The sequence below is a fragment of the Carcharodon carcharias genome, chromosome 35, assembly GCF_017639515.1.
Source record: "Carcharodon carcharias isolate sCarCar2 chromosome 35, sCarCar2.pri, whole genome shotgun sequence".
In the NCBI taxonomy this organism is placed as follows: domain Eukaryota; kingdom Metazoa; phylum Chordata; class Chondrichthyes; order Lamniformes; family Lamnidae; genus Carcharodon; species Carcharodon carcharias.
This window is the reverse complement of record NC_054501.1, coordinates 3,758,306-3,829,850: the sequence shown is the minus strand read 5'-3', so window position 1 is coordinate 3,829,850 and position 71,545 is coordinate 3,758,306. Positions and strand designations below refer to the sequence as shown.

The following is a 71,545-nucleotide window of genomic DNA, read 5'->3' as shown; positions in this document are numbered from 1 at the left end:
GAGCAGGCTTGAAGGGCCGAATGGTCTACACTTGCTCCAATCCCTTGTGTTTAGAATCCAAAATGGTTCCAGCACAGAAGACCACCTCGTGTCTGCGCCGGTCCCTCTGCAAGAGCAATTCACCCAGTCCCCCTCCTCCTGCCCTCTCCCCGTCTCCCTGCACATTCTTCCCCCTCAGGTAATGATCCAATTCCCCCCACTTTGGAAAGCCTCGATTGACCCTGCCCCCCCTCCCCCACACTCTCAGGCAGCGCGTTCCAGATCCTAACCACTCGCTGCGTGAAAAAGTTTCTCCTCGCGTCTCCGTCGCTACTTTTGCCGATCGCCTTAAATCCGTGTCCCTCTGGTTCTCGATCCTCCCGCCAATGGGAACAGTTTCTCCCTGTCCGCTCTGTCCCAGACCCCCCCTCGTGATTTTGAACACCTCCATCCAATCTCCTCTCTTCTCCCAATGAGAACAGTCCCAACTTCAGGGTGTAGTGCAAATTTTGAGGTACAGGAGTTCTAAGAAAATGTGTTAGCTGTATCATTTCTAAATCTACTATTACATGGTTTTCCTCTGTATTAATCACTTGAGTTTCCAAACATTAGTAAAACGATGCTTTTTAAGCGAAAAATATTGTCGCCTGTAGACATTTTATTTCGAACCATGTGGTATTTTGAATCATTAGTCTTTATCATAGCCAGAATTTCATTTTGCAATAGTTTAATTATTTAAGTCAAGCCTGTTAAAAACATGAACTACAGAAAGCTTTACTTACTACTGACTGGGGGATGGTATGTAGAGGGGCCACTGCTTTTCTTGATTGATATCAATAGCCTAGACCCTGGGCGTTTGAGGGCACAATTTCAAAATTTGCAGATGATGCAAGACTTGTTGGTGTTGTGAACTGTGAGGAGGATGGTGTTAGACCTCAAGAGGATGTAGACCGGCTGGTGAGATGGGCAGACACAATGGCAGATGGAATGTAGGGAAGTGTGAGGTGATATATTTTGGTCTGAACGTTGAGGAGAGGTGACAAAAAATAACGGGTACAATTCTAAAGGGGGTTGGGGGGGGTGAAGGAGCAGAGGGACCTCGGGGTAAATGTGCATGAATCATTGACAGTGACAGGGCAGGTTGGAAACCAGTAAAATTATAGCCAAACCTGGGTTTTATAAATAGGGGCACAGAGTACAAAAGATAGTGCATTATGAACCTTGATGAAACACTGGTTTGGACTCAACGGGAAGGTGTTAGAAAGGGTGCAGTGACGATTTACGCGAATGCTTCTGAAGATGAGGAACTTCAGGTCCTGTGTGTAGATTGAAGAAGCTGGGGCTGTTCTCCGGGAAGTGGAGAAGGCTGGGAGGAGATTTGTTTGACCTGTTCAAAACAACGAGGGGTCTGGATAGAGTGAATGGGGAGAAACTGTTCCCATCGGCAGAAGATCGAGAACCCCAAGGTGATTTGCAAAAGGACCAGAGGAGAAACTCCTTTATGCAACAAACGGTTTGGATCTGGACTGCACTGCCCGGGCGTGTGATGGAAACAGATTCGATCACAGTTTCCTAAAGGGAACTGGATAATTATCTGCAGAGAATAAATTTTACATGGAAGAGATGGAGGGTGGGAAATCTACAGCGAGTAACTCACCTCCTGACTCCCCAAATCAAGGCACATGTCAGGGGTGTGATGGGATACTCCCCACTTGCCTGGGCGAGTGCAGCTCCCACAACACTCAAGAAGCTCGACACCATCCAGGACAAAGCAGCCCCGCTTGATGGGCACCCCATCCACACACATTCACTCCCCTCCACCACCGACGCACAGGGGCAGCATTTTGTGTACCATCTACAAGATGCACTGCAGCAACTCGCCAAGGCTCCTTCGACATCGCCACCCAAACCCAGCACCTCTACCACCTAGGAGGACAAGGTCAGCAGACGCATGGGGAACACGACCTACTGCAAGTTCCCCTCCGAGCCGCTGACCATCACGACTTGGAAATATATCGGCCGTTCCTTCACTGTCACTGGGTCAAAATCCTGGACCTCCCTCCCTAACAGCACAGTGGGTGTACCTACACCGCACGGGGACTGCAGCAGTTCAAGAAGGCAGCTCACCCCCACCTTCTCAAGGGAGCATTTATGGATGGGCAATAAATACTGAACTAGCCAGCGATGCCCACATCCTGTGAATGAGTATCTAAAAATAGTCGTATTTCTCGCACATATGTAGTGTCTTGCTGTGTAACTGCTACATTGAGGGATTTTCCATGCAAGGTTCTTGATAAGAAAAACCCATTGTAAATTTGAACAAATAAATAAATAAAGACTTTATTTGGACAGTAGAATAATTTCTCTAATTTTGTTCCATTTTATAAAACATCAGATTAAGTCACTGATATTGAGAAAAACTATGTATTCAGCTGAACAGTAAAGATTATTGATATGCTTAGAATCTCAATACTAGTATTATACAGTGGACAAGATGGAAGTGTATCTGTAATAAAGGAATAGGTTTATGTATGTATTGTGTTCAAAGAACATTTCACATCTAAATTGTGTCAAGTGTTCTGCTATAACTTTTTCTAATATACAATACCACAAATGTTAAAAATAGTACACATGTATGAATAAACTGTTGAGTGGTTGCTTGGTTAGCACAGAACTTGAGTATTGCTGAAAAAAGAGAGAGATAAATCCTCGGTGTGCTCAGAATTATGCTGACGACCAATTTTTATTGTCAGTCAGGCTCATAATGTGGTGCATTTGCGTGTACTGGAAGCTACATAGGTTAACGCAGACAGAAAGAACATGTACACACACTGCATCTGTTTCATCTAAACAGAATAAGTGACAGCCGTTCACTGGTTCATTCCTCAGGGCAATGTCTTGACCAATCGGGGCAAGCTGCCTGGTTTAAATTTCCAACAATGCTTGGCAGTTGACTGTCAGTCGCCATCAGTGGCCACCCGCCCCCATGGCAACGCCACTTGACAACCAATCAGCACTCTCTTCACGTACAATATAAATTGTTGTTTTCCCCCTTATATTGGTACTTGTGCCAAGTGTCCTGATGAGTGCAAGGCAAAAAGTTTTGACATGTCTCTTTATTGAGCAATAACTGTTGAGTGGAAAATATCCTGCACTGAAAGCAAGCAAACATTGCTGCTCGTCAAAAGTGAGGGAGCCAAAGATCGAGACGCTCATTTGTACTTATGGGGAGTGGATGAGACAATTAGCAGTTGGTGAGAAGCTGGTTACTTTGCAAACACAACACAATATTTTGTTAAGATGGAAGTAAACGACCTTTTAATGAGCACCTTCCTGAGAGTTGGAAGATCAATGTCCAAACGGCGTTCAAATTCAAATAAAGAGAGCAAGGTTGGGTTTTGTAATATGATTGATATGGAAAAACATCAAAGTATCTTGAGAGTGCAGAAGGAGGCCACTCGGCCCATCAAGCCTGTACCGGCTCCCTGAAAGAGCGTTCCGTCTCGTCCTACTCCCCTGCCCCTTACCCCCTTCACCCTGCACCCTCTCCCTTTTCAGTTGGGCACTCCCAATTCCCTTTTGGGTACCTCGATCGAACCTGCCTCCCCCACCACCCTCTCGGGGAGCTCGTTCCAGACTCCAACCCACCCTCCGCGTGAGAACGTTTCCCCTCACTTCACTTTCACTCCTTTTAGCCAATTATTTTGAACCTGTGTCCTCAAGTTCTTGATGCCCCCTTGTCCAACATATAATACCTTTCTGTCATAAAATACCTTCACCGCATCGTTTAACAAAACCAGTGTGAGGTCCCCCTGTTTCTAATGTCATTTAATTTTCTTCAATTCGTTCATGGAGTGTGGACCTCGCTGGCTGGGCGCAGTGTTTATTGCCCATCCCTAATTACCCCCTTGAGAAGGTGGGGGTGAGCCGCCTTCTTGAGCCGCTGCAGTACCGTGTGGTGTAGGTACACCCACAGCGCTGTTAGGGAGGGAGTTCCAGGATTTGGACCAAGCGACAGTGAAGGAACGGCCGATATATTTCCAAGTCGGGTTGGTGAGTGGCTCGGAGGGGAACTTGCAGGTGGTGGTGTTCCCCATGTGTCTGCTGCCCTTGTCCTTCTAGGTGGTAGAGGTGGTGGGTTTGGGCGGCGCTGGTGAAGGAGCCTTGGCGAGTTGCTGCAGTGCATCTTGTAGATGGTACACACACTGCTGCCCCTGTGCGTCAGTGGTGGAGGGAGTGAATGTTTGTGGATGGGGTGCCCATCAAGTGGGGCTGCTTTGTCCTGGGCGGTGTTGTGGTTCTTGAGTGTTGTGGGAGCTGCACTCATCCAGGCAAGTGGAGAGTATCCCATCACACTCCTGACTTGTGCCTTGTAGATGGGGGACAGGCTTTGGGGAGTCAGGAGGTGAGATACTCTCCACAGGATTCCCAGCCTCTGACCTGCTCTTGTATTTATATTTATATGGCTGGTCCAGTTCAGCCTCTGGTCAGTGGTAACCCCCAGAATATTGGCCTCATATTTGACCCATCGCAAAACAATGTTGACGAATTAATGCTACCAGCATCTCTGCAACGCTTGCTCCAATTGACTGCATCAAACTACCCCTTTGCTACAAATTATAGAGCATTGTCTCCAAGGGAATGTTTGATGGGTTCGTTCTTTTATCATTTTACGTGAGATCAATGGACGGGTCAGGGGGACAGAGCAGTGGCAAATAGAATTCAACCCGGAATAGTGAGAGGCAATGCACTTGGGGAGGGCTAACAAGACAAGGGATCACACTATGAATGGTTAGGACCCTGGAAAGTACTGAGGGTCAGAGGGAGCTTGGTGTGCATATCCATAGGTCCCTGAGGGTAGCAGGGCAGGTAGATGAGGTGGTCAAGGAGGGATATGGAATACTTGCCTTTATTAGCCGAGGCATAGAATACAAGAACAGGGAGGTTATGCTGGAACTGTGTAAAACGCTGGTTCGACCACAACTGGAGTACTGCGTTCAGTTCTGGTCACCACATTATAGGAAGGATGTGATTGCACTGGAGGGGGTGCAGAGGAGGTTTACCAGGAGGCTGTCTGGACCGGAGGGTTTGAGCTATGAGGAGAGGTTGGATAGGCTGGGGCTGTTTTCCTCGGAGCAGTGAGGGTTGAGGGGGGATATGATAGAGGTGTATAAGATTATGAGGGGCACAGATAGGGTGGGTAGGAAGGCACTTTTTCCATTAGTAGAGGGGTCAATAACCAGGGGGCATAGGTTGAAGGTGAGAGGTAAAGGCCTAAGAGGGGGAGTTGAGGAGAAACATTTTCACCCAGAGGGTGGTGGGAGTCTGGAACTTGCTCCCTGAAAGGGTGGTGGAATCAGAAACTCTCGTAACGTTTATGAAGTATTTAGATATTCACTTGCGTTGCTGTAGCCTCCAGGGATGTGGGCCAAGGTGCTGCACAATGGGATCGGTGTGGTCAGGTCTTTGTTGCCCGGTGCAGACACAATGAGCTGAATAGCCTCCTCCTGTGCCGTGAACACCTACGGGTCTATATGTAGAGTGTTGGGCTGCAGACAGACAAACTCACGTGGCCGTTGTCAGAAGGTTTCATCACTGCCACTCTCGAGGACATTAGAGAGTCACCACTGATACCCTTTGAAGTGTTGAGTCTCGGACGCAAGTTACGTTTCTGAAATCCCGTTGGTGGGGGGGATCAGGGGGAACGGAAAATCAAGCAAGGAACGGTCCACCGTCCAGCGGTGAATATTAAAGCCCTTAAACAGGAGGTGGCAGGTGTGTGCACCAGTGCCCTCCGCCCGGCACTACACCCCTGCCCAGCTTCTTCAATCTACCCACCTGACTGAAAACCCCCTCTACACCCCCCCTCCACCCCCCCCAAACCCCAAAACCCAGATCCCTGGCGCTCCCTCCCTAACAGCACAGTGGGTGTACTTACACCACACGGGACTGCAGCAGTTCGAGAAGGCGGCTCTCACCCCCCCCCCAACCTTCAAGAGAGGGCAATTAGGGACGGGCAATAAATGCTGGGCCTAGCCAGCGACGCCCAACTCCCCTCGAGTGAATTTTTTCAACCTGGTCGACCTTTGCTGCCCTCTAGTGCGGAGCCCAGAACGGGACACAATACTCTAGTTGGGGCTCAACCAGTGTTTTACACAGGTTCAACATAACCCTCCTTGTTCTTGCACTCTACGCCCCTATTAATAAAGCCCAGGATACTGAATGCTTTATTAACCGCTCTCTCAATCTGCTCTCCCACCTCTGTGTGCACATACACCCCACCCCCCCCGACTGTCCTGAGGTTCAAGATTGTGTTACACTGTCCCAACAGAGGCTGTCACCACCCACCCTACGGGCCCCACCGTTAATCTGTTATCTTTATGTTAATCTGTTTGACTAAAAGAGTACATATACCCCTAGGTCTCTCTGCTCCTGCACCCCCTTTAGAATTGCGCCCCTTTATCTTATATGGTCTCTCCACGTTCTCCCTACCCAAACTGATCTTTTCCAATATGAACAGGTGCCTTCAGGTCACTGCGCTCTCAAGTGAGATGGGATCGAGAATGGACAATGCGACGCCAAAGGAATAATGTAGAATGACCGTGCGGCGCCCCCTCAGCACTGACCCTCCGACAGTGCGGCACTCCCTCGGCACTGACTCTATGACCGTGCGGCGCTCCCTAAGCACTGACCCTCCGACAGTGCGGCGCTCCCTCAGCACTGACCCTCCGACAGTGCGGCTCTCCCTCAGCGCTGACCCTCCGACAGTCCGGCGATCCCTCAGTGCTGACCCTCCGACAGTGCGGCGCTCCCTCAGCACTGACCCTCCCACAGTGCGGCGCTCCCTCAGCACTGACCCTCTGACAGTGCGGCGCTCCCTCAGCACTGACCCTCCCACAGTGCGACGCTCCCTCAGCACTGACCCTCCCACAGTGCGGCACTCCCTCAGCACTGACTCTATGACAGTGCGGCACTCCCTCAGCACTGACCCTCCCACAGTGCGGCGCTCCCTCAGCACTGACCCTCCGACAGTGCGGCTCTTCCTCAGCACTGACCCTCAGACAGTGCGGCACTCCCTCAGCAGTGACCCTCCGACAGTGCGGCGCTCCCTCAGCGCTGAGCCTCCGACAGCGCGGCGCGACCTCAATTCTGGCATCGGTTGAAGCCTTGTGTGTGGACGGGGCTCAAGTCTCTGGACAGAGGGGGGTGGCCAGGGGGTCTCCAAGTCTTGACTCCCTGATTGAGGGACTGAGACTGAGACAGGTCTGATTCCATTGGGGAGAGATACATCTGATCCTGACAACAACTCAAACAGCAATAAACGCAGCCTGCTGTCTCCATCTGTCGAAAGGGAAATTGTAGGGACTGGAGGAGGTTACAGAGATAGGGAGGGATGTAGTGGCTGGAGGAAGTTACAGAGATAGGGAGGGGTGTAGGGGCTGGAGGAGGTTACAGAGATAGGGAGGGGTGTAGGGGCTGGAGGACATTTTAGAGATAGGGAGGGTTGTAGTGGCTGGAGGATGTTACAGAGCTAGCGAGGGCTGTAGGGGCTGGAGGATGGTAAAGAGATAGGGAGGGTTGTAGGGGCTGGAGGAGTTTACATATGAGGAACGTTTGAGGACTCTGGGTCTATACTCGATGGAGATTAGAAGGATGAGGGGGGATCTGATTGAAACTTACGGAATACTGAAAGGCCTGGATAGAGTGGACGTGGGGAAGATGTTTCCATTAGTAGGAGAGACTAGGACCCGAGGGCACAGCCTCAGAGTAAAGGGAAGACCTTTTAGAACAGAGATGAGGAGAAACTTCTTTAGCCAGAGAGTGGTGAATCTATGGAATTCATTGCCACAGAAGGCTGTGGAGGCCAGGTCATTGAGTGTATTTAAGACTAAGATAGATAGTTTCTTGATTGGTAAGGGGATCAAAGGTTACAGGGAGAAGGCGGGAGAATGGGGTTGAGAAATTTATCAGCCATGATTGAATGGCGGAGCAGACTCGATGGGCCGAATGGCCTAATTTCTGCTCCAATGTCTTATGGACTTAACACAACCCCAGTTTGTGTTTAATCTCACCTCGGAATTTAACCCTTGGAGTCCCGGGATCGTTGCAGTAAATACACCCTGGACACCCCCCGAGGTCAGTATCCCCTTCCTGAGGTGAGTGGCCTGGGACCGCTCACTTCACTCCAGGTGTTGGTCTAACCAGGGCCTCGTATAACTGAACCACAAGTCACAGTCATTATAAGAACGAGGAGCAGGAGTGGGCCATTCAGCCCCTCCAGCCTGCCCCACCATTCGATACCATCATGGCTGATCTCATCATACCTCAACTCCAATTTCCCGCCCTCTCCCCATAACCTTTCAACCCGTTACTAATTAAAAATCTCTCTATCTCCTCCTTAAATTTACCCAGCGTCCCGGCATCCACTGCTCTCTGAGGTAGTGACTTCCACAGATTCACCACCCTTTGAGAAAAGTAATTCCTCCTCATCTCTGATTTAAATCTACCCCCCTTAGGCTAAAACTGTGGCTTCTCATTCTAGAATGTCCCACAAGAGGAAACATCCACTCCACGTCTACTTTGTCTGCTCCCTTTAGCATCTTATAGACCTCAATTAGATCTCCTCTTATCCTTCTAAACTCTAGCAAGTGTGGGCCTAAACTGCTCAATCTCCCCTCAGAAGACAAGCCCTGTATCTCTGGAATCAATCTAGTGAACCTCTCTGAACTGCCTCCAATGCAACCACATCCTTCCTCAAGTAAGGGGCCCAAAACTGTGCACAGTACTCCAGATGCAGTCTCGCCAATGCCTTGAACAGTTGCAACAACACTTCCCTATTTTTATACTCTATTCCTTTAGCAATAAATGCCAAAATTCCATTTGCCTTCCTTATTACCTGCTGTACCTGCACACTAGCTTTCAGCGATTCATGCACAAGGACACCCAGATCCCTCTGTACTGAAGCATTTTGAAGTTTCTCCCCACCTAAATAATAAGTCGCCTTTTTATTCCTCCGCCCAAAATAGACCAAAACACTTATCCATGTTAAAGTCCATCTGCCAAATTTTGGCCCATTCACCTAACCTGTCCATATCCATTTGCAAATTTCTTATTTCTTCATTACAACTTACTTTCCCTATTTTGGTGTCATCTGCAAATTTAGCTATAGTACCTTCTATCCCTGAATCCAAGTCATTAATACAGATTGTAAATAGTTGGGGCCCAAGGACCGAACCCTGTGGCTCCCCCACTAGTTATAGCTTGTCATCCAGAAAAAGACCCATTTATCCTGACTATCTGCTTTCTGTTGGTTAGCCAATCCTCTATCCAAGCTCATATATTACCCCTAACTCCGTGTGATCTTATCTTGTGTATTAATCTTTTGTGCAGCACCTTATCAAAGGCCTTTTGGAAGTGCAGATATACTACATCTACAGGATCCTCATTATCCACTTTGCTTGTCACATCTTCAAAGAACTCTAGCAAATTATTCAAATACAATTTACTCTTCATAAAACCATGCTGACTCTGATGGATTGCATTTTAATTTTCCAAATGCCCCATTACTACTTCCTTAAAAATGGATTCCAACAATTTCCCAATGACAGACGTTAAACTAACTGGTCTATAATTTCCTACTTTCTGCCTCCCCCCTTTTTGAATAAGGGCATTAAATTAGCATTTTCCCAATGCACTGGAACCTTTCCAGAATCCAGGGAATTTTGGAATATTATAGCGAATGCATCCACTATCTTCACTGCTGCTTCCTTTAAGACCCTGGGATGTAGGCCATCAGGTCCTGGGGACTTGTCACCCTTTAATCCCAATAGTTTGCTCAGTACTTTTTCTCTGGTGATTGTTCTAAGTTCCTCCTTCTCTATACCCTCTGCTCTACCTGTCACTATTGGGGTGGTACTAGTGTCCTCCACTGTGAAAACCATGGATGCTTTTCCCCCCCTCTTACCCTCTTTCTTCCTCATTGGGATATATTTTACTTGGGAGGAATTGAATATCTCTTTAAATATCTGCTATTGTTCATCAAGTGTAGTCTTGTAGTCTTCCTGCCCAGTCCACTAGGGCCAAATCTGCCCTCATGCCTAAGGTAACTACTACCTTTGTTTAACTCCAGAACACTAGTGTGGGACTCAAGTTTCTCACTCTCACACTGAACTTGTAATTCTATTATGTTATGATCACTCTTCCCTAGAGGATCCTTTACTATGAGATCATTGATTACTCCCATCTCATTACACAAAACCAAATCCAGAATAGTCTGCTCCCTGGTTGGTTCCACAACATATTTCTCCAAGAAACAATCTCTAATACTCTCTATGAACTCTCCCTCGAGGACACCCTTGCCAATTTGATTAGTCCATTTTATATGCATATTAAAATCACCCATGATTATTGCTGTGCCGTTCTTACATGCTCCCAGTATTTCCTGGTTTATACTGTGCCCTTCTGCTGAACTACTGTTTGGGGACCTATAGATAACTCGCACCAGGGACTGCTTTCCCGTGCTATTTCTTATTTCTACCCAGACTGACTCTACATCTTTCTCTCCAGTGCCTATCTCATTCCTCACTATAGCATTGATCTCTTCCTTTACTAACAAAGTGAAACCACTTCCTTTTCCTTCCTGCCTATCGTTCCGAAACACTGAGTACCCTTGGATATTCAACTCCCAAACCTGTTCTCCCTGTAACCACGTCTCAGTAATCACCACCAAATCATACCTATTTATCTCTATTTGTGCTGTTAACTCATTAGTTTTATTCCGAATACTACACACATTCAGGTAAAACGCCTTTAAGTTTGCCCTATTGTCAATTCTCCCTCCTCTTATATGAATCTTTGGTGCAATATGGAGTTCACACACTCTGTCCTTTCCTTTCACTTTTTGGGAACAATCAGCCTCATCACTAACCTGCACTCTTACCCTCCTTAAACTTTGATTGTTTTATATTTCCATACAACTGAACCCTCTCCTCCCCACTATTTAGTTTAAAGTCCTCTCTACAACCCTAGTTATCCGATTCTCCAGGACACAGGTCCCTGCGTGATTCAAGTGGAGCATGTCCAAATGGAATAGCTCCCTCTTTCCCCAATACTGGTGCCAATGTCCCACGAATTCAAACCCATTTCTCCCACACCAATCTTTGAGCCACACACTTACCTCTTTAATCTCATTGACCCTGTGCCCATTAGCTCGTGGCTCAGGTAGGAATCCGGAGATTATTACCTTTTTGGTTCTGCTTTTTAATTTAGCCCCGAGCTGCTCGTTTCCCTCAGCAGAACCTCTCTCCTCCTTCTACCTATATCGTTGGTACCTACCTGGACCTCGACAACTGGATCTTTCCCCTCCCACTCCAACTTCCTCTGCAGGGATGAGATCTCCTTAACCCTGGCACCAGGTAGGCAACACAACCTTCGGGACTATCGATCCTGGCTACAGAGAACAGTATCTATTCCCCTAACTATACAATCCCAGATTACAACTACATTTCTCATTTCTCCCCCCAACTTGAGTAACTCACTGTACCACGGAGCTATGGTCAGCTTGCTCACCCTCCCTACAGTCCCCAATCTCGTCCACACAGGGAGCAAGAATCTGGAACCTGTTGGATAAGGGCAAGGGCTGAGGCTCCTGCAGTGCTACTGGCTGGACCCCTCTACCTGCCTCACTCATGGTCACATCCTCCGGCCCCTGACCACCGGCCGAATTTAAGGTAGTTAATCTAAGGGGTGTGACTGTCTCCTGAAACACAGTGTCCAGGTAACTCTCCCCCTCCCTGCTGTGTTGCAGCATCCACAGCTCAGACTGCAGCTCATCAACTCGGAGCGGGCACAGAAGGAGGCCATTCGGTCCATCTGCTCCACGCTGGCTCTTCTGTAGAGCTAACCAGCGAGTCCCATTCTTCCCCAACATCCCGTGCTCTCCCTGTAGCCCCGATCCATCCAGTGCCCCTCCAAATCCCCTTTGAAATCGTTCACCGTCTCCACCTCCGCTACTCTCTTGGGCCGCGTGTTCCAGACCATTACCGTTCAGTGCGTAAACATCTCCCCCACCCTTGGCCAAAATCTTTAACCTGTGCCCCCCGTGACCCCTCCAATCCCAGTCTTTGTACCATCAGCCAATCAGAACAGCTTTTCTTCATCTACCTCATCAAACCTGTCCTGACCGCGTCGGCCTCGATCGAACCTCCCCCTCAATCTCCCTTCACTCCGAGGAACTCCCGGCTTCTCCAACCCAACCTCGTCACACAAAACAAAATCCTCCTCGTCCCTGGAACCATTTTCCCTCCGCACCCTCCCAAGGACCCTCACACGCTTCCCCACGAACACGGTGACCAGAGGTGGGGGGGACGCAGTCCTCCAGTGGCAGTGCTGGTGTGTTACCGTTCACTCAGGGAGTCCGAATTGTTGTATCAACACACACTTTTATACTTAGCGATGGGAAAAGGAACTCTAAGTTCCCCCCTCCCGACACTGGCCAGGAATCTCTCCCCCTCTTACCGCCTGCCATTGGTGTGTGCATTGGAAGGATTTCGAGGTTGATAGTCAAACCTGTTTGACCATCTTGTGAACGCACCTTCCTTGGCTGTCAAGTCCTGGAGTGGGACTCGAACCCTGAGCATCTGTCTCAGAGTCAGGGAAGCCATGCACTGTGCCCCAGGACCCCCCCCACACTCTACCTGTACCACCTCATATCCCCATCTGAACACAACCCAACTCATCCATCAATGTTTTGGTTTTTATTGCAAGGGGGTTGGAGTGAACAATTAAAGAAGCCTTTCTACAGTTGTACAGCGTTTTGGTGAGACCACATCTGGAATACCCTGCGCAGTTTTGTTCTCCACGTAGAGTCATGGAGGTCTGCAGCACAGAAAAGGGCCCTTCGGCCCATCGAGTCAAGTACCTGCCTTTTCTAATCCCATTTTCCAGCGCTAGGCCCATAGCCCTGTATGCCAGGGCATCGCAAGTGCACATCCAAATACTTCTTCAATGTTATGAGGGTTTGTGCCTCTCCCACCCTTTAAGGCAGTGAGTTCCAGATTCCCACCACCCTCTGGGTGAATAAATTCTCCCTCACATCCCCTCTAAACCTCCTGCCCCTTACCTTAAATCTATGCCCCCTGGTTATTGATCCCTCCACCTAGGGGAAAAGTTCCTTCCTGTCTGCTCTATCTTTGCCCCTCATCATTTTCTACACCTCAATCATGTCCCCCCTCAATCTCCTCTGCTTCAGGGAAAATAACCCCAGTCTATCCAATCTCTCCCCACAACTAAAACTCTCCAGCCCAGGCAACAACCTGGTAAATCTCCTCTGCTCTCTCTCTAGTGCAATCACATCCTTCCTATAATGTGGATTCCTGAACTGCACACAATACTCTAGCTGTGGCCTAACCAGCATTTTATACAGTTCCAGCAAAACCTCCCTACTCTTATATTCTGTGCCTCGGGTAATAAAGGAAAGTATCCCAAATGCCTTCTTAACCACTTTATCTACCTGTCCCGCTACCTAAAGGCACTATTGGACATGCACACCAAGGTCTCTCTGATCCTTGGTGGTTCCCAGGGTCCTACCATTCACCGTGTATTCCCGTGCATTGCCTGTACTGCCCAAGTGCATCACCTCATGTTTATACATTTAAGGAAGGATAGACTTGCATTGGAGGCAGGACAGCGAAAGTTCACTCGATTGGTCCCTGGGATGAGGGGGGGGCTTTGTCCTACGATGAGTGGCTGAGTGAATTGGGCCGATGTTCTCTGGAGTTTAGCAGAATGAGAGGCGATCGCATTGAGACGGACAAGATTCTGAAGGGGTTTGACAGGATGGGCGTGGAGAGATTGTTTCCCCTGCTCGGGGGCGGGATCTAAAACACGTTGGGGAGGGGGGCACAGTCTCAGGATAAGGGGGCCGATCATTTGGGACTGTGATGAGGAGAAATTTCTTCACTCGAAGGGCTGCGCATCTTTGGATTCCTCTCCCCCAGAGGGTTGCGGACGCTCCATCGTTGAAGACATTTAAGGTCGGGATGGACGGAGTTTTGGTCTCTCCGGGAATCGAGGGATACGGGGAGCGGTCGGGGAAGTGGGCGTTGAAGCCCAAGGTCAGCCGCGATGGGATTGAGTGGGAGAGCAGGCTTGAAGGGCCGAATGGTCTACACTTGCTCCAATCCCTTGTGTTTAGAATCCAAAATGGTTCCAGCACAGAAGACCACCTCGTGTCTGCGCCGGTCCCTCTGCAAGAGCAATTCACCCAGTCCCCCTCCTCCTGCCCTCTCCCCGTCTCCCTGCACATTCTTCCCCCTCAGGTAATGATCCAATTCCCCCCACTTTGGAAAGCCTCGATTGACCCTGCCCCCCCTCCCCCACACTCTCAGGCAGCGCGTTCCAGATCCTAACCACTCGCTGCGTGAAAAAGTTTCTCCTCGCGTCTCCGTCGCTACTTTTGCCGATCGCCTTAAATCCGTGTCCCTCTGGTTCTCGATCCTCCCGCCAATGGGAACAGTTTCTCCCTGTCCGCTCTGTCCCAGACCCCCCCTCGTGATTTTGAACACCTCCATCCAATCTCCTCTCTTCTCCCAATGAGAACAGTCCCAACTTCAGGGTGTAGTGCAAATTTTGAGGTACAGGAGTTCTAAGAAAATGTGTTAGCTGTATCATTTCTAAATCTACTATTACATGGTTTTCCTCTGTATTAATCACTTGAGTTTCCAAACATTAGTAAAACGATGCTTTTTAAGCGAAAAATATTGTCGCCTGTAGACATTTTATTTCGAACCATGTGGTATTTTGAATCATTAGTCTTTATCATAGCCAGAATTTCATTTTGCAATAGTTTAATTATTTAAGTCAAGCCTGTTAAAAACATGAACTACAGAAAGCTTTACTTACTACTGACTGGGGGATGGTATGTAGAGGGGCCACTGCTTTTCTTGATTGATATCAATAGCCTAGACCCTGGGCGTTTGAGGGCACAATTTCAAAATTTGCAGATGATGCAAGACTTGTTGGTGTTGTGAACTGTGAGGAGGATGGTGTTAGACCTCAAGAGGATGTAGACCGGCTGGTGAGATGGGCAGACACAATGGCAGATGGAATGTAGGGAAGTGTGAGGTGATATATTTTGGTCTGAACGTTGAGGAGAGGTGACAAAAAATAACGGGTACAATTCTAAAGGGGGTTGGGGGGGGTGAAGGAGCAGAGGGACCTCGGGGTAAATGTGCATGAATCATTGACAGTGACAGGGCAGGTTGGAAACCAGTAAAATTATAGCCAAACCTGGGTTTTATAAATAGGGGCACAGAGTACAAAAGATAGTGCATTATGAACCTTGATGAAACACTGGTTTGGACTCAACGGGAAGGTGTTAGAAAGGGTGCAGTGACGATTTACGCGAATGCTTCTGAAGATGAGGAACTTCAGGTCCTGTGTGTAGATTGAAGAAGCTGGGGCTGTTCTCCGGGAAGTGGAGAAGGCTGGGAGGAGATTTGTTTGACCTGTTCAAAACAACGAGGGGTCTGGATAGAGTGAATGGGGAGAAACTGTTCCCATCGGCAGAAGATCGAGAACCCCAAGGTGATTTGCAAAAGGACCAGAGGAGAAACTCCTTTATGCAACAAACGGTTTGGATCTGGACTGCACTGCCCGGGCGTGTGATGGAAACAGATTCGATCACAGTTTCCTAAAGGGAACTGGATAATTATCTGCAGAGAATAAATTTTACATGGAAGAGATGGAGGGTGGGAAATCTACAGCGAGTAACTCACCTCCTGACTCCCCAAATCAAGGCACATGTCAGGGGTGTGATGGGATACTCCCCACTTGCCTGGGCGAGTGCAGCTCCCACAACACTCAAGAAGCTCGACACCATCCAGGACAAAGCAGCCCCGCTTGATGGGCACCCCATCCACACACATTCACTCCCCTCCACCACCGACGCACAGGGGCAGCATTTTGTGTACCATCTACAAGATGCACTGCAGCAACTCGCCAAGGCTCCTTCGACATCGCCACCCAAACCCAGCACCTCTACCACCTAGGAGGACAAGGTCAGCAGACGCATGGGGAACACGACCTACTGCAAGTTCCCCTCCGAGCCGCTGACCATCACGACTTGGAAATATATCGGCCGTTCCTTCACTGTCGCTGGGTCAAAATCCTGGACCTCCCTCCCTAACAGCACAGTGGGTGTACCTACACCGCACGGGGACTGCAGCAGTTCAAGAAGGCAGCTCACCCCCACCTTCTCAAGGGAGCATTTATGGATGGGCAATAAATACTGAACTAGCCAGCGATGCCCACATCCTGTGAATGAGTATCTAAAAATAGTCGTATTTCTCGCACATATGTAGTGTCTTGCTGTGTAACTGCTACATTGAGGGATTTTCCATGCAAGGTTCTTGATAAGAAAAACCCATTGTAAATTTGAACAAATAAATAAATAAAGACTTTATTTGGACAGTAGAATAATTTCTCTAATTTTGTTCCATTTTATAAAACATCAGATTAAGTCACTGATATTGAGAAAAACTATGTATTCAGCTGAACAGTAAAGATTATTGATATGCTTAGAATCTCAATACTAGTATTATACAGTGGACAAGATGGAAGTGTATCTGTAATAAAGGAATAGGTTTATGTATGTATTGTGTTCAAAGAACATTTCACATCTAAATTGTGTCAAGTGTTCTGCTATAACTTTTTCTAATATACAATACCACAAATGTTAAAAATAGTACACATGTATGAATAAACTGTTGAGTGGTTGCTTGGTTAGCACAGAACTTGAGTATTGCTGAAAAAAGAGAGAGATAAATCCTCGGTGTGCTCAGAATTATGCTGACGACCAATTTTTATTGTCAGTCAGGCTCATAATGTGGTGCATTTGCGTGTACTGGAAGCTACATAGGTTAACGCAGACAGAAAGAACATGTACACACACTGCATCTGTTTCATCTAAACAGAATAAGTGACAGCCGTTCACTGGTTCATTCCTCAGGGCAATGTCTTGACCAATCGGGGCAAGCTGCCTGGTTTAAATTTCCAACAATGCTTGGCAGTTGACTGTCAGTCGCCATCAGTGGCCACCCGCCCCCATGGCAACGCCACTTGACAACCAATCAGCACTCTCTTCACGTACAATATAAATTGTTGTTTTCCCCCTTATATTGGTACTTGTGCCAAGTGTCCTGATGAGTGCAAGGCAAAAAGTTTTGACATGTCTCTTTATTGAGCAATAACTGTTGAGTGGAAAATATCCTGCACTGAAAGCAAGCAAACATTGCTGCTCGTCAAAAGTGAGGGAGCCAAAGATCGAGACGCTCATTTGTACTTATGGGGAGTGGATGAGACAATTAGCAGTTGGTGAGAAGCTGGTTACTTTGCAAACACAACACAATATTTTGTTAAGATGGAAGTAAACGACCTTTTAATGAGCACCTTCCTGAGAGTTGGAAGATCAATGTCCAAACGGCGTTCAAATTCAAATAAAGAGAGCAAGGTTGGGTTTTGTAATATGATTGATATGGAAAAACATCAAAGTATCTTGAGAGTGCAGAAGGAGGCCACTCGGCCCATCAAGCCTGTACCGGCTCCCTGAAAGAGCGTTCCGTCTCGTCCTACTCCCCTGCCCCTTACCCCCTTCACCCTGCACCCTCTCCCTTTTCAGTTGGGCACTCCCAATTCCCTTTTGGGTACCTCGATCGAACCTGCCTCCCCCACCACCCTCTCGGGGAGCTCGTTCCAGACTCCAACCCACCCTCCGCGTGAGAACGTTTCCCCTCACTTCACTTTCACTCCTTTTAGCCAATTATTTTGAACCTGTGTCCTCAAGTTCTTGATGCCCCCTTGTCCAACATATAATACCTTTCTGTCATAAAATACCTTCACCGCATCGTTTAACAAAACCAGTGTGAGGTCCCCCTGTTTCTAATGTCATTTAATTTTCTTCAATTCGTTCATGGAGTGTGGACCTCGCTGGCTGGGCGCAGTGTTTATTGCCCATCCCTAATTACCCCCTTGAGAAGGTGGGGGTGAGCCGCCTTCTTGAGCCGCTGCAGTACCGTGTGGTGTAGGTACACCCACAGCGCTGTTAGGGAGGGAGTTCCAGGATTTGGACCAAGCGACAGTGAAGGAACGGCCGATATATTTCCAAGTCGGGTTGGTGAGTGGCTCGGAGGGGAACTTGCAGGTGGTGGTGTTCCCCATGTGTCTGCTGCCCTTATCCTTCTAGGTGGTAGAGGTGGTGGGTTTGGGCGGCGCTGTCGAAGGAGCCTTGGCGAGTTGCTGCAGTGCATCTTGTAGATGGTACACACACTGCTGCCCCTGTGCGTCAGTGGTGGAGGGAGTGAATGTTTGTGGATGGGGTGCCCATCAAGTGGGGCTGCTTTGTCCTGGGCGGTGTTGCGGTTCTTGAGTGTTGTGGGAGCTGCACTCATCCAGGCAAGTGGAGAGTATCCCATCACACTCCTGACTTGTGCCTTGTAGATGGTGGACAGGCTTTGGGGAGTCAGGAGGTGAGATACTCTCCACAGGATTCCCAGCCTCTGACCTGCTCTTGTATTTATATTTATATGGCTGGTCCAGTTCAGCCTCTGGTCAGTGGTAACCCCCAGAATATTGGCCTCATATTTGACCCATCGCAAAACAATGTTGACGAATTAATGCTACCAGCATCTCTGCAACGCTTGCTCCAATTGACTGCATCAAACTACCCCTTTGCTACAAATTATAGAGCATTGTCTCCAAGGGAATGTTTGATGGGTTCGTTCTTTTATCATTTTACGTGAGATCAATGGACGGGTCAGGGGGACAGAGCAGTGGCAAATAGAATTCAACCCGGAATAGTGAGAGGCAATGCACTTGGGGAGGGCTAACAAGACAAGGGATCACACTATGAATGGTTAGGACCCTGGAAAGTACTGAGGGTCAGAGGGAGCTTGGTGTGCATATCCACAGGTCCCTGAGGGTAGCAGGGCAGGTAGATGAGGTGGTCAAGGAGGGATATGGGATACTTGCCTTTATTAGCCGAGGCATAGAATACAAGAACAGGGAGGTTATGCTGGAACTGTGTAAAACGCTGGTTCGACCACAACTGGAGTACTGCGTTCAGTTCTGGTCACCACATTATAGGAAGGATGTGATTGCACTGGAGGGGGTGCAGAGGAGGTTTACCAGGAGGCTGCCTGGACCGGAGGGTCTGAGCTATGAGGAGAGGTTGGATAGGCTGGGGCTGTTTTCCTCGGAGCTGTGAGGGTTGAGGGGGGATCTGATAGAGGTGTATAAGATTATGAGGGGCACAGATAGGGTGGGTAGGAAGGCACTTTTTCCATTAGTAGAGGGGTCAATAACCAGGGGGCATAGGTTGAAGGTGAGAGGTAAAGGCCTAAGAGGGGGAGTTGAGGAGAAACATTTTCACCCAGAGGGTGGTGGGAGTCTGGAACTTGCTCCTTGAAAGGGTGGTGGAATCAGAAACTCTCGTAACGTTTATGAAGTATTTAGATATTCACTTGCGTTGCTGTAGCCTCCAGGGATGTGGGCCAAGGTGCTGCACAATGGGATCGGTGTGGTCAGGTCTTTGTTGCCCGGTGCAGACACAATGAGCTGAATAGCCTCCTCCTGTGCCGTGAACACCTACGGGTCTATATGTAGAGTGTTGGGCTGCAGACAGACAAACTCACGTGGCCGTTGTCAGAAGGTTTCATCACTGCCACTCTCGAGGACATTAGAGAGTCACCACTGATACCCTTTGAAGTGTTGAGTCTCGGACGCAAGTTACGTTTCTGAAATCCCGTTGGTGGGGGGGATCAGGGGGAACGGAAAATCAAGCGGACCGTCCGTCAGCAAGGAACGGTCCACCGTCCAGCGGTGAATATTAAAGCCCTTAAACAGGAGGTGGCAGGTGTGTGCACCAGTGCCCTCCGCCCGGCACTACACCCCTGCCCAGCTACTTCAAGCTACCCACCTGACTGAAAACCCCCTCTACACCCCCCCTCCACCCCCCCCAAACCCCAAAACCCAGATCCCTGGAGCTCCCTCGCTAACAGCACGGTGGGTGTACCTACACCACACGGGGACTGCAGCAGTTCGAGAAGGCGGCTCTCACCCCCCCCCCCAACCTTCAAGAGAGGGCAATTAGGGACGGGCAATAAATGCTGGGCCTAGCCAGCGACGCCCAACTCCCCTCGAGTGAATTTTTTCAACCTGGTCGACCTTTGCTGCCCTCTAGTGCGGAGCCCAGAACGGGACACAATACTCTAGTTGGGGCTCAACCAGTGTTTTACACAGGTTCAACATAACCCTCCTTGTTCTTGCACTCTTCGCCCCTATTAATAAAGCCCAGGATACTGAACGCTTTATTAACCGCTCTCTCAATCTGCTCTCCCACCTCTGTGTGCACATACACCCCACCCCCCCCGACTGTCCTGAGGTTCAAGATTGTGATACACTGTCCCAACAGAGGCTGTCACCACCCACCCTACGGGCCCCACCGTTAATCTGTTATCTTTATGTTAATCTGTTTGACTAAAAGAGCACATATACCCCTAGGTCTCTCTGCTCCTGCACCCCCTTTAGAATTGCGCCCCTTTATCTTATATGGTCTCTCCACGTTCTCCCTACCCAAACTGATCTTTTCCAATATGAACAGGTGCCTTCAGGTCACTGCGCTCTCAAGTGAGATGGGATCGAAAATGGACAATGCGACGCCAAAGGAATAATGTAGAATGACCGTGCGTCGCTCCCTCAGCACTGACCCTCCGACAGTGCTGCACTCCCTCAGCACTGACTCTATGACCGTGCGGCGCTCCCTAAGCACTGACCCTCCGACAGTGCGGCGCTCCCTCAGCACTGACCCTCCGACAGTGCGGCTCTCCCTCAGCGCTGACCCTCCGACAGTCCGGCGCTCCCTCAGCACTGACCCTCCCACAGTGCGGCACTCCCTCAGCACTGACTCTATGACCGTGCGGCGCTCCCTCAGCACTGACCCTCCGACAGTGCGGCTCTTCCTCAGCACTGACCCTCAGACAGTGCGGCGCTCCCTCAGCGCTGACCTTCCGACAGTACGGCGCTCCCTCAGTGCTGACCCTCCGACAGCGCGGCGCGACCTCAATTCTGGCATCGGTTGAAGCCTTGTATGTGGACGGGGCTCAAGTCTCTGGACAGAGGGGTGTGGCCAGGGGGTCTCCAAGACTTGACTCCCTGATTGAGGGACTGAGACTGAGACAGGTCTGATTCCATTGGGGAGAGATACATCTGATCCTGACAACAACTCAAACAGCAATAAACTCAGCCTGCTGTCTCCATCTGTCGAATATCTCTGTAACCTCCTCCAGCCCCTCCATCCCTCCCTATCTCTGTAACCTCCTCCAGGCCCTACACCCCTCCCTATGTCTGTAACCTCCTCCAGCCCCTCCATCCCTCTTTATCTCTGTAACCTCCTCCAGGCCCAACACCCCTCCCTATCTCTGTAACCTCCTCCAGCCCCTGCACCCCCCCTATCTCTGTAACCTCCTCCAGCCCCTCCAGCCCTCCCTATCTATGTAACCTTCTCCAGCCCCTAGACCCCTCCCTATCTCTGTAACCTCCTCCAGCCCCTACAGCCCTCCCTTGCTCTGTAACATCTTCCAGACACTACAATCCTCCCTATCTCTGTAACCTCCTCCAGCGCCTACACCCCTCCTTATCTCTGTAACCTCCTCCAGGCCCTACACCGCTCCCTATCTCTGTAACCTCCTCCAGCCCCTGCACCCCTCCCTATCTCTGTAACCTCCTCCAGCCCCTAGACCCCTCCCTATCTCTGTAACCTCCTCCAGCCCCTACAGCCCTCCCTAGCTCTGTAACATCCTCCAGACACTACAACCCTCCCTATCTCTGAAACCTCCTCCGGCCCCTACATCGCTCCCTATCTCTGTAACATCCTCCAGCCATTACACCCCTCCCTATCTCTGTAACCTCCTCCAGTCCCTGCAACCCTCCCTATCTCTGTAACCTTCTCCAGCCACTACAACCCTACCGATCTCTGCAACATCCTCCAGCCACTAAAACCCTCCCTATCCATGTAACCTCCTTCAGCACCTACTCCCCTCCCTATCTCTGTAACCTCCTCCAGCCCCTATAACCCTCCCTATCTCTGTAACCTCCTCCAGCCCCTACACCCCTCCCTATCTCTGTAACCTCCTCCAACCCCTACACCCCTCCCTATCTCTGTAACCTCCTCCAGCCCCTACAACCCTCCCTATCTCTGTAACCTCCTCCAGTCCCTACAACCTTCCCTATCTCTGTAACCTCGTCCAGCCTCTACAACACTCCCTATCTCTGTAACCTCCTCCAGCACCTACACCACTCCCTATCTCTGTAACCTCCTCCAGCCCCTACAACCCTCCCTATTGCTGTAACCTCCTCCAGCCCCTACAACCCTCCCTATCTCTGTAACCTCTTCCCGCCCCTACAACCCTACTTATCTCTGTAACCTCCTCGAGCCTCTACAACCCTCCCTATTTCTGTAACTTACTCCAGCCACTACAACCCACCCTATCTCTGTAACCTCTTCCAGCATCTACAACCCTCCATCTCTCTGTAAACTCCTCCAGCCCCTACAACCCTCCCTATCTCTTTACCATCCTCCAGCCCCTACAGCCCTCCCTAGCTCTGTAACATCCTCCAGCCACTACAACCCTCCCTATCTCTAAAATGTCCTCCAGCCCCTACACCCCTCCCTATCTCTGTAACCTCCTCCAGCCCCTACACCCTTCCCAATCTCGGAGATGTGGCGCCTGGGACCGCTCACTGTCACTCCAGGTTTTGGTCTAACCAGGGCCCCGTATAACTGAAGCACAAGTCACAGTCATTATAAGAACGAGGAGCAGGAGTGGGCCATTCAGCCCCTCGAGCCTGCCCCACTATTCGATACCATCATGGCTGATCTCATTTCGGCCTCAACTCCAATTTCCTGCCCTCTCCCCATTACCTTTCAACCCGTTACTAATTAAAAATCTGTCCATCTCCTCCTTAAATTTATTCAGTGTCCCGGCATCCACTGCTCTCTTAGGTAGTGACTTCCACAGATTCACCACCCTTTGAGAAAAGTAATTCCTCCTCATCTCTGATTTAAATCTACCCCCCCTTAGCCTAAACCTATGGCTTCTTGTTCTAGAATGTCCCACAAGGGGGAACATCTGCTCCACGTCTACTTTGTCTGCCCCCTTTAGCATCTTATATACCTCAATTAGATACCCTCGCATCCTTCTAAACTCTAGCGAGTGTGGGCCTAAACTGCTCAATCTCTCCTCATAAGACAAGCCCCGTATCTCTGGAATCAATCTAGTGAACCTCTCTGAACTGCCTTCAATGCAACTACATCCTTCCTCGTGTAGGGGGCCCAAAACTGTGCACAGTACTCCAAGTGCAGTCTCACCAATGCCTTGTACAGTTGCAACAACACTTCCCTATTTTTATACTCTATTCCTTTAGCAATAAATGCCAAAATTCTATTTGCCTTCCTTATTACCTGCTGTACCTGCACACTAGCTTTCAGCGACTCATGTACAAGGACTTCCAGATCCCTCTGCACTGAAGCATTCTGAAGTTTCTCCCCACCTAAATAATAAGTCGCCTTTTTATTCCTCCGCCCAAAATAGACCAAAACACTTATCCATGTTAAACTCCATCTGCCAAATTTTGGCCCATTCACCTAACCTGTCCATATCCATTTGCAAATTTCTTATTTCTTCATTACAACTTACTTTCCCTATTTTGGTGTCATCTGCAAATTTAGCTATAGTACCTTCTATCCCTGAATCCAAGTCATTAATACAGATTGTAAATAGTTGTGGCCTAAGGACCGAACCCTGTGGCTCCCCCACTAGTTATAGCTTGTCATCCAGAAAAAGACCCATTTATCCTGACTCTCTGCTTTCTGTTGGTTAGCCAATCCTCTATCCAAGCTCATATATTACCCCTAACTCCATGTGATCTTATCTTGTGTATTAATCTTTTGTGCAGCACCTTATCAAAGGCCTTTTGGAAGTGCAGATATACTACATCTACAGGATCCCCATTATCCACTTTGCTTGTCACATCTTCAAAGAACTCTAGCAAATTATTCAAATACAATTTACTCTTCATAAAACCATGCTGACTCTGATGGATTGCATTTTAACTTTCCAAAGGCCCCATTACTACTTCCTTAATAATGGATTCCAACAATTTCCCAATGACAGATGTTAAACTAACTGGTCTACAATTTCCTACTTTCTGCCTCCCCCCTTTCTGAATAAGGGAATTAAATTAGCATTTTCCCAATGCACTGGAACCTTTCCAGAATCCAGGGAATTTTGGAATATTATAGCGAATGCATCCACTATCTTCACTGCTGCTTCCTTTAAGACCCTGGGATGTAGGCCATCAGGTCCTGGGGTCTTGTCACCCTTTAATCCCAATAGTTTGCTCAGTACTTTTTCTCTGGTGATTGTTCTAAGTTCCTCCTTCTCTATACCATCTGCTCTACCTGTCACTATTGGGGTGGTACTAGTGTCCTCCACTGTGAAAACCATGGATGCTTTTCCCCCCTCTTACTTCCTCATTGGGATATATTTTACTTGGGAGGAATTGAATATCTCTTTAAATATCTGCTATTGTTTAAATATCTGCAAGTGTAGTCTTGTAGTCTTCCTGCCCAGTCCACTAGGGCCAAATCTGCCCTCATGCCTAAGGTAACTACTACCTTTGTTTAACTCCAGAACACTAGTGTGGGACTCAAGTTTCTCACTCTCACACTGAACTTGTAATTCTATTATGTTATGATCACTCTTCCCTAGAGGATTCTTTACCATGAGATCATTGATTACTCCCATCTTATTACACAAAACCAAATCCAGAATAGTCTGCTCCCTGGTTGGTTCCACAACATATTGCTCCAAGAAACAATCTCTAATACTCTCTATGAACTCTCCCTTGAGGACACCCTTGCCAATTTGATTAGTCCAGTTTATACGCATATTAAAATCACCCATGATTATTGCTGTGCCTTTCTTACATGCTCCCAGTATTTCCTGGTTTATACTGTGCCCTTCTGCTGAACTACTGTTTGGGGACCTATAGATAACTCGCACCAGGGACTGCTTTCCCGTGCTATTTCTTATTTCTACCCAGACTGACTCTACATCTTGCTCTCCAGTGCCTATCTCATTCCTCACTATAGCACTGATCTCTTCCTTTACTAACAAAGTGAAACCACTTCCTTTTCCTTCCTGCCTATCGTTCCGAAACACTGAGTACCCTTGGATATTCAACTCCCAAACCTGTTCTCCCTGTAACCACGTCTCAGTAATCACCACCAAATCATACCTATTTATCTCTATTTGTGCTGTTAACTCATTAGTTTTATTTCGAATACTACGCACATTCAGATACAAAGCCTTTAAGTTTGCCCTATTGTCAATTCTCCCTCCTCTTATATGAATCTTTGGTGCAATATGGAGTTCACACACTCTGTCCCTTCCTTTCACTTTTTGGGAACAATCAGCCTCGTCACTAACCTGCACTCTTACCCTCTCCTTAAACTTTGATTGTTTTATATTTCCATACAACTGAACCCTCTCCTCCCCACTATTTAGTTTAAAGCCCTCTCTACAACCCTAGTCATCCAATTCTCCAGGACACAGGTCCCAGCATGATTCAAGTGGAGCATGTCCAAATGGAATATCTCCCTCTTTCCCCAATACTGGTGCCAATGTCCCATGAATTCGAACCCATTTCTCCCACACCAATCTTTGAGCCACACACTTACCTCTTTAATCTCATTGACCCTGTGCCCATTAGCTCGTGGCTCAGGTAGGAATCCGGAGATTATTACCTTTTTGGTTCTGCTTTTTAATTTAGCCCCGAGCTGCTCGTTTCCCTCAGTAGAACCTCTCTCCTCCTTCTACCTATATCGTTGGTACCTACCTGGACCACGACAACTGGATCTTTCCCCTCCCACTCCAAGTTCCTCTGCAGCCCAGATGAGATCTCCTTAACCCTGGCACCAGGTAGGCAACACAACCTTTGGGACTCTGGATCCCGGCTACAGAGAACAGTATCTATTCCCCTAACTATACAATCCCAGATTACAACTACATTTCTCATTTCTCCCCCGACTTGAGTAACTCACTGTACCACAGAGCTATGGTCAGCTTGCTCACCCTCCCTACAGTCCCCGATCTCGTCCACACAGTGAGCAAGAATCTGGAACCTGTTGGATAAGGGTAAGGGGTGAGGCTCCTGCAGTGCTCCTCCCTGGACCCCTCTACCTGCCTCACTCATAGTCACACCCTCCTGTCCCTGACCACTGGCCGAATTTAAGGTAGTTAATCTAAGGGGTGTGACTGTCTCCTGAAACACAGCGTCCAGGTAACTCTCCCCCTCCCTGCTGTGTTGCAGCATCCACAGCTCAGACTGCAGCTCATCAACTCGGAGCGGGCACAGAAAGAGGCCATTCGGCCCATCTGCTCCATGCTGGCTCTTCTGTAGAGCTACCCAGCCCGTCCCATTCTTCCCCACCATCCCGTGCTCTCCCTGTAGCCCCGATCCATCCAGTGCCCCTCCAATTCCCTTTTGAAATCGTTCACCGTCTCCACCTCCGCTGCTCTCTTGGGCCGCGTGTTCCAGACCATTACCGTTCAGTGCATAAACATCTCCCCCACCCTTGGCCAAAATCTTTAACCTGTGCCCCCCGCACCCTTCAATCCCAGTCTTTGTACCATCAGCCAATCAGAACAGCTTTTCTTCGACTACCTCATCCAAACCTGTCCTGACCTCATCTGCCTCGATCGAACCTCCCCCTCAATCTCCCTTCACTCTGAGGAGCTCCCGGCTTCTCCAACCCATCCTCGTCACTCAAAACAAAATCCCCCTCGTCCCTGGAACCATTCTCCCTCCGCCCCCTCCCAAGGACCCTCACACCCTTCCCCACGAACACGGTGACCAGAGATGGGGGGGACGCAGTCCTCCAGTGGCAGTGCTGGTGTGTTACCGTTCACTCAGGGAGTCCGAATTGTTGTACCAACACACACTTTTATTCTTAGCGATGGGAAAGGGAACTCTAACTTCCCCCCCCCACTGCCACGCTGGCCAGGAATCTCTCCCCCTCTTACCGCCTGCCATTGGTGTGTGCGTTGGAAGGATTTCGAGGTTGATAGTCAAACCTGTTTGACCGTCTTGTGAACGCACCTTCCTTGGCTGTCAAGTCCTGGAGTGGGACTCGAACCCTGAGCATCTGCCTCCGAGACAGGGAAGCCATGCACTGTGCCCCAGGACCCCCCCCACAGTCTACCTGTACCACCTCATATCCCCATCTGAACACAACCCAACTCATCCATCAATGTCTTGGTTTTTATTGCAAGGGGGTTGGAGTGAACAATTAAAGAAGCCTTTCTACAGTTGTACAGCGTTTTGGTGAGACCACATCTAGAATACCCTGCGCAGTTTTGTTCTCCACGTAGAGTCATGGAGGTCTGCAGCACAGAAAAGGGCCCTTCGGCCCATCGAGTCAAGTACCTGCCTTTTCTAATCCCATTTTCCAGCACTAGGCCCATAGCCCTGTATGCCAGGGCATCGCAAGTGCACATCCAAATACTTCTTCAATGTTATGAGGGTTTGTGCCTCTCCCACCCTTTGAGGCAGTGAGTTCCAGATTCCCACCACCCTCTGGGTGAATAAATTCTCCCTCACATCCCCTCTAAACCTCCTGCCCCTTACCTGAAATCGATGCCGCCTGGTTATTGATCCCTCCACCAAGTGGAAAAGTTCCTTCCTGTCTGCTCTAACTTTGCCCCTCATCATTTTCTACACCTCGTTCATGTTCCCCCTCAATCTCCTCTGTTCCAGGGAAAATAACCCCAGTCTATCCAATCTCTCCCCATAACTAAAAGTCTCCAGCCCAGGCAACAACCTGGTAAATCTCCTCTGCTCTCTCTCTAGTGCAATCACATCCTTCCTATAATGCGGATTCCAGAACTGCACACAATACTCTAGTTGTGGCCTAACCAGCGTTTTATACAGTTCCAGCAAAACCCCCCTGCTCTTATATTCTATGCCTCGTCTAATAAAGGCAAGTATTCCACATGCCTTCTTAACCACTTTATCTACCTGTCCTGCTACCTTAAGGCACTATTGGACATGCACACCAAGGTCTCTCTGATCCTTGGTGGTTCCCAGGGTCCTACCATTCACCGTGTATTCCCGTGCATTTTCTGTACTGCCCAAGCGTATCACCTCATGTTTATACATTTAAGGAAGGATAGACTTGCATTGGAGACAGGACAGCGAAGGTTCACTCGATTGGACCCTGGGATGAGGGGGGGGCTTTGTCCTACGATGAGAGGCTGAGTGAATTGGGCCGATGTTCTCTGGAGTTTAGCAGAATGAGAGGCGATCGCATTGAGACGGACAAGATTCTGAAGGGGTTTGACAGGGTGGGCGTGGAGAGATTGTTTCCCCTGCTCGGGAGGTGGGGGGATCTAAAACACGTTGGGGAGGGGGACACAGTCGCAGGATAAGGGGGCCAATCATTTGGGACTGACATGAGGAGAAATTTATTCACTCGAAGGGCTGTGAATCTTTGGGATTCTCTCCCCCCAGAGGGTTGCGGACGCTTCATTGTTGAAGACATTTAAGGTCAGGACGGACGGAGTTTTGATCTCTCCGGGAATCGAGGGATACGGGGAGCGGGCGGGTAGGTGGGAGTTGAAGCCCAAGGTCAGCCATGATGGGTTTGAGTGGGAGAGCAGGCTCGAAGGGCCGAATGGTCTACTCTTGCTCCAGTCCCTTGTGTTTAGAATCCAGAATGGTTCCAGCACAGAAGACCACCTCGTGTCTGCGCTGGTCCCTCTGCAAGAGCAACTCACCCAGTCCCCCTCCTCCTGCCCTCTCCCCGTCTCCCTGCACATTCTTCCCCCTCAGGTAATGATCCAATTCCCCCCACTTTGGAAAGCCTCGATTGACCCTGCCCCCCCCTCCCCCACACTCTCAGGCAGCGCGTTCCAGATCCTAACCACTCGCTGCGTGAAAAAGTTTCTCCTCGCGTCTCCGTCGCTGCTTTTGCCGATCGTCTTAAATCCGTGTCCCTCTGGTTCTTGATCCTCCCGCCAATGGGAACAGTTTCTCCCTGTCCGCTCTGTCCCAGACTCCCTCATGATTTTGAACACCCTCCATCAAATCTCCTCTCTTCTCCCAATGAGAACAGTCCCAACTTCAGGGTGTAGTGCAAATTTTGAGGTACAGGAATTCCAAGAAAATGTGTTAGCTGTATCATTTCTAAATCTACTATTACATGGTTTTCATCTGTATTATTCACTTGAGTTCCCAAACATTAGTAAAAATGATGCTTTTTAAGTGAAAAATATTAGCGCCAGTAGACATTTTATTTCGAACCATGTGGTATTTTGAATCATTAGTCTTTACATTGCCAGAATTTCATTTTGCAATAGTTTAATTAATTAATTCAAGCCTGTTAAAAACATGAACTACAGAAAGCTTTACTTACTACTGACTGGGGGATGGTATGTAGAGGGTCCACTGCTGTTATTGATTGATATCAATAGCCTAGACCCTGGGCGTCAGAGGGCACAATTTCAAAATTTGCAGATGATGCAAGACTTGTTGGTGTTGTGAACTGTGAGGAGGATGGTGTTAGACCTCAAGAGGATGTAGACCGGCTGGTGAGATGGGCAGACACAATGGCAGATGGAATGTAGGGAAGTGTGAGGTGATACATTTTGGTCTGAAGGGTGAGGAGAGGTGACAAAAAATAATGGGTACAATTCTAAAGGGGGGTGGGGGCTGCCGGAGCAAAGGGACCTAGGGGTAAACGTGCATAAATCGTGGACAGTGGCAGGGCAGGTTGGAAAGCAGTTATAGCAAATCCTGGGTTCTAAAAGTAGGGGCACAGAGTACAAAAGCAAATGCATTATGAACCTTGATAAAACACTGGTTCGGACTCAACGGGAAGGTGTTAGAAAGGGTGCAGAGACGATTTACGAGAATGCTTCTGAAGATGAGGAACTTCAGTTCCCATGGGTAGATTGGTGAAGCTGGGGCTGTTCTCCGGGAAGTGGAGAGGGCTGGGAGGAGATTTGTTCGACCTGTTCAAAACTACGAGGGGTCTGGATAGAGTGAAAGGGGAGAAACTGTCCCCATCGGCAGAAGATCGAGAACCCCAAGGTGATTCGCAAAAGGACCAGAGGGGAAAATCCTTTATGCAACAAGCGGTTTGGATCTGGACTGCACTGCCCGAGCGTGTGGTGGAAACAGTTTCGATCGCAGTTTCCAAAAGGGAACTGGATAATTATCTGCAGAGAAAAGATTTTACAGGGAAAAGATGGAGGGTGGGAAATCTGCGATGAATAACTCACCTCCTGACTCCCCAAATCAATGCACATGTCAGAAGTGTGATGGGATACTCCTCACTTGCCTGGATGAGTGCAGCTCCCACATCACTCAAGAAGCTCGACACCATCCAAGACAAAGCAGCCCCGCTTAATGGGCACCCCATCCACACACATTCACTCCCCTCCACCACCAACGCACAGGGGCAGCAGTGTGTGTACCATCTACAAGATGCACTGCAGCAACTCGCCAAGGCTCCTTCGACAGCACCACCCAAACCCACCACCTCTACCGCCTAGGAGGACAAGGTCAGCAGACACATGGGGAACACCACCACCTGCAAGTTCCCCTCCGAGCCCCTCACCATCCCGACTTGGAAATATATCGGCCGTTCCTTCACTGTCACTGGGTCAAAATCCTGGACCTCCCTCCCTAACAGCGCGGTGGGTGTACCTACACCACGCGGGGACTGCAGCAGTTCAAGAGGGCAGCTCACCACCACCTTCACAAGGGAGTATTTATGGATGGGCTGTAAATACTGAACTAGACAGCGATGCCCACATCCTGTGAATGAGTAACTAAAAATAGTCATATTTCTCGCACATATGTAGTGTCTTGCTGTGTAACAGCTACATTGAGGGATTTTCCATGCAAGGATCTTGATAAGAAAAACCCATTGTAAATTTGAACAAATAAATAAATAAAGACTTTATTTGGACAGTAGAATAATTTCTCTAATTTTGTTCCATTTTATAAAACATCAGATTAAGTCACTGATATTGAGAAAAACTATGTATTCAGCTGAACAGTAAAGATTATTGATATGCTTAGAATCTCAATACTAGTATTATACAGTGGACAAGATGGAAGTGTATCTGTAATAAAGGAATAGGTTTATGTATGTATTGTGTTCAAAAAACATTTCACATCTAAATTGTGTCAAGTGTTCTGCTATAACTTTTTCTAATATACAATACCACAAATGTTAAAAATAGTACACATGTATGAATAAACTGTTGAGTGGTTGCTTGGTTAGCACAGAACTTGAGTATTGCTGAAAAAAGAGAGAGATAAATCCTCGGTGTGCTCAGAATTATGCTGACGACCGATTTTTATTGTCAGTCAGGCTCATAATGTGGTGCATTTGCGTGTACTGGAAGCTACATAGGTTAACGCAGACAGAAAGAACATGTACACACACTGCATCTGTTTCAGCTAAACAGAATAAGTGACAGCCGTTCACTGGTTCATTCCTCAGGGCAATGTCTTGACCAATCAGGGGCAAGCTGCCTGGTTTAAATTTCCAACAATGCTTGGCAGTTGACTGTCAGTCGCCATCAGTGGCCACCCGCCCCCATGGCAACGCCACTTGCCAACCAATCAGCACTCTCTTCACGTACAGTATAAATTGTTGTTTTCCCCCTTATATTGGTACTTGTGCCAAGTGTCCTGATGAGTGCAAGGCAAAAAGTTTCGACATGACTCTTTATTGAGCAATAACTGTTGAGTGGAAAATATCCTGCACTGAAAGCAATCAAACATTGCTGCTCGTCAAAAGTGAGGGAGCCAAAGATCGAGACGCTCATTTGTACTTATGGGGAGTGGATGAGACAATTAACAGTTGGTGAGAAGCTGGTTACTTTGCAAACACAACACAATATTTTGTTAAGATGGAAGTAAACGACCTCTTAATCAGCACCTTCCTAAGAGTTGGAAGATCAATGTCCAAACGGTGTTCAAATTCAAATAAAGAGAGCAAGGTTGGGTTTTGTAATATGACTGATATGGAAAGACATCACAGTATCTTGAGAGTGCAGAAGGAGGCCATTCGGCCCATCGAGCCTGCACCGGCTCCCGGAAAGAGCGTTCCGCCTCACCCCACTCCCCTGCCCCTTACCCCTCTCCCTTTTCAGGTGGGCAGTCCCAATTCCCTTTTGGGTACCTCGATCAAACCTGCCTCCCCCACCACCCTCTCGGGGACCTCGTTCCAGACTCCAACCCACCCTCCGGGTGAGAACATTTCCCCTCACTTCACTTTCACTTCTTTTAGCCAATTATTTTGAACCTGTGCCCTCGATTTCTTGATGCTCCCTTGTCCAACACATAATAGCTTTCTGTCATAAAATACCTTCACCGCATCGTTTAACAAAACTAGGGTGAGATCCCCCTGTTTCTAATGTCATTTAATTTTCTTCTATTCTTTCAAGGGTTGTGAGCCTCGCTGGCTGAGCGCAGCGTTTATTGCCCATCCCTAATTACCCCCTTGAGATGTGGGGGTGAGCCGCCTTCTTGAGCCGCTGCAGTCCTGTGCAGTGTAGGTACACCCACCGTGCTGTTAGGGAGGGAGTTCCAGGATTTTGTCCCGTGTGGTGTAGCTACACCCAGCGTGCTGTTAGGGAGGGAGTTCCTGGATTTTGTCCCGTGTGGTGTAGGTACACCCACCGTGCTGTTAGGGAGGGAGTTCCAGGGTTTTGTCCCGTGTGGTGTAGGTACACCCACTGTGCTGTTAGGGAGGGAGTTCCAGGATTTTGTCCCGTGTGGTGTAGGAATTCCCACAGCACTGTTAGGGAGGGAGTTCCAGGATTTTGTCCCGTGTGGTGTAGGTACACCCACCGTGCTGTTAGGGAGGGAGTTCCAGAATTTTGACCCAGCACCAGTGAAGGAACGGCCGATATATTTCCAAGTCGGGATGGTGAGTGACTCGGAGGGGAACTTGCAGGTGGTGGTGTTCCCCATGTGTCTGCTGCCCTTGTCCTTCTAGGTGGTAAAGGCGGTGGGTTTGGGTGGCATTGTCGAAGGAGCCTTGGTGAGTTGCTGCAGTGCATCTTGTACATGGTACACACACTGCTGCCCCTGTGCGTCGGTGGTGGAGGGAGAGAATGTTTGTGGATGGGGTGCCCATCAAGCGGGGCTGCTTTGTCCTGGATGGTGTCGAGCTTCTTGAGTGTTGTGGGAGCTGCACTCATCCAGGCAAGTGGAGAGTATCCCATCACACTCCTGACTTGTGCCTTGTGGATGGGGGACAGGCTTTGGGGAGTCAGGAGGTGAGATACTCTCCACAGGATTCCCAGCCTCTGACCTGCTCTTGTATTTATATTTATATGGCTGGTCCAGTTCAGCCTCTGGTCAGTGGTAACCCCCAGAATATTGGCCTCATATTTGACCCATCGCAAAACAATGTTGACGAATTAATGCTACCAGCATCTCTGCAACGCTTGCTCCAATTGACGGCATCAAACTACCCCTTTGCTACAAATTATAGAGCATTGTCTCCAAGGGAATGTTTGATGGGTTCGTTCTTTTATCATTTTACGTGAGATCAATGGACGGGTCAGGGGGACAGAGCAGTGGCAAATAGAATTCAACCCGGAATAGTGAGAGGCAATGCACTTGGGGAGGGCTAACAAGACAAGGGATCACACTATGAATGGTTAGGACCCTGGAAAGTACTGAGGGTCAGAGGGAGCTTGGTGTGCATATCCACAGGTCCCTGAGGGTAGCAGGGCAGGTAGATGAGGTGGTCAAGGAGGGATATGGGATACTTGCCTTTATTAGCCGAGGCATAGAATACAAGAACAGGGAGGTTATGCTGGAACTGTGTAAAACGCTGGTTAGACCACAACTGAAGTACTGTGTGCAGTTCTGGTCACCACATTATAGGAAGGATGTGATTGCACTGGAGGGGGTGCAGAGGAGGTTTACCAGGAGGCTGCCTGGACCGGAGGGTCTGAGCTATGAGGAGAGGTTGGATAGGCTGGGGCTGTTTTCCTTGGAGCAGCAAGGGTTGAGTGGGGACCTGATAAAGGTGTATAAGATTATGAGGGGCACAGATAGGGTGGGTAGGAAGGCACTTTTTCCATTAGTAGAGGGGTCAATAACCAGGGGGCATAGGTTGAAGGTGAGAGCTAAAGGGCTAAGAGGGGAGTTGAGGAGAAACTTTTTCACCCAGAGGGTGGTGGGAGTCTGGAACTCGCTCCCTGAAAGGGTAGTGGAGTCAGAAACTCTCGTAACGTTTATGAAGTATTTAGATATTCACTTGCGTTGCTGTAGCCTCCAGGGCTGTGGGCCAAGATGCTGGACAATGGGATCGGTGTGGTCAGGTCTTTGTTGCCCGTCGCAGACACAATGGGCTGAATAGCCTCCTCCTGTGCCGTGAACACCTACGGGTCTATATGTAGAGTGTTGGGCTGCAGACAGACAAACTCACGTGGCCGTTGTCAGAAGGTTTCATCACTGCCACTCTCGAGGACATTAGAGAGTCACCACTGATACCCTTTGAAGTGTTGAGTCTCGGACGCAAGTTACGTTTCTGAAATCCCGTTGGTGGGGGGGATCAGGGGGAACGGAAAATCAAGCGGACCGTCCGTCAGCAAGGAACGGTCCACCGTCCAGCGGTGAATATTAAAGCCCTTAAACAGGAGGTGGCAGGTGTGTGCACCAGTGCCCTCCGCCCGGCACGACACCCCTGCCCAGCTTCTTCAATCTACCCACCTGACTGAAAACCCCCTCTACACCCCCCCTCCACCCCCCCCAAACCCCAAAACCCAGATCCCTGGCGCTCCCTCCCTAACAGCACAGTCGGTGTACTTACACCACACGGGGACTGCAGCAGTTCGAGAAGGCGGCTCTCACCCCCCCCCAACCTTCAAGAGAGGGCAATTAGGGACGGGCAATAAATGCTGGGCCTAGCCAGCGACGCCCAACTCCCCTCGAGTGAACTTTTTCAACCTGGTCGACCTTTGCTGCCCTCTAGTGCGGAGCCCAGAACGGGACACAATACTCTAGTTGGGGCTCAACCAGTGTTTTACACAGGTTCAACATAACCCTCCTTGTTCTTGCACTCTACGCCCCTATTAATAAAGCCCAGGATACTGAATGCTTTATTAACCGCTCTCTCAACCTGCTCTCCCACCTCTGTGTGCACATACACCCCACCCCCCCCGACTGTCCTGAGGTTCAAGATTGTGTTACACTGTCCCAACAGAGGCTGTCACCACCCACCCTACGGGCCCCACTGTTAATCTGTTATCTTTATGTTAATCTGTTTGACTAAAAGAGCACATATACCCCTAGGTCTCTCTGTTCCTGCACCCCCTTTAGAATTGTGCCCCTTTATCTTATATGGTCTCTCCACGTTCTCCCTACCCAAACTGATCTTTTCCAATATGAACAGGTGCCTTCAGGTCACTGCGCTCTCAAGTGAGATGGGATCGAGAATGGACAATGCGACGCCAAAGGAATAATGTAGAATGATTGGCTGGTGGGGTTAATATTGCACCGTGAGCACAGCAACCGGGGCCAAAGCAGCGCCCGCGACCCTCAGAGTTTGTTCTCGACGCTGGATCTTGACCTCAGCCTGGAGCTGGCGACCGACTGGCTCAGGTCCTCGCTGAAGGCCTGGCGCAGGGAGGTGGCCAGCGAGCGCCTGAGCCGCTGGCGGAAGTCCCGCCCCATGAAAACGTAGAGGAGGGGGTTGAGGGCGCTGTTGAGGGAGGCCAGGCCCACGGCGGCGTGGTCCCAGGCGAAGACGGCAGGGTGGGGGGCGAAGGCCTGCAGCAGGCCGAAGAGGTGGTAGGGCAGCCAGCAGACGAAGAAGGCCAGCACCACGGCGGCGATGAGGCGGACGGGCTTCCGGGACTTGGTGAACTTGGCGCCGCGCACCTTAAGGGCTATCAGGAGGTAGCAGGCCGCCATGAGCAGGAAGGGGAGGCCGAAGGCCACCAGGGCCCGGCTGGCCTCCACCACCCGCTTGGTCCCCTCCCCGAAGGGTGCCCGGCCGTAGTCGACCGAGCAGATGGACAGGCCGAGCTCCGGGTAGCTGACCACCTGGCGGTGCAGGAGGGTGGGCAGGCAGAGCAGGAGGGCCAGGAGCCAGGCCCCGGCGCAAGCCGCCCGGGCACCACCCACCGTCCGCCGGCGCTGGGACCAGACGGGCCTGGTGATGGCCAGGCAGCGGTCGACGCTGATGGCGGTCAGCAGGAAGACACTGGCGGACATGTTGAGGACGATGGCCGAGGGGATCAGCTTGCAGAGCAGTCGGCCGGCCGGCCAGCGGTTGCCCGTGGCGACGTTGGCGATCTGGAGGGGCAGCGAGCAGCAGTAGGCCAGGTCGGCAGCGGCCAGGTTCAGGAACCACACGGAGTTGACCGTCTGCTTCATCTTGCAGCCCGCCACCCAGATGACGGCGGCGTTGCCGGGGGCGCCCACCAGGAAGGTGGCGACGTAGATCACTATGGCCAAGATGGACGCCGGCGGCAATCGGTGCATCAGCCAATCCTCCTCCTCCTCCTCCTCGTACTCGTACTCGGGCCACGTGTAGTTATCGGGAAAGCTGTAGTTCCAAAAAGCCGGGTCGATGCCGTCAAGTCCAAAATAGTCCATGGTGCACCTGGAGGGATGATTGTTGACGGAAAAAAGTGAGAGCGGCCATCTTAGGACAGAGGAGAGAAGGAGAGACCCCCCTTTCCCCAAGACATTTCACCACCTCGGGACCTGCCCCGAAGGAACCTCCCAGCAGGCGGAGGAGCTTTTACACTCGGACGGGCGGGTGGGGCTGTCGCCATGTAAGAAGCGTGGCCGCCAGGCTTGCACACAGCAAGATCCCACAAACAGCCAACGCGAGAAACGACCCAGGTCGATTCGGTCAGGGATGTCGGTTGATGGATAAATATCGGCTCCCTGGAAACCATGTTGGGAGCAGGGGGGGTGTTGCCAGAGGGAGTGTGGTGGGGGGGTGTTTGTTACGGAGGGTGTTGGGGGGTTGGGGAGGGGTATCTGCTTGATCCCCACGCCAGTTCATCTTCCAGTGTGGGGGAGGGGGGGGATGTGGGGTGTTGCCGGGGGGAGTGCGGTGGGGGGGGTTTGTTGGGGAGGATGTTGGGGGGGTGGGGAGAGGTATCTGCTTGACCCCCACACCAGTACATATTCTATTACTGGACATAGAAATCTTACTCGACAGACAGGACAGCTGGGCACCTCAGGGTTAATGCCTCATCCCAGAACACGGCCCATTCGACAGTGCGGCGATCCCTCAGCCCTGACCCTCTGACAGTGCGGCGCTCCCTCAGCCCTGACCCTCTGACAGTGCGGCGCTCCCTCAGCCCTGACCCTCTGACAGTGCGGCGCTCCCTCAGCACTGACCCTCTGACAGTGCGGCGCTCCCTCAGCCCTGACCCTCTGACAGTGCGGCGCGACGCGACCTCAATTCTGGCATCGGTTGGAGAATTGGGCGCAGACAGAGCTCAAAGCGCTGGCCTGAGGGGTTGGCCAGACGGTCTCCAAGTCTTGACTCCCTGATTGAGAGACTGAGACTGAGACAGGTCTGATTCAATTGGGGAGAGATACATCGGATCCTGACACCAACTCAAACAGCAATAAACTCAGCCTGCTGTCTCCATCTGTCGAATATCTCTGTAACCTCCTCCAGCCCCTACACCCCTCCCTATCTCTGTAACCTCCTCCAGCCCCTCCATCCCTCCCTATCTCTGTAACCTCCTCCAGCCCATTTAACCATCCCTTTCTCTGTAACCTCCTCCAGCCCCTACAAACCTCCTTATCTCTGTAACCTCCTCCAGACCCTACACTCTTCCCTATTTCAGTAACCTCCTCCAGCCCTTACAACCCTCATCTTTGTAACCTCTTCCCGCCCATTTTACCCTCCCTATCTTTTAACCTCCTCCAGACCCTACAACCCTCCCTATCTCTGTAAGCACCTCCTGCCCTTACACCCCTCCCTATCTCTGTAACTTCCTCCAGCCCCTACAACCCTCCCTATCTCTGTAACCTCCTCTAGCCCGTACAACCCTCCTTATCTTTGTAACTTCCTCCAGCCCGTACACCCCTCCATATCTCTGTAACCTCCTCCAGCCCCTACAACCCTCCCTATCTCTGTAACCTCCTCCAGCCCCTACAACCCTCCCTATCTCTGTAACCTCCTCCAGCCCCTACAACCCTCCTTATCTCTGTAACCTCCTCCAGCCCCTACAACCCTCCCTATCTCTGTAAGCACCTCCATCCCTTACACCCCTCCCTATCTCTGTAACCTCCTCCAGCCCCTACACCCTTCCTTATTTCTGTAACCTCCTCCTGCCCCTACGACCATCCTTATTTCTGTAACCTACTCCTTCCCCTTGAACCCTCCCTATCTCTGTCTCTTTCTCCAACCCCAACAACCCTCCCTATTTCTGTCATCTTCTCCAGTCCCTACAACCATCCCTATCTCTGTAACATCCTCCAGCCCCTACGACCCTCCCTGTCTCTGTAACCTCCTCCAGCCCCTACAACGCACTCTATCTCTGTAACCTCCTCCAGCCCCTATATCAATCCCTATACCTGTAACCTCCTCCAGCCCCTACAACCCTCCTTATCTCTGTAACCTCCTCCAGCCCCTAAACCCCTCCCTATCTCTGTAACCTCCTCCAGCCATTACAACCCTCCCTATCTCTGTAAGCACCTCCATGCCTTACACTCCTCCCTATCTCTGTAACCTCCTCCAGCCCCTACGACCCTCCTTATTTCTGAAACTTACTCCAGCCCCTTGAATCTTCCCTATCTCAGTTTCCTCCAACACCAACAAAGCTCCCTATCTTTGTCACCTCCTCCAGTCCCTACAACCATCCCTATCTCTGTAACCTCATCCAACCCCTACGACCCTACCTATCTCTGTAAACTCCTCCAACTGCTACATTCCTCCCTATCTCTGTAGTTTCATCCAGCCGATTCAACCATCACTATCTCTGTAACCTCCTCCGGCACCTACAACCCTCCCTATCTCTGTAGCCTCCTCCAGCCCCTACAACACTCCCTATATCTGTAACCTCCTCCAGACCCTACACACTTCCCTATTTCTGTAAACTCCTCCAGCCCCTACAACCCTCCCTATCTCTGTAACCTCCTCCAGCCCCTACAACCCTTCCCTATTTCTATAACCTCCTTTAGACCCAACAACCCTCCCTATCTCTGTAACCTCCTCCAGCCCCTACAACCCACCCTATCTCTGTAAACTCCTCCAGCCCCTATATCAATCCCTATTTCTGTAACCTCCTCCAACCCTTACAACCCTCCCTATCTCTGTAACGACCTCCAGCCCCTATGCCCCTCCCTATCTCTGTAACCTCCTCCAGCCCCTACAACCCTCCCTCTCTCTGTTAGCAACTCCAGCCCTTATAACTCTCCCTATCTCTGTAACCTCCTCCAGCCCCAATAAACCTCCTTATCTCTGTAACCTCCTCCAGCCTTTACAACCCTCCTTATCTCTATAACATCCTCCAGCCCCTACAACCCTCCTTATCTCTGTAACCTCCTCCAGCCCCTACACCCTTCCCTATTTCTGTAACCTCCTCCAGCCCCTACACCCCTCCCTATCGCTGTAACCTCCTCCAGCCGCTACAAACCTCCTTATCTCTGTAACCTCCTCCAGTGCCTACAACCCTCCCTATATATGTAAACTCCTCCAACCCCTACACCCATCCCTATTTCTGTAACCTCCTGCAGCCCCTACAAACCTCCTTATCTCTGTAACCTCCTCCAGACCCTACAACCCTCCCTATCTCTGTAACCTCCTCTTGCCCCTACACTCTTCCCTATTTCAGTAACCTCCTCCAGCCCTTACAACCCTCATCTTTGTAACCTCTTCCCGCCCATTTTACCCTCCCTATCTTTTAACCTCCTCCAGACCCTACAACCCTCCCTATCTCTGTAAGCACCTCCTGCCCTTACACCCCTCCCTATCTCTGTAACTTCCTCCAGCCCCTACAACCCTCCCTATCTCTGTAAGCACATCCAGCCCTTACACCCCGCCCTGTCTCTGGAACCTCCTCCAGCCCCTACAGCCCTCCCTATCTCTGTAACCTCCTCTAGCCCGTACAACCCTCCTTATCTCTGTAACCTCCTCCAGCCCGTACACCCCTCCCTATCTCTGTAACCTCCTCCAGCCCCTACATCCTTCCCTCTTTATGTAACTTCCTCCAGCCCCTACAACCCTCCCTATCTCTGTAACCTCCTCCAGCCCCTACAACCCTCCTTATCTCTGTAACCATCTCCAGCCCCTATATCAATCCCTATTTCTGTAACCTCCTCCAGCCCATTTAACCATCCCTTTCTCTGTAACCTCCTCCAGCCCCTACAACCCTCCTTATTTCTGTATCCTACACCTTCCACTTGAACCCTCCCTATCTCTGTCCCCTCCTCCAGCCCCAACAACCCTCCCTATCTCTGTCATCTTCTCCAGTCCCTACAACCATCCCTATCTCTGTAAACTCCTTCAGCCCCTACGACCCTACCTATCTCTGTAACCTCCTCCAACTCCTACATTCCTCCCTATCTCTTTAGCTTCCTCCAGCCCCTTCAACCATCACTATCTCTGTAACCTCTTCCAGCCCTTAAAACCCTCCTTATCTCTGTAACCTCCTCCAGCCCCTACAACCCTCCCTATCTCTGTAACCTCCTCCAGTCCCTACACCCCTCCCTATCTCTGTAACCTCCTCCAGTCCCTACACCCCTCCCTATCTCTGTAACCTCGTCCAGCCCCTACACGCCTCCCTATCTCTGTAACCTCCTCCATCACCCCCTACAACCCTCCTTATCTGTTACCTCCTTCAGCCCGTACACCCCTCCCTATCACTGTAGCCTCCTCCAGCCCCTACACCCCTACCTATCTCTGTAACCTCCTCCAACCCCTACACCCTTCCCTATTTCTGTAACCTCCTCCAGCCCCTACAACCCTCCCTATCTCTATAACCTCCTCCAGCCCCTACAACCCTTCCTATCTCTGTAACCTCCTCCAGCCCCTACAACCCTCCTTATGTCTGTAACTTCCTCCAGCCCCTACAACCCTCCCTATCTCTGTAACCTCCTCCAGCCCCTACACCCTTCCCTATTTCTGTAACCTCCTCCAGCCCCTACACCCCTCCCTATCTGTGTAACCTCCTCCAGCCCCTACAACACTCCCTATTTCTGTCACCTCCTCCAGCCGCTACAACCCTCCTTATCTCTGTAACCTCCTCCAGTGCCTACAACCCTCCTTATGTCTGTAACCTCCTCCAGCCCCTATACCCTGCCCTATTTCTGTAACCTCCTCCAGCCCCTACAAACCTCCTTATCTCTGTAACCTTCTCCAGCCCCTACAACCCTCCTTATCTCTGTAACCTCCTCCAGACCCTACAACCCTCCCTATCTCTGTAACCTCCTCTTGCCCCTACACTCTTCCCTATTTCAGTAACCTCCTCCAGCCCTTACAACCCTCATCTTTGTAACCTCTTCCCGCCCATTTAACCCTCCCTATCTCTTTAACCTCCTCCAGCCCCTACAACCCTCCCTATCTCTGTAAGCACCCCCAGCCCTTACACCCCTCCCTATCTCTGTAACTTCCTCCAGCCCCTACAACCCTCCCTATCTCTGTAAGCACCTCCAGCTCTTACACGTCTTCCTATCTCTATAACCTCCTCCAGCCCCTAAACACTTCCCTATTTCTGTAACCTCCTCCAGCCCTTACACCCTTCCCTATTTCTGTAACCTCTTCCAGCCCTTAAAACCCTCCTTATCTCTGTAACCTCCTCCAGCCCCTACAAACCTCCCTATCTCTGTAACCTCGTCCAGCCCCTACACGCCTCCCTATCTCTGTAACCTCCTCCATCACCCCCTACAACCCTCCTTATCTCTGTTACCTCCTCCAGCCCGTACACCCCTCCCTATCACTGTAGCCTCCTCCAGCCCCTACACCCCTCCCTATCTCTGTAACCTCCTCCAACCCCTACACCCTTCCCTATTTCTGTAACCTCCTCCAGCCCCTACAACCCTCCCTATCTCTATAACCTCCTCCAGCCCCTACAACCCTTCCTATCTCTGTAACCTCCTCCAGCCCCTACAGCCCTCCTTATGTCTGTAACTTCCTCCACCCCCTACAACCCTCCCTATCTCTGTAATCTCCTCCAGCCCCTACACCCCTCCCTATCTCTGTAACCTCCTCCAGCCCCTACAACCCTCCTTATCTCTTTAACCTCCTCCAGCCCCTACAACCCTGAGCTCTGGTAATACACTCTTACACGTGTTCACGCTTCTCTCTCTCCCTCTCCCTTCCTTTCACTCCCTCTCTCCCCCTTTCTCTTTCCACCCTCTCTCTATCTCTCCCCTTTTCTCTCGCTCTCCCTCTCTCTCCAATCCTCCCTCTCTTTCCTGCTCTCTGTTGACCCCCTCTCTCTTCTTCCTCCCCTCCTCTGTTTCTCTCCCCCTCTCTATCCCCCTCTCCCTCTCCCTTTTCGTCTCTCCCTCTTTTCGTCTCTCCCTCTCTTCCTCTCTCCCTCTCTTCCTCTCTCCCTCTCTTCCTCTCTCTCTCTCTCCACCTCTGTCTCCACCTCTCTCTCTATCTACCTCTCTTTCGACCTCTCTCTCTCCCTTTCCCTCTCTCCCTTTCTCCCCGCCTCTCTTTCTATTTCTGTCCCACTTTGTCTCTCTCCGCCCCTCCTCTCTCTCTATCTACCCTTCTTTCTTTATCCTCCATCTCCCTCTCTCTGCTTTTTGTCTACCCCTGTCTATCCACCTCTCTCTCTCACTCTACCGCTCTACCCTTCTCTGTCTCTCTCTACCCCTCTCTGTCTACCTCTCTCTCTCTCCCTCTGTATCTCTTTCTCTAGCCCTTTCTCTCTCTTTCTCTCTCTCCCCACCTCTCTGTCTCTCTCTCTACTCCTCTTTCTCTCTACTCCTCTCAGTCTCTCTCTACCTAACTCTCTCTACCTCTCTTTCTCGCTCTATTTCCCTCTCTCCAACTCTCTCCCTCACTCTACCCCTCTCCCTCTCTAGTGACCTCTCTCTCTTTCTCTAGCCCCTCTATCTCTTTCTCTAGCACTCTCTCTCTTTCTTTATCCTCTCTCTCTTTTTCGTTCAGTCTCTCTCTCTGTCTACCCTGCTCTCTCTACCTCCCTCTCTTTCTCTACCCCTCTCTCTCTCCCTGTCTCTCTAGCTCTCTCAGTCTAGCTCTCTCTCTCTCTCCCGATCTCCCCCCTCTCTCTCTCTCTTTCTCTCTCTCTCTCTCTACCTCTTTCTCCCTGTCTAGCTTTCTCTCTGTCTCCCTCTCTCAACCCAACTGTATCTCTCTCTCTCTCTCTCTCTGTTTCTCCTCTTTTAACAAGCTCCTAAGAAACTGACCTCTTTGAGCTTCGGGCCGCTGGTTTCGGATATCGCCTGATGTACCTTGGCATAGGGCAGACGTGAAGCTAATGAACGTTAGAACGGAAAGCTAAATGTGCATCAATGTCATGACACGGCTTAGCCACAGAAGCTTTTATCAAAATGTCCCACACTCTAACTCTGACCAAAACATCGGCGTTCGACAAAACCAAAAACCCTTCCTTTTGCCTACCTCAGTTGTAGGAAACAGCCAAGATCCCTCTGTCAAAAAGCGGGTTTAATCCCAGGGATAGAATCGGAGCTCCAAGCCTAACTCCAGCCTCTGTGGGAGAGAGAGAGAGGCCAGTTTGAGAGCCGCAATGCCCAGAACAGATTGTGAAAAATAGATAAGTTTCAGACATCCGACTGAAACCAACGTCTTCCCCTTTTTCCCCTGTTCCCCTTGGCTGGATGCAGAGGAGATCACCCTCTACACCGTCCCCATCAAACACTCCCAGGACAGGAACAGCACAGTGTTAGATACAGAGTAAATCTCCCTCTACACCGTCCCCATCAAACACTCCCAGGACATGTACAGCACAGGGTTAGATACAGAGTAAATCTCCCTCTACACTGTCCCCATCAAACACTCCCAGGACATGTACAGCACGGGGTTAGATACAGAGTAAATCTCCCTCTACACCGTCCCCATCAAACACTCCCAGGGCAGGTACAGCACGGGGTTAGATACAGAGTAAAGCTCCCTCTACACCGTCCCCATCAAACACTCCCTGGACATTTACAGCACGGGGTTAGATACAGAGTAAAGCAATCTCTATATTGTCCCCATCAAGCACTCCTAGGGCAGGTACAGCACGGGGTTAGATACAGAGTGAAGCTAACTCTACAGCGTCCCCGTCAAACACTCCCAGGATAGGTACAGCACGGGGTTAGATACAGAGTAAAGCTCCCTCGACACTGTCCCCACCAAACACTCCCAGGACAGGTACAGCACAGGGTTAGATACAGAGTAAAGCTCCTTCTACACTGTCCCCATCAAACACTCCCAGGACAGGTACAGCACGGGGTTAGATACAGAGTAAATCTCCCTCTACACTGTCCACATCAAACACTCCAAACTCCAGTAGAGCATGGGGTTAGATACAGAGTAAAGTTCCCTCTACACTGTCCCCATCAAACACTCCCAGGACAGGTACAGCACGGGGTTAGATACAGAGCGAAGCTCCCTCTACACCGTCCCCGTCAAACACTCCCAGGACAGGTACAGCACGGGGTTAGATACAGAGTAAAGCTCCCTCTACACCGTCCCCATCAAACACTCCCAGGACAGGTACAGCACGGGGTTAGATACCCAGTAAACCTCCCTCTACACTGTCCCCGTCAAACACTCCCAGAACAGGTACAGCACGGGGTTAGATACAGAGTAAAGCTCCCTCTACACCGTCCCCATCAAACACTCCCAGGACAGGTACAGCACGGGGTTAGATACAGAGTAAAGCTCCCTCGACACTGTCCCCACCAAACACTCCCAGGACAGGTACAGCACGGGTTAGATACAGAGTAAAGCTCCCTCTACACCGACCCCATCAAACACTCCCAGGACAGGTACAGCACGGGGTTAGATACAGAGTAAAGCTTCCTCTACACTGTCCCCATCAAACACTCCCAGGACAGGTACAGCACGGGGTTAGATACAGAGTAAAGCTCCCTCTACACTGTCCCCATCAAACACTCCCAGGACAGGTACAGCACGGGGTTAGATACAGAGTAAAGCTCCCTCTACACCGTCCCCATCAAACACTCCCAGGACAGGTACAGCACAGGGTTAGATACAGAGTAAAGCTCCCTCTACACTGACCCCATCAAACACTCCCAGGACAGCTACAGCACGGGGTTAGATACAGAGTAAAGCTCCCTCTACACTCTCCCCATCAAACACTCCCAGGACAGGTACAGCACGGGGTTAGATACAGAGTAAATCTCCCTCTACACTGTCCCCATCAAACACTCCCAGGACAGGTACAGCACGGGGTTAGATACAGAGTAAAGCTCCCTCTGCACTGCCCCCATCAAACACTCCCAGGACAGGTACAGCACGGGGTTAGATACAGAGTAAAGCTCCCTCTGCACTGACCCCATCAAACACTCCCAGGACAGGTACAGCACGGGGTTAGATACAGAGTAAAGCTCCCTCTGCACTGCCCCCAATGTGTATATTAATAAACTCATATCTAGGCACTGGACAGTTTGAAATACCTTTGTAAAGGATGATCCCAGATCAGAGAGGTTATAACAATCGGGAAATGTCGAACCGGCCGGGGCTCTTTACTCTGGGAAAGAGGAGGCTGAGGGGGTGACCTGATCGAGCTCTTTAAAATGATGGAGGGGGTTTCGATAGGGTCGGCGTAGAGAAGATGTTTCCACTTGAGGGGGATGGGGGGAGAGACCAGAACTAGGGAGGGTGGGGAGCATCAATATAAGACAGTCCCTAATAAATCCGATCGGGGTGGGGGGGTAGGGAATTCAGGAGAAAGGTCTTTACCCAGAGAGCGGGGAGAATGTGGAACTCGCTCCCACAGGGAGGGGGGTGGAGGTGAATCGTGTTTAAGGAGCTGGATAAACAAACGAGGGGAGAGAGGGATAGAAGGATACGGGGGATGGGGAGGGGAGATGGAGTAGAGGGGGAGGGTGGGAGGAGGCTGGTGTGCAATAAGAAGATCGGCAGAGAGCAGAAGGGCCGATTGGCCTGATTCTGGGCTCTGCACCTCATGTAAAACATCCTCAGGGCCGCATGCAAGGCTCAGTCAGGCAGGTCAGTTTTTAAGGAAGAGGTAGAGAGGGAGGTGGAGAGGTTTAGGGAGGGAATTCCAAAGCTCAGGCCTCCCCCCCAGGCAGCTGAAGGCACGGCCGCCAATGGTGGAGCGATGGGAATCGGGGGATGCTCGAGAGGCCGGAATTGGAGGAGAGCAGAGATCTCGGAGGGTTGTAGGAGGGTTAGAGAGATAGGGAGGGTTGTAGGGGCTGGAGGAGGTTACAGAGATAGGGAGGGGTGTAGGGGCTGGAGGAGGTTACAGAGATAGGGAGGGTTGTAGGGGCTGGAGGAGGTTACAGAGATAGGGAGGGGTGTAGGGGCTGGAGGAGGTTACAGAGATGGGAAAGGGTGTAGGGGCTGGAGGAGGTTACAGAGATAGGGAGGGTTGTAGGGGCTGGAGGAGGTTACAGAGATAGGGAGGGGTGTAGGGACTGGAGGAGGTTACAGAGATAGGGCGTATTGTAGGGGCTGGAGGAGGTTACAGAGATAGGGAGGGGTGTAGGGCCTGGAGGAGGTTACAGAGATAGGGAGGGGTGTAGGGGCTGGAGGAGGTTACAGAGATAGGGAGGGTTGTAGGGGCTGGAGGAGGTTACAGAGATAGGGAGGGTTGGCATGAGGTGTTCCCTGACTGGGTGTCAGTGGAGCTTTGGCTGTCCAGGGATTTTGAGGCCAAACCCATTGAGCTGAAGAGGAAGCTGAGTTTGTATGGGAATTTCCTACTCATTCCATCTAGAAGTGTCAATTGGAGAAGATTGTGGAAGACAAGCATTTTAACCTTGCTCTGTGGGTGTGTGTGCCTCCAGTATTTATTTCCCATCCCTAATTGCCCCTTGAGAAGGTGTGGGTGAGCCGCTGCAGCTCCACGTGGTGTAGGTACACCCACCGTGCTGTTAGGGAGGGAGTTCCAGGATTTTGTCCCGTGTAGTGTAGGTACACCCACCGTGCTGTTAGGGAGGGAGTTCCAGGATTTTGACCCAGCGACAGTGAAGGAACGGCCGATATATTTCCAAGTCGGGATGGTGAGGGGCTCGGAGGGGAACTTGCAGGTGGTGGTGTTCCCCATGTGTCTGCTGCCCTTGTCCTTCTAGGTGGTAGAGGTGGTGGGTTTGGGCGGCGCTGTCGAAGGAGCCTTGGCGAGTTGCTGCAGTGCATCTTGTAGATGGTACACACACTGCTGCCCCTGTGCGTTGGTGGTGGGGGGAGTGAATGTTTGTGGATGGGGTGACGATCGAGCGGGGCTGCTTTGTCCTGGACGGTGTCGAGCTTCTTGAGTGTTGTGGGAGCTGCTCTCATCCAGGCAAGTGGGGAGTATCCCATCACACTCCTGACTTGTGCCTTGTGGACAGGCTCCTGGGGAGAGCGTTTCTGTCCCCGTTGAGCCTTGGCGGTGGGCTCTGGTCTGACGAAGCCGAGTGATGTTGGAGGGATGAGGGCGAGTGTGGTGTCAGGCAGAAGGGAAGGAGACAAATGCAGACCAGCAGCCAAGGTCTTGGAGTTCTCACAGCGTGAGAAAGCACCGACAGGGCATTTTGGGTGGAAGGACATTTCGTGTGAGGGGAAGCTGAAAGGACAAGCGTGCTAGCAGACTTGCTGTGACAGCAGCTTTAACTGACTCACCCTCCAGGCACATGGCCCTACAACAGAGTTGTCCTTTCGGACGCAGTCAATCCACCCGACAGGATGTCAATGTTCTCATGCTTTCCCTTTTCATGATCCTTCACCCCCATCTCCCTGCCTCAGGAGGCGCCCCACAGTCCTCCGGTGTGACACAGGGAACCCAGCGGCCAATTCGCGCACAGCAAGATCCCACAAGCACCTCCACCCCCCCACCCCCCCACCACCCCCCCTCCTCCATCCCCAGGGCGTGTTAAAGGACCCGGATCACCGGCTCTGCTCCGATCTCGCCCGTGCGACAGCTGTTAGCCCCAGGGCGCCAGGGACATGTCCCCCTACCCCCCCCACCCACCCCGCACCCCCGTTCTCCCCACCCCAGCCCCCGCTCTTCTTCCGATAGAAGCTGTGGCGTCTTCTATGTCCGCCGCACAGGGCTGCGTTTTGTACATCCCATCCCGAAGGACAGCACTGCTGACGGTGCGGCACTCCCTCAGCGCTGACCCTCCCACAGTGCAGCGCTCCCTCAGCGCTGACCCTCCCACAGTGCGGCTCTCCCTCAGCGCTGACCCTCCAACAGTGCGGCGCTCCCTCAGCGCTGACCCTCCGACAGTGCGGCGCTCCCTCAGCACTGACCCTCCCACAGTGTGGCGCTCCCTCAGCGCTGACCCTCCGACAGTGCGGCGCTCCCTCAGTACTGACCCTCTGACAGTGCGGCGCTCCCTCAGTACTGACCCTCCGACAGTGCGACGCTCCCTCAGCGCTGACCCTCCCACAGTGCGGCGCTCCCTCAGCACTGACCCTCCGACAGTGCGGTGCTCCCTCAGCACTGACCCTCCGACAGTGCGGCGTTCCCTCAGCACTGACCTTCCCACAGTGCGGCACTCCCTCAGCACTGACCCTCCCACAGTGCAGCACTCCCTCAGTACTGACCCTCCGACAGTGCGGTGCTCCCTCAGTACTGACCCTCCGACAGTGCGACGCTCCCTCAGCACTGACCCTCCGACAGTGCGGTGCTCCCTCAGCGCTGACCCTCCGACAGTGCGGTGCTCCTTCAGTACTGACCCTCCGACAGTGCGGCACTCCCTCAGCACTGACCCTCCGACAGTGCGGCGCTCCCTCAGCACTGACCCTCCGACAGTGCAGTGCTCCCTCAGTACTGACCCTCCCACAATGCGGCGCTCCCTCAGCACTGACCCTCCGACAGTGCAGTGCTCCCTCAGTACTGACCCTCCCACAGTGCGGCGCTCCCTCAGTACTGACCCTCCGACAGTGCAGTGCTCCCTCAGCACTGACCCTCCAACAGCGCGGCACTCCCTCAGCACTGGCCCTTTGACAGTGCGGCTCTCCCTCAGCACTGACCCTCTGACAGTGCGGCTCTCCCTCAGCACTGACCCTCCCACAGTGCGGCTCTCCCTCAGCGCTGACCCTCCAACAGTGCGGTGCTCCCTCAGCACTGACCCTCCGACAGTGCGGCGCTCCCTCAGCACTGACCCTCCCACAATGTGGCGCTCCCTCAGCGCTGACCCTCCGACAGTGCGGTGCTCCTTCAGTACTGACCCTCCGACAGTGCGGCACTCCCTCAGCACTGACCCTCCGACAGTGCGGCGCTCCCTCAGCACTGACCCTCCGACAGTGCAGTGCTCCCTCAGTACTGACCCTCCCACAATGCGGTGCTCCCTCAGCACTGACCCTCCGACAGTGCGGCGCTCCCTCAGCACTGACCCTCCCACAGTGTGGTGCTCCCTCAGCACTGACCCTCCGACAGTGCGGCGCTCCCTCAGTACTGACGCTCTGACAGTGCGGCGCTCCCTCAGTACTGACCCTCCGACAGTGCGACGCTCCCTCAGCGCTGACCCTCCCACAGTGCGGCGCTCCCTCAGCACTGACCCTCCCACAGTGCGGTGCTCCCTCAGCACTGACCCTCCGACAGTGCGGCGCTCCCTCAGTACTGACCCTCCCACAGTGCGGCGCTCCCTCAGTACTGACCCTCCGACAGTGCGGCACTCCCTCAGCACTGACCCTCCCACAGTGTGGCGCTCCCTCAGCGCTGACCCTCCGACAGTGCGGTGCTCCTTCAGTACTGACCCTCCGACAGTGCGGCACTCCCTCAGCACTGACCCTCCGACAGTGCGGCGCTCCCTCAGCACTGACCCTCCGACAGTGCGGCGCTCCCTCAGCACTGACCCTCCCACAGTGTGGCGCTCCCTCAGCACTGACCCTCCGACAGTGCGGCGCTCCCTCAGTACTGACGCTCTGACAGTGCGGCGCTCCCTCAGTACTGACCCTCCGACAGTGCGACGCTCCCTCAGCGCTGACCCTCCCACAGTGCGGCGCTCCCTCAGCACTGACCCTCCCACAGTGCGGTTCTCCCTCAGCACTGACCCTCCGACAGTGCGGCGCTCCCTCAGCACTGACCCTCCGACAGTGCGGCACTCCCTCAGCACTGACCCTCCCACAGTGCAGCACTCCCTCAGTACTGACCCTCCGACAGTGCGGTGCTCCCTCAGTACTGACCCTCCGACAGTGCGGCGCTCCCTCAGCACTGACCCTCCGACAGTGCAGTGCTCCCTCAGTACTGACCCTCCCACAATGCGGCGCTCCCTCAGCACTGACCCTCCGACAGTGCAGTGCTCCCTCAGTACTGACCCTCCATCAGTGCGGTGCTCCCTCAGTACTGACCCTCCGTCAGTGCGGTGCTCCCTCAGCACTGACCCTCCGACAGTGCGGAGCTCCCTCAGCACTGACCCTCCGACAGTGCGGCGCTCCCTCAGCACTGACCCTCCGACAGAGCGGCGCTCCCTCAGCACTGACCCTCCGACAGTGCGGCTCTCCCTCAGCACTGACCCTCCAACAGCGCGGAGCTCCCTCAGCACTGGCCCTCCGACAGTGCGGCTCTCCCTCAGCACTGACCCTCTGACAGTGCGGCTCTCCCTCAGCACTGACCCTCCGACAGTGCGGTGCTCCCTCAGCACTGACCCTCTGACAGTGCGGCGTCCCCTCAGCGCTGACCCTCCGACAGTGCGGTGCTCCCTCAGCACTGACCCTCTGACAGTGCGGCACTCCCTCAGCACTGACCCTCTGACAGCGCGGCGCTCCCTCAGCACTGACCCTCCGACCGTGCGGCGCTCCCTCAGTAATTGTGCTGGGCGAGGGCTGGTGAGGGAGTGAGGGACGTCTGGTAGTCAAGTCTCTGGAACGGGACTGATACGGGAATCGGAGAGGAACATGTAACCGACTGGGCCACAGTTGAACAGGGGGGATCCGGTTGGTGGACCCTCGCTGAGTGAATTGTGGTCCCTGCGATGTCCCTTGTGGCTGTGACACATCGCTGTCTAATTTTGCTGTGCTGTTGCTTCCTCCAGCTGTTTCATGAGGTCAGTGCACGAGACCAAGCTTGAGCGAGGGTACTTCCTCTGTGTCTCACCCTTCAGCTCTCACACGTCTCGAAAGCAGAGCCGCAAAGCCAGATTTCAGCAGAAAGAGCAGCTATTTTTATACCTCCTTCCGCACCCCCCCCCACCTCCTGCGCTGACTTCCCAAGGGCACTGGGGAGCGAGAGAGGTCAACAGGGGAACCTCTATCCTGTCCCCACCCACGACCCCCGGCCGTTGACCCCTCCGCCCCCTCAGGACGTCCATCCGAGCGGCCCCACCCACCCCACCCTGCATCCGCTGGCGGAGGGTTTCAGTTCAAAGTACTTTGCAGCGTCGGAAGAGCCACTCCGGGCACAGCAAGATCCCGCGATCACGGTTTGATGTTGACTCGGGCCCAGCGATGCCGTGCTGTGCGGTGGAGAGACGAATTGGGCACCGGGGAGATGGTCCCAGCCCGCTTCACCCAACAGGCCGGACGGAAGCAGCGGCTCATCCCAAAAGAAAGCAATTCCCACAGTGCGGTGCTCCCTCAGCACTGACCCTCCCACAGTGCGGTGCTCCCTCAGCACTGACCCTCCGACAGTGCGGCGCTCCCTCAGTACTGACCCTCCGACAGTGCGGCGCTCCCTCAGCACTGACCCTCCGACAGTGCGGCGCTCCCTCAGCACTGACCCTCCGACAGTGCGGCGCTCCCTCAGCACTGACCCTCCGACAGTGCGGCGCTCCCTCAGCACTGACCCTCCGACAGTGCGGCGCTCCCTCAGCACTGACCCTCCGACAGTGCGGCGCTCCCTCAGCACTGACCCTCCGACAGTGCGGCGCTCCCTCAGCACTGACCCTCCGACAGTGCGGCGCTCCCTCAGTGCTGACCCTCCGACAGTGCGGCGCTCCCTCAGCACTGACCCTCCGACAGTGCGGCGCTCCCTCAGCACTGACCCTCCGACAGTGTGGCACTCCCTCAGCACTGACCATCTGACAGTATGCCACACCCTCAGCACTGACCCTCCGACAGTGCGGCGCTCCCTCAGCACTGACCCTCCGACAGTCCATCGCTCCCTCAGCACTGACCCTCCGACAGTGCAGCGCTCCCTCAGCACTGACCTTCCCACAGTGCTGATCTCCCTTATTCCTCACCCTTTGACACTGCTGAGCTCCCTCAGTACTCCCTTCGTACCCAGCACTTTAGGGCAGTGTCTTTTTATGAGGTGGGGTCTTGACAGGGCCAATGGCGAGAGGTTGTTTTCCCCTCGTGGGGGGAATCTAGTACGGGGGGGGAGGGGGGGCACAGTTTCAGAATGAGGGGTCTCCCATTGAAGACGGAGACGAGGAGGAATTTCTTCTCTCAGAGGGTGGTCAATCTGTGGAATTCTCTCCCCCCCCCCAGAGAGCAGTGGAGGCCGGGTCACTGAATATAATCAAGACTGAGTTAGATCTATTGGATCTTGTACCTGAGTTAGTTGGGACTGAAGGATCCGGGATAGCACGATGTTTCGGGGTGACCGAGTTGGTACGAGGACAGAGAAGATCCGTAGATCGTTCTTCGACGGAACACATGCTATTTATTTACAAAAGGAACTCAACAGTTACACTTGTGTGCTTGCAACTCAAAACTCTGTCTTTACAATTCAGACTCTAACTCAAGATCACTGACTCCAGAGGTAGCCCGTGCTACTCTGCTACTGGATACCGAGATCATGTGATCCTTCCCTACAGCATTTGTCTTAAAGGTACATTGCACATCAGATTACCACATCCCTCCCCCTTTTACTCGCTATATTTTGCAATTTTTCTCAACATTTCACATTTTCCACACAGATAAGTAATTGACCAACTCAGACTTTCTGGGTGTTTCTTAATGTGCGTTGAATGTTTCAGTTCTACAGCTTCTGATGTTTAATTTGGAACCTCCTTCACTGGAGTTGTCTGAGCGTCTGGTCCTCCAGTAGGTGCCTGCAACTCTATTTCCTTGACTCTTTCAGGTACAGTCGGTCCCGTCAGAGACACCTGTTGAGTTATTTTCAACAGGAGGCGATGACTAGGCCACAAACACTCGTATGGGATCATTTCTTCTGTTTCTCTTCTCCTCCTGTCATCTGTATGCCTCTCGTATGACTCGATCTTCCACTCTCACCTGATGGGAAGTAGGTCCAGTTACTGCACTTATTTCACCAAACAACCACGTTGGTCCTTCTCGAAAATTCTTCATAGAATCCCACAGTGCAGGAAAGGCCCTTCGGCCCATCGAGTCTGCACCGACACGTGAGAAACACCTGACCTACCTACCCTAACCCCATTTACCAGCACTGGGCCCATAGCCTTGAATGTTATGACGATGCCAAGAGCACATCCAGGTACTTTTTAAAGGATGTGAGGCTAACCCGTCTCCACCACCCTCCCAGGCAGCTCATTCCAGACCCTCACCACCCTCTGGGTAAAAAAAGTTTTTCCTCACATCCCCCCTAAACCTCCTGCCCCTCACCTTGAACTTATGCCCCCTCGTGACTGACCCTTCAACTAAGGGGGAACAGCTGCTCCCTATCTACCCTGTCCATGCCCCTCATAATCTTGTACACCTCGATCAGGGTCGCCCCTCAGTCTTCTCTGCTCCAACGAAAACAACCCAAGTCCATCCAAACTCTCTTCATAACTTAAATGTTTCATCCCAGGCAACATCCTGGTGAATGTGCACCCCCTCCAGTGCGACCACATCCTTCCTGTAATGTGGTGACCAGAACTGCACACAGTACTCCAGCTGTGGCCTCACCAAGGTTCTATATAACCCCAATATGACCGCCCCACTTTTGTAATCTATGCCTCGATTGATAAAGGCAAGTGTCCCATATGCCTTTTTCATCACCTCACTAACATGCCCCTCCGCTTTCAGAGATCTATGGACACACACGCCAAGGTCCCTTTGTTCCTCAGAACTTCCTAGTACCATGCCATTCATTGAATACTTCCTTGTCAAATTACTCCTCCCAAAGTGTATCACCTCATACTTTTCTGGGTTAAATTCCAGCTGCCACTTATCTGCCCATTTGACCATCCCGTCTATATCTTCCTGTAGCCCAAGACACTCAACCTCACTGTTAACCACCTGGCCAATCTCTGTGTCACCCGCAAATTTACTAATCCTACCCCCCTACATAGACATCTATGTCGTTTATATAAATAACGAATAATAGGGGACCCGGCACAGATCCCTGTGGTACACCACTGGACACTGGCTTCCAGTCACTAAAGCATCCTCCTGTCATCACCCTCTGCCTCCTACAACTAAGCCAATTTTGAATCCACCTTATCAAATTACCCTCTATCCCATGTGCCTTCGCCTTCTTTATAAGTCTCCCATGTGGGACCTTGTCAAAGGCTTTGCTGAAATCCATATAAACTACATCAACTGCACTACCCTCATCTACACACCTGGTTACCTCCTCAAAAAATTCAATCAAATTTGTTAGGCATGACCTCCCTCTGACAAAGCCATGCTGACTATCCCTGATCAAACCTTGCCTCTCCAAATGGAGATAGATACTCTCCTTCAGAATTTTCTCTAATAGTTTCCCTACCTAGTGAGACTCACTGGCCTGTAGTTCCATGACTTCTCTCTACAACCCTTCTTAAATAGCGGAACCACATTAGCTGTTTGCACGTGCCTTCTCTCTGACGTTAAACGTTCTGTCACCACTGTGCCAGCCAAGTCTGGTTTTCTGACTTCCCTGACTCCTCTCCATCTGCACCCCCACCCCCAACCCCAACACCCCCCCCCCACCCCCCCACCCCCCCCCCCCCCCACCTCCAAGCTCGGCATAATTGGGCTCAATCTCGATCGGAGATGGTTCTTCACCAACCATTCCGCAAGCTGTTGTGCGAGGGATGACTCCATAAAAGGAGAGGAAACTAGCGTCGATCCAGCCTTGATAGAATCTCCAGTTTCTTCATACCAGACTTGAGCGTCTGAACTGCTCTCTCGGCCAGTCCAGTTGAAGGAAGGGCGGGTGCGGTGAAGCCTTTAAACGAGCTGATAAATCAGTGAAACTCAGCCCCTGTAAACACCTTGCCACTGTCCGGCACCACCAACTACTCCTGGCCATCTGTTTTTGGCGAAAGTTCGGAACCTGGCTTGTCCATGGCAATGGATGTCCACGGCTTCACTTCCGAATGTCATCCATTCCGAAAGAGCCTCGACAGTAAGTAAACACATTGTTCCCACCAGAGGACCCGCATAGTAAAAGATAGCTGGAGGGACAGGTAGTATTGAGGAGGTGGGGAGGCTGCAGAAGGATTTGGACAGATTAGGAGAACAGGCAAAGAAGTGGCAGATGGAATACAATGTGGGGAAATGTGAGGTCATGCACTTTGGTAGGAAGAATAGAGGCATAGACTATTTTCTAAATGGGGAGAGAATTCAGAAATCTGGAGTGCAAAGGGATTTGGGAGTCCTAGTCCAGGATTCTCTTAAGGTTAACTTGCAGGTTGAGTCGGTAGTTAGGAAGGCAAATGCAATGTTGGCATTTATTTCGAGAGGACTAGAATATAAAAGCAGGGATGTGCTGCTGAGTCTTTATAAGGCTCTGGTCAGACCACATTTAGAATATTGTGAGCAATTTTGGGCCCCGTATCTCAGGAAGGATGTGCTGGCCCTGGAGAGGGTCCAGAGGAGGTTCACGAGAACGATCCCAGGAACGAAAGGCTTAACATATGAGGAACGTTTGAGGACTCTGGGTCTATACTCGATGATGTTTAGAAGGATGAGGGGGGATCTGATTGAAACTTACAGAATACTGAAAGGCCTGGATAGAATGGATGTGGGGAAGATGTTTCCATTAGGAGGAGAGACTAGGACCTGAGGGCACAGCCTCAGGGTAAAGGGAAGACCTTTTAGAACAGAGATGAGGAGAAACTTCTTTAGCCAGAGAGTGGTGAATCTATGGAATTCATTGCCACAGAAGGCTGTGGAGGCCAGGTCATTGAGTGTATTTAAGATCGAGATAGATAGGTTCTTGATTGGTAAGGGGGTCAAAGGTTGTGGGGAAAAGGCGGGAGAATGGGGTTGAGAAACTTTTCAGCCATGATTGAATGGCGGAGCAGACTCGATGGGCTGAATGGCCTAATTTCTGCTCCTATGTCTTATGGTCTTATAGTCGACGTAGTCTTACCCATGGCCTTCCCTGGCGACTCCCAACGGTGTGACGGAGCTGCTGGGGGTAACTTGTACTTGCAGACTCTGCACACAAGCTTACAATAAGTTCTCTATTTCTCCATCCATCCATCCCAGGCCACCACAGATAGCTGCGTGCTACTGCCTTCACTCTGGCAATTCCAGGATGCGCACCTGCGCAGCTCAGTTAACCAATGGCTTTTGGAGGAACAATCACTCGAGTTCCCCCCTCCACAATATGACACCCTCCTGGCTGGTTATCTCGTACCCTCGCTCGAAAACACAGCTTCATTTGGTCAGGTTCCTGGTCCAGTGACCCAACTGTGAAGAGCCTGTTCCGGCGCTTTGGATCGGAACTGGGTCTCGACTCGTCCAGTCTCTGAACTGCCTAAGCGCACGCTGGCGACGAGCTCTGGAAGTCACACTGGCGACGAGCTCTGGAAGTCACACTGGCGACGAGCCCAGGAAGTCACACTGGCGATGAGCCAAGGAAGTCACACTGGCGACGAGCCCAGGAAGTCACACTGGCGACGAGCTCTGGAAGTCACACTGGCGACGAGCCCAGGAAGTCACACTGGCGACGAGCTCTGGAAGTCACACTGGCGACGAGCCCAGGAAGTCACACTGGCGATGAACCCTGCAAGTCACACTGGCGACGAGCTCTGGAAGTCACACTGGCGACGAGCTCTGGAAGTCACACTGGCGACGAGCTCTGGAAGTCACACTGACGACGAGCCCAGGAAGTCACACTGGCGACGAGCTCTGGAAGTCACACTGGCGATGAGCCCAGGAAGTCACACTGGCGACGAGCCCAGGAAGTCACACTGGTGATGAACCCTGCAAGTCACACTGGCGATGAGCCCAGGAAGTCACACTGGCGACGAGCCCAGAATGTCACACTGGCGATGAGCCCAGGAAGTCACACTGGCGACGAGCTCTGGAAGTCACACTGGCGATGAGCCCAGGAAGTCACACTGGCGACGAGCCCAGAATGTCACACTGGCGATGAGCCCAGGATGTCACACTGGCGACGAGCCCAGGAAGTCACACTGGCGATGAGCCCAGGAAGTCACACTGGCGACGAGCCCAGGAAGTCACACTGGCGACGAGCTCTGGAAGTCACACTGGCGACGAGCCCAGGAAGTCACACTGGCGACGAGCTCTGGAAGTCACACTGGCGACGAGCCCAGGAAGTCACACTGGCGATGAACCCTGCAAGTCACACTGGCGACGAGCTCTGGAAGTCAGACTGGCGACGAGCTCTGGAAGTCACACTGGCGACGAGCTCTGGAAGTCACACTGACGACGAGCCCAGGAAGTCACACTGGCGACGAGCTCTGGAAGTCACACTGGCGATGAGCCCAGGAAGTCACACTGGCGATGAGCCCAGGAAGTCACACTGGTGATGAACCCTGCAAGTCACACTGGCGATGAGCCCAGGAAGTCACACTGGCGACGAGCCCAGAATGTCACACTGGCGATGAGCCCAGGAAGTCACACTGGCGACGAGCTCTGGAAGTCACACTGGCGATGAGCCCAGGAAGTCACACTGGCGACGAGCCCAGAATGTCACACTGGCGATGAGCCCAGGATGTCACACTGGCGACGAGCCCAGGAAGTCACACTGGCGACGAGCCCAGGAAGTCACACTGGTGATGAACCCTGCAAGTCACACTGGCGATGAGCCCAGGAAGTCACACTGGCGACGAGCCCAGAATGTCACACTGGCGACGAGCCCAGGAAGTCACGCTGGCGACGAGCCCAGGAAGTCACACTGGTGATGAACCCTGCAAGTCACACTGGCGATGAGCCCAGGAAGTCACACTGGCGACGAGCCCAGAATGTCACACTGGCGATGAGCCCAGGATGTCACACTGACGACGAGCCCAGGAAGTCACACTGGCGACGAGCCCTGCAAGTCACACTGGCGACGAGCCCAGGAAGTCACACTGGCGACGAGCCCAGGAAGTCACACTGGCGACGAGCTCTGGAAGTCACACTGGCGACGAGCCCAGGAAGTCACACTGGCGACGAGCTCTGGAAGTCACACTGGCGACGAGCCCAGGAAGTCACACTGGCGACGAGCCCAGGAAGTCACACTGGCGACGAGCTCTGGAAGTCACACTGGCGACGAGCTCTGGAAGTCACACTGGCGATGAGCCCAGGAAGTCACACTGGCGACGAGCCCAGGAAGTCACACTGGTGATGAACCCTGCAAGTCACACTGGCGATGAGCCCAGGAAGTCACACTGGCGACGAGCCCAGAATGTCACACTGGTGACGAGCCCAGGAAGTCACACTGGCGACGAGCCCAGAATGTCACACTGGCGATGAGCCCAGGAAGTCACACTGGCGACGAGCCCAGAATGTCACACTGGCGATGAGCCCAGGATGTCACACTGGCGACGAGCCCAGGAAGTCACACTGGCGACGAGCCCAGGAAGTCACACTGGCGACGAGCCCAGGAAGTCACACTGGTGATGAACCCTGCAAGTCACACTGGTGATGAACCCTGCAAGTCACACTGGCGATGAGCCCAGGAAGTCACACTGGCGATGAGCCCAGGAAGTCACACTGGCAATGAGCCCAGGAAGTCACACTGGCGATGAGCCCAGGATGTCACACTGGTGATGACCCTGGAAGTCACACTGGTGATGAACCCTGGAAGTCACACTGGCGATGAGCCCAGGATGTCACACTGGTGATGAACCCTGGAAGTCACACTGGTGATGAACCCTGGAAGTCACACTGGCAATGAGCCCAGGAAGTCACACTGGCGACGAGCCCAGGATGTCACACTGGTGATGACCCTGGAAGTCACACTGGCAACGAGCCCAGGAAGTCACACTGGCAATGAGCCCAGGAAATCACACTGGCAATGAGCCCAGGAAGTCACACTGGCAACGAGCCCAGGAAGTCACATTGGTGACGAGCCCAGGATGTCACACTGGCGACGAGCCCAGGAAGTTCAACGATAAAAGGAACTCTCGAGGAACCGGGAACATCCTCGTAGTCGTTTGTCCATGCAAGTAAGCAAGGTGCATCAGCATTTGCAACTTGACTTCCAGGTCTGTGAAGGAAAGTATACCCAGACGCTGCCAAGGTCAAGGCCCATCGTTGTTGTCTAGCTGAGGCTATCGGTGGTGGAGCCTCATCTTCACTGAGCTATCCCAGCAATGTGGCCCGATACGATTGTACGATGATGACTGTGTACAACCTGGTGAAATTTCTGAACACCAAAGACAATTGACAGGCCACCTGTGAGTACCCCTTTTTCCGTTGTATTGAGTGTTCTTGGTGTGTGTTCCACAGGCCGGTTGCATCACCAGTCTTTCCAACCCGTCCAGTTCGGCGTCTACCTTATCCCGCGCTGCGTAAGGTACTAGCCATGTCTTTGCGAGTGTGGGTGTCGCCTCTGGATCTGCACAGATCCGATCGTTCCAAGTTCACCCCTTGAAGACTGAGGCGGTATTTTTTGTCGGTGCTCCAGCAGCCCACTTGAACAGTCAGTTGGAAGATTTCGGCCCTTTCCAATTGAATTTCTCTCAGCCGGTTTCACCCGAGGAGACCAGGCCCCACGCCTGCTCCCACCATCGAGGGTAATTTCACTGTCTGACCTCCGGAGCGTACTATGGCTTTTACATCCACCTTCCACTTGTCTTCTCCCCGTGTAAGTTTTCAATTTGGCATCTGTTGCTTCCAAATGTAGTTTAAGTTCCCCATGATTCAGGTATTTAAAAGTGGCTGCTCTGGTATCCACCTCCATTCTGATAGGCCTCCCATTCTCTCTCATGGTTACACAGGTAAGGCTCTGTTCTTTAGATCACACAATGAATAACTATCTGAATCTGTCACTTCAGGCTTTTCAGTGCTGCAGATCTCATTGGGTTTTTGCGTCTGTCCGAACGCCTGCCTGATTCTACCTTTCCAATGTCTCATGAGGCGTTCGGTCTTGATGACAGATAAAAGGTTCGATTTTTTAAAAACTGTGGTTCACGGCAAGGTTCTCTGCTTCTACCTCAGACACGTTTTTGCAGCTAAAGTCGCCTTTTTATCTATTTGTCTGCTAGCGGCGCCTGCGCTTCTCACTTCTGGTCAAAGACTTGCACGTTTGCGCTCTTTTTTGGCTGGGGCTCCCAACGCGGAGGAGGGCGCCATTTTGCGCTCCTAGTGCAGTTTCCAAGTTCCACTTGCCATTGCTGGAATGATTTTCCAAAGCCTTCCGAAAATCCAAATTTGTTTCAGACAGGAGTCCCTTCTGAATTGCGTCTTCATTTATGCTGCACACCAACCGATCGCTAAGCATATCATTCATAAATGCCTCTCTTCCACCCCCACCGCCCCCCACCCCACACCACCCGCTCCGCGGCGCTGTCCCTCGAGTTAAATTTGAACTGTTTTGCATCGTCACCCACGTCTCACGCAGGTAGTGGATCTTCACGAGGTTCACCAAGCCATCGAAACATTTCGAATCCGGGGCACCGACAAATTCCGAATCGATCCGTACGTCTTACTCCCACAGGCGGGTCAGAGAATCGCTCGCCTCTTCTCTTCCCAACCCCCCCACGATGTCGCTCACCTGGAAGAAGAGCAAAGTGGGGCCAGTTGTCCGGGGCTTGGATTGGAAGGGTCCACTCTTCCAATTCACGGCATGTTCTGAGGAGATTGCTTCGACAACCAGGACAGAAGTTTCTCATCACTTACAACCACCGTGCGAGGTCCGGCCTGGTTTAGGTTCTCCTGATTCCCTTCGTTCTTTCTTGCTTTCATCGCCAGTCGGTTGGATCCAGTACCTGGTTAGTTGAGGGCTGAAGGATCTGGGTAGCAGACTTGTTTCATGGTGACCGAGTTGGAGTAGATCATTCTTAGAAGAAACACATAGAACCATAGAAAAGTTACAGCACAGAAGGAGGCCATTCGGCCCATCTTGTCCATGCCAGCCCGAGGATACCCAGGTGCCCTTCCTAATCCCACCTTCCTGCACCTGATCCATAGCCCTGCAGTTTACAGCACTTAAGGTGCAGATCCAGGTACTTTTTAAAAGAGTTTAGAGTTTCTGCCTCTACCACTAACTTGGGCAGTGAATTCCAGACACCCACTACCCTTTGCATAAAAAAGTTCTTCCTCATGTCCCCCCTACACCTTCTGCCACTTATCTTGAATCTATGTCCCCTGGTTCTAGAATTCTCCACCAAGGGAAACAATTTTATCCTGTCCACTCTATCTATTCCCCTCATCATTTTGTGCACCTCAATCAAGTCACCTCTCAGCCTCCTTTGTTCTAAGGAAAATAACCCCAACCTATACAACCTCTGGCCAGAAGCTTACCCGTGTTGGGTGGGCTGGGTGGGAGCTGGCGCAGAGTCGATCGGCGCCCGCGATTGGCTGCGCGCCGCCATTTTACACAAGCAGACCGAGTAAGGGCCCGCCCAGCATCATGTGCGGCCGGTAGTGCTTAGCGCTACCTGTGCTGGGGGTGGGGGGGGTTGTGGAGTGAGAGTCAGGGCATGCGTGCAAAACAGCACAGCAATCCCCCTGAGGGACGGAGCTGCCTCAGCGAGATTAAGTGCGAAATAAAAGTTCATAAATAATAAAAGTTAAAAATTGTTTAGAGGTGCCTCTCTCCTGTGAAAGTGTCACATGAGCTGGGACCTGTTTATCCATGGTGCAAAAATTAATGAATTACTTTTATAAAAACCTTCAGGAAACCTCATCCTGCCCATGGATGAGGTGTCCTGAAAAATGGGAAGGCCGCTTTGGCTCTTTGCCTGTCTGTCAACCTTTAGGTTGGAGGAGTAGCGTTGTTAATGACTTTAATTGTCGGAGTAGCGTTGTTAACGACTTTAATTGTCGGGGTAACGTTGTTAACGACTTTAATTGTCGGGGTAGTGTTGTTAATTACTTTAATTGTTGGGGTAGTGTTGTTAACGACTTTAATTGTTGGGGTAGCGTTGTTAATGACTTTAATATTTGGGTAGCATTGTTAATGACTTTAATTGTCGGGGTAGTGTTGTTAATGACTAATTGTCGGGGTAGAGTTGTTAACGACTTTAATTGTCGGGGTAGCGTTGTTAACGACTTTAATTGTTGGGTAGCATTGTTAGTGACTTTAATTGTCGGGATAGCATTTTTAATGACTTTAATTGTTGGGGTAACGTTGTTAATGACTTTAATTGTTGGGGTAGCGTTGTTAATGACTTTAATTGTTGGGGTAGCGTTGTTAACAACTTTAATTGTTGGGTAGCATTGTTAATGACTTTAATTGTCGGGGTAGCGTTGTTAACGACTTTAATTGTTGGGGTAGCGTTGTTAACGACTTTAATTCTCGGGGTAGCATTGTTAATGACTAATTGTCGGGGTAGAGTTGTTAACGACTTTAATTGTCGGGGTAGCGTTGTTAATGACTTTAATTGTCGGGGTAGCATTGTTAATGACTTTAATTGTCGGGATAGCGTTGTTAATGACTTTAATTGTCGGGATAGCATTGTTAATGACTTTAATTGTTCGGGTAGTGTTGTTCACGACTATGATTGTTGGGTAGCATTGTTAACGACTTTAATTGTCGGGGTAGCGTTGTTAACGACTTTAATTGTTGGGGTAGCATTGTTAACGACTTTAAATGTAAGGTTAGCATTGTTAATGACTTTAATTGTCGGGGTAGCGTTGTTAACGACTTTAATTGTTGGGGTAGCGTTGTTAACGGCTTTAATTGTCGGGGTAGCGTTGTTAATGACTTTAATTGTCGGGGTAGCGTTGTTAACGACTTTAATTGTCGGGGTAGCGTTGTTAACGACTTTAATTATTGGGGTAACATTGTTAATGACTTTAATTGTCGGGGTAGCATTGTTAACAACTTTAATTGTTGAGGTAATGTTGTTAACGACTTTAATTGTTGGGGTAGCTTTGTTAAAGACTTTAGTTGTTGGGGTAGTGTTGTTAACGACTTTAATTGTTTTTTTTAATGGCCTTTATAGGCCGTTGACAGTTCGGCGGGCATGCAGCTGAACAAAATATCTAAATGATGCATGCCTGATGTCACCGTGTATCGCTGTGCCAGGCAAGACGACGGCAATATACAGGTCATTCTGTTTATTTACAAAAGGAATTCAGCAGTTACATTTGTGTGCTTTCAACTCAAAACACTGTCTTTACACTTCAGACTCTAACTTAAGGTTACTGACTGCAGAGGTAGCCCGCGCTGCTCTACTATTGGATACCAAGATCATGTGACCCTTCATCACCTCATTCGTCTTAAAGGTATATTACACTTCAGATTACTACAGAGAGTTTTTTAATCGATGAGGGTGTTGAGGTTTTATGGGGAAGCCGGGCAGGAAAGTAGAGCTGAAGCCACAGGCAGATCAGCCATGATCGCATTGAATGGGGCAGCAGACTCAAGGGGCCAAATGGCCTCCTCCTGCTCCAATTCATATTGTCGTCTCTTTGGTTCCTGCTGTGACTTATTTCAGAATAGAGCTCAGGGCCCCCCCCAGGCAGCTGAAGGCACGGCCGCCAATGGTGGAGCGATGGGAATCGGGGGATGCTCGCGAGGCCGGAATTGGAGGAGCACAGAGATCTCGGAGGGTTGTAGTAGGTTACAGAGATATGGAGGGTTGTAGGGGCTGGAGGAGGTTACAGAGATAGGGAGGGTTGTAGGGGCTGGAGGAGGTTCCAGAGATAGGGAGGGTTGTAGGGGCTGGAGGAGGTTACAGAGATAGGGAGGGGTGTAGGGGCTGGAGGAGGATACAGAGTTAGGGAGGGGTGTAGGGGCTGGAGGAGGTTACAGAGATATGGAGGGTTGTAGGGGCTGGAGGAGGTTACAGAGATAGGGAACTTTGTAGGGGCTGGAGGAGGTTACAGAGTTAGGGAGGGGTGTAGGGTCTGGAGGAGGTTACAGAGTTAGGGAGGGGTGTAGGGGCTGGAGGAGGTTACAGAGATAGGGAGGGGTGTAAGGGCTGGAGGAGGTTACAGAGATAGGGAGGGTTGTAGGGGCTGGAGGAGGTTACAGAGATAGGGAGGGTTGTAGGGGCTGGAGAAGGTTACAGAGATAGGGAGGGTTGTTGGGGCTGGAGGAGGTTACAGAGATAGGGAGGGTTGTAGGGGCTTGGAGGAGGTTACAGAGATAGGGAGGGTTGTAGGTGCTGGAGGAGATTACAGAGATAGGGAGGGGTGTAGGGGCTGCAGAAGGTTATAGAGATAGGGAGGGGTGTAGTGTCTGTGAGGTGGCAGTGAAGGGATTTAAAGACAATGATGAAGCGTTTCAAACGGAGGTGTTGTTTGACTGAGAGGTGGTGCAGGGTGTGACGGGGTGCAGGGAATTGGGAGTGAGTGGAGTTGGGAGGCTGCGGATTGAGGTGTGGATTGACTGCATTTTCCTACAAGCTGATACCTCAGGCAAGACAGAGGACAATTCCTTCACTGCTGCGTTTCACATTCTGTGCTTCGGAGAGATGCTCTAGAACCTTCTACCAGTGTACCTTCTACCATTCAGATGATATATAAAAAAGCAAAAGTTTTACATTGAACAATTGCCCCAAAATAATTCACAGAATCCTTCAGCCAGCTAATGGCCATTCGACCCATCTACCTCGGGCTAGCTGAATTACTGGGTTCTTCGATTTGACCCATTGACATGTGGGCGTCGCTGGCTAGTCCAGCATTAGTTGCCCATCCCTAATTGCCCCTTGAGAAGGTGGGGGTGAGCCTCCTTCCTGAGCAGTTGCAGTCCTGTGTGGTGTAGGTACACCCACCGCGCTGTTAGGAAGGGAGTTCCAGGAGTTTGACCCAGCAACAGTGAAGGAACGGCCGATATATTTCCAAGTTGGGATGGTGTGGGGCTCGGAGGGGAACTTGCAGGTGGTGGTGCTCCCCATGTGTCTGCTGCCCTTGTCCTTCTAGGTGGTAGAGGTGGTGGGTTTGGGCAGCGCTGTCGAAGGAGCCTTGGCGAGTTGCTGCGGTGCATCTTGTAGATGGTACACACACTGCTGCCCCTGTGCGTCGGTGGTGGAGGGAGTGTATGTTGGTGGATGGGGTGCACATCAAGCGGGGCTGCTTTGTCCTGGACGGTGTCGAGCTTCTTGAGTGTTGTGGGAGCTGCACTCATCCAGGCAAGTGGGGAGTATCCCATCACACTCCTGACTTGTGCCTTGTCGATGGTGGACAGGCTTTGGGGAGTCAGGAGGTGAGTTACTCGCCGCAGGATTCCCAGCCTCTGACCTGCTCTTGTAGCCACAGTGTTTATATGGCTGGGTCCAGTTCAGTTTCTGGTCAATGGTAACCCCCAGGATGTTGATAGTGGGGGATTCAGTGATGGTAATGCCATTGAACATCAAGGGGCGATGGTTAGATTCTTTCTTGCTGGAGATGGTCATTACCTGGTACTTGTGTGGGGTGAATGTTACTTGCCACTTGTCAGCCCCAAGCCTGGATATTGTCCAGGTCTTGCTGCATTTGGACATGGACTGCTTCAGTATCTGAGGAGTCGCGAATGATGCTGAACATTGTGCAACCATCAGCGAACATCCCCACTTCTGACCTTATGATGGGAGGAAGGTCATTGATGAAGCAGCTGAAGATGGTTGGGCCGAGGACACTACCCTGAGTAACTCCTGCAGTGATGTCCTGGAGCTGAGATGACTGACCCCCAACAACCACAACCATCTTACTTTGTGCTCGGTATGACCCCAACCAGCGGAGAGTTTTCCCCCTGATTCCCATTGACTCCAGTTTTGCTGGGGCTCCTTAATGCCATACTCGGTCAAATGAGGCCATCATGTCTAGGGCAGTCACTCTCACCTCACCCTTGAGCTCAGCCATTTTGTCCAGGTTTGAAGCAAGGCCGGAATGAGGTCAGGAGCTGAGTGACCCTGGCCGGACCCAAAATTTGATTCCCAAAAGGGGCAGGGCAGATACTGAGGCAGAATTAGCGTGTCAAATCTGCCCATGGGATTTACCCAGGCAAATGTCCAACAACGTTTGACCCTGCGCCACATCAAGAGGCATTAGAAAAATTGATGAAATGTTTGTGGACGTTCAAACTGGTTTTATTTATCCTGTTCTGGGCTGACTCTCAGTTCCCAGAATCCTTAAATAGTACATTTCTCCGACGCGTTTGCACATTCAACTTAAGGAAAGTATCACGCTGCACAGGTCACTGCGGTTAAACTGAGACAGGGGGACCGAGACATTCCGCTATGACCCAACGCTCATCCCCGTCAACCCCACCGACGCCCGCTCCCGTGTAAGAAACGATTACAAGGGCCACGCTGACATGGTTCATCAAATATCTCAGCCTGACGATGGTTGGCGCTGTGGTGATGGACGATGGTTGGTGCTGTGGTGATGAACAATAGTTGTGGGTGTGGTGATGGACGATGGTTGGCGCTATGGTGATGGACAATGGTTGGTGCTATGGTGATGGACGATGGTTGGTGGTGTAGTGATTGACGATGGTTGGCACTGTGGTGATGGACGATGGTTGGCGCTGTGATGGTTGGCGCTGTGGTGATGGATGATGGTTGGCACTTTGATGATTGACAATGGTCGGTGCTGTGGTGATTGACGATGGTTGGCGCTGTGGTGATTGACAACGGTTGGCGCTGTGGTGATGGCGTTTGGTTGGCGCTGTGGTGATTGACGATGGTTGGTGCTGTGGTGATTGATGACGGTTGGCGCTGTGGTGATGGACGATGGTTGGCGCTGTAGTGGTGGATGATGGTTGGCACTGTGGTGATGGACGATGGTTGGCGCTGTAGTGATGGACGATGGTTGGCGCTGTGGTGATTGATGACGCTTGGCGCTGTGGTGATTGATGACGCTTGGCGCTGTGGTGATTAATGACCCTTGGCGCTGTGGTGATTGATGACGCTTGGCGCTGTGGTGATGGACGATGGTTGGCGCTGTGGTGATGGACGATGGTTGGCGTTGCGGTGATGGACGATGGTTGGCGCTGTGGTGATTGATGACGCTTGGCGCTGTGGTGATGGACGATGGTTGGCGCTGTGGTGATTGATGATGGTTGGCGCTGTGGTGATGGACGATGGTTGGCGCTGTGGTGATTGATGATGGTTGGCGCTGTGGTGATGGATGATGGTTGGCGCTGTGGTGATTGATGACGCTTGGCGCTGTGGTGATGGACGATGCTTGTCGCTGTGGTGATTGATGACGCTTGGCGCTGTGGTGATGGACGATGCTTGGCGCTGTGGTGATTGATGACGCTTGGCGCTGTGGTGATTGATGACGCTTGGCGCTGTGGTGATTGATGACGGTTGGCGCTGTGGTGATTGATGATGGTTGGCGCTGTGGTGATTGATGATGGTTGGCGCTGTGGTGATGGACGATGGTTGGCACTGCGGTGATGGACGATGGTTGGCGCTGTGGTGATGGACGATGGTTGGCGCTGTGGTGATGGACGACATCTGAGGCACATTGGCCGCGGCCAGCAGCCTTCCTGCTGTCTTTCCCCCTCCCACCCCCACAACCACGGAGGAGGGCAGGTCCCAGTTCGACAGCCAAGTTGCCCGCCCATGCCCACCTCTCTCCCTGGCCCTCTGAGCAGTCGGCCTCTGAGAACTCGCGGCCGTCAGCTACTGTCTCCTGCCGGACCAGAAGCGATGTCCGCCATCTTAGCGCCTCGCTTGCCGGGTGTCCTTGGATGGACGCCTGGAGGGGGTCATGACCCCTCCCCACCCCCCACCCCCCCCATTGTCAGTTCTCCCTACAGGAGGTCTCCGGGCTTTTGGCTGTGGTCAACCTGATGAATGGGCCAGCGCAGACCTGATTGGCATTGTCCTGAGCCAGTGCTCTTTCTCTATTCTGTCTCAAGACATGGGCATCGCTGGCTGGGCCCAGCATTCATCGCCCATCCCTAATTACCCCCTTGAGAAGGTGGGGGTGAGCCGGCCTCCTGAGGTGCTGCAGTCCTGTGTGGTGTAGGTACACCCACTGTGCTGTTAGGGAGGGAGTTCCAGGATTTTGTCCCGTGTGGTGTAGGTACACCCACCGTGCTGTTATGGAGGGAGTTCCAGGATTTTGTCCCGTGTGGTGTAGGTACACCCACCGTGCTGTTAGGGAGGGAGTTCCAGGATTTTGACCCAGCGACAGTGAAGGAACGGCCGATATATTTCCAAGTTGGATGGTGAGTGACTCGGAGGGGAACTTGCATGTGGTGGTGTTCCCCATGTGTCTGCTGCCCTTGTCCTTCTAGGTGATAGAGGTGGTGGGTTTGGGTGGCGCTGTCGAAGGAGCCTTGGCGAATTGCTGCAGTGCATCTTGTAGATGGTACACACACTGCTGCCCCTGTGCGTCGGTGGTGGAGGTAGTGAATGTTTGCGGATGGGGTGCCCATCAAGCGAGGCTGCTTTGTCCTGGATGGTGCCGAGCTTCTTGAGTGTTGTGGGAGCTGCACTCATCCAGGCAAGTGGATTAATTATTCAGAGGGCATTTTAAGAGTCAACCACATGGGGTCTGGAGTCACGCGTAGGCCAGACCAGGTAAGGGCGACAGATTCCCTTCCCTAAAGTGCATTAGTGAACCAGATGGGTTTTTGTAACAATCGACAATGGTTTATGGTCATTATTAGGCTTTTTTATTCTATTTTTTATTGAATTCTAATTCCACCATCTGCTGTGGTAGGATTCAAACCCAGGTTCCCAGAGCTTTACCAGTCCAGTGACAAAACCAGTACATCACCACCTCTTTATACAAATTGAATGTAACTCTCGTTTAGATCTGGCTCGAAAAATCATTCCATTAATTCAAAATACTTTAAAAATATTGCCATCTGATGTAGTTGAACAGTTTGGTAGAAAATTAGGGAAGCGAGTGTATGCTGGGGAACTTGCAGATGGTGGTGTTCCCCATGTGTCTACTTCCCTTGTCCTTCTAGGTGGTAGAGGTGGTGGGTTTGGGTGGCGCTGTCGAAGGAGCCTTGGCGAGTTGCTGCAGTGCATCTTGTAGATGGTACACACACTGCTGCCCCTGTGCGTCGGTGGTGGAGGGAGTGAATGTTTGTGGATGGGGTGCCAATCAAGTGGGGCAGCTTTGCCCTGGACGGTGTCGAGCTTCTTGAGTGTTGTGGCAGCTGCACTCATCCAGGCAAGTGGGGAGTGTCCCATCCCACTCCTGACTTGTGCCTTGTAGATGGTGGACAGGCTTTGGGGGAGTCAGGAGGTGAGTTACTCTCCGCAGGATTCCCAGCCTCTGACCTGCTCTTGTAGCCACAGTATTTATATGGCTGGGTCCAGTTCAGTTTCTGGTCAATGGTAACCCCCAGGATGTTGATAGTGGGGGATTCAGTGATGGTAATACCATTGAACGTCAAGGGGTGATGGTTAGATTCTCTCTAGTTGGAGATGGTCATTGCCCGGCGCTGGTGTGGGGTGAATGTTACTTGCCACTTGTCAGCCCCAAGCCTGGAAATTGTCCAGGTCTTGCTGCATTTGGACATGGGCTGCTTCAGTATCTGAGGAGTCGCGAATGGTGCTGAACATTGTGCAACCATCAGTGAACATCCCCACTTCTGACCTTATGATGGAAGGAAGGTCATCGATGAAGCAGCTGAAGATGGTTGGGCCGAGAACACTACCCTGAGGAACTCCTGCAGTGATGTCCTGGAGCTGAGATGACTGACCCCCCAACAACCACAACCATCTTCCTTTGTGCTCAGTATGAACTGCCAGCCTTCACCCCTCATCGCTGAACGTCAGTGCCATTTGAAATAATTCATATCGTTCAGCACGTTTCCACAACCCAAGACCCTCATGGTGTGCTGGTGTGGGGGCGGGTGGAGGGGGTGGGGAGGGGTGGGGGTAGGGGCTGGGGAGGGGTGGGGGTAGGGGTGGGGGGAGGGGGTGGGCATGTAACACAGGGTGGTGGTGGGGGGGCGGGGGGGGTGGGGGGAGGCGGCGTTCGTGTGGTGGGGGGGGGAGAAATTCCCAAATCTTCCAAATTCAAGATAAGGATGCCCGGGACTGGAACAGAAGCAGACCAGCTGCAAGCCTGGCGCCAACTGCAAAGCAGCCGTGTTTGGCCTAGATCCTGAGGCTTCAGGGTGGGGGCGGGGGCTCGACCCCTGACCTTCGACCTTGGGGGAGGGTGGCAGAAGGACTGATGCATATCGAACCAAATTGCGGACTGGATGGCTGTCTCACCACCCCATCCCCCACCCACCCCACCCCCACAACACACCACCCCCCCCACCCCCACCCTCCCCCCGCAATCGCCGCTCGGCCCTCGAGGTTCAGGCGGTCAGCTCGACCGACTTGGCGGTGGACTTGGCCTGCAGGCCGCTGCCCTCCTCCTCGAAGGCGTTCTCGAAGACGTGGCGCAGGGACCGGCGGACCTGCTGCTTGAAGCCGCGCCCCATGAAGGCGTAGAGGAAGGGGTTGACGCAGCTGTTGAGGTAGGCCAGGCAGGTGATGAGGGGGTCGACGGCCAGCAGGCCCCACTTCCACTCCGCGTGGACGTCGTGGGCGCCGGCGGTTCTGGCCACCAGCAGGAGGCCCACCACGTGGTAGGGGAGCCAGCAGACGAAGAAGCCGAGGAGGACGAGGAGGACCAGCCTGTGGACCTTGCCGGGCCGAGCGAACCGGGAGCCCCGGACCTTCAGGACGATCAAGCCGTTGCAGGCCCCGATGACGAGGAATGGGAGGAGGAAGCCGAAAAAGAACCGGGTCACCTGAATGACCCGCTCGGTCAGGGCGGGCTCCCCGTGGTAGATGTTGGTGCAGTAGTCGGTGCCGTTAATGGTGAAAATCTCGCGGTAGAGGGAGCTGGGCAGGGACATCAGGAGGGCCAGGGCCCAAGCGAGGCTGCAGGCCAGGCCCACGTGGTTGACCGTCCTCCGGCAGTGGGCCCACAAGGGGTAGAAGGTCATCAGGCAGCGGTCCACGCTGATGCCGGTCAGCACGAAGACGCTGGCGAACATGCTGAAGATGGTGGCAGCTGGCAGAATCTTGCAGAGAGACCAGCCAAAGAGCCAGCGGCGCTCCAAGGCCAGCTGGGTGACAAGGAAGGGCAGGCTGAGGCAGCAGAGGAGGTCGGCGACGGCCAAATTGAGGAACCACGTGGGGTTGGGCTTCCTCGGCATGCGGAAGCCGGCGATCCAGATCA

At 51.9% G+C, this 71,545-nt stretch overlaps 2 protein-coding genes across 3 annotated transcripts in view; both read right to left on the bottom strand.

The window, feature by feature from the left end:
* Positions 1-35,366: 35,366 nt before the first annotated feature.
* LOC121272830 (C3a anaphylatoxin chemotactic receptor-like) lies at positions 35,367-43,756 on the bottom strand. Of its 2 annotated transcripts, none has more exons than XM_041179640.1 (2): positions 43,706-43,756; positions 35,367-36,739 (listed from the first exon to the last, which is right to left on the bottom strand). In XM_041179640.1, exon 2 carries the CDS (start codon positions 36,730-36,732, stop codon positions 35,671-35,673), a length of 1,062 nt encoding a protein of 353 aa, XP_041035574.1. In that variant the 5' UTR covers positions 36,733-36,739; positions 43,706-43,756; the 3' UTR covers positions 35,367-35,670. The 2 variants fall into 2 exon arrangements, with proteins under 2 accessions (XP_041035574.1, XP_041035573.1); XM_041179639.1 differs by lacking the exon at positions 43,706-43,756 and adding an exon at positions 43,492-43,545.
* Positions 43,757-70,673: 26,917 nt separating this feature from the next.
* The window catches only part of LOC121272759 (C3a anaphylatoxin chemotactic receptor-like), a 2,431-nt gene continuing 1,559 nt past the window's right edge, over positions 70,674-71,545 (bottom strand). The window contains exon 2 of the mRNA XM_041179540.1: positions 70,674-71,545. This exon is cut by the window's right edge and continues 169 nt beyond it. Within this exon, the coding sequence (XP_041035474.1) occupies positions 70,674-71,545 (872 nt within the window).

Bases quoted from the DNA above. Each gene is read 5' to 3' on its own strand.
- LOC121272830 (XM_041179639.1), bottom strand. From the start codon at position 43,544: ATGCCAAGGTACATCAGGCGATATCCGAAACCAGCGGCCCGAAGCTCA. The intron at 36,740-43,491 runs GTCAGTTTCTTA...TCATCCCTCCAG, and splicing joins GCGGCCCGAAGCTCAAAGAG to GTGCACCATGGACTATTTTG.